This window comes from Canis lupus, chromosome 11 (assembly GCF_048164855.1).
Source record: "Canis lupus baileyi chromosome 11, mCanLup2.hap1, whole genome shotgun sequence".
NCBI classification, from domain to species: Eukaryota; Metazoa; Chordata; class Mammalia; order Carnivora; family Canidae; genus Canis; species Canis lupus.
The window spans coordinates 40,631,179-40,692,126 of NC_132848.1; the positions used below are offsets into that span (position 1 = coordinate 40,631,179).

General features: G+C 42.1%; 1 long non-coding RNA gene across 1 annotated transcript; it reads left to right on the forward strand.

Annotated features, from left to right (window-relative positions):
* Window positions 1–37,367: 37,367 nt before the first annotated feature.
* Window positions 37,368–60,395, forward strand: LOC140643035 (uncharacterized). Its single transcript, XR_012039419.1, has 3 exons — window positions 37,368–37,578; window positions 57,522–57,626; window positions 59,335–60,395. It is a non-coding gene; the product is annotated as an uncharacterized lncRNA (long non-coding RNA).
* Window positions 60,396–60,948: the final 553 nt, after the last annotated feature.

Below are 60,948 nucleotides of genomic sequence, written 5' to 3' on the forward strand. Positions count from 1 at the left end.
TTCCAACAACTTTAAGTAACATAGAATAGCCTGGAAGAAACTTAACGGTAAAGGAAAATTTCTTCCCCAACAGTGCATTTATGGTAGGTAATTCTGTCCTCGTTTTCCATCCTGCTTTTCAAAGTGTCTTGGTTGGGCCTCGTCATACATGAGTGAGGTCATGGAACCTTGATTCATAGGACTGGTGCTTGGACACTGGCTGTCTACGCTCTAATCTCTTCAGATGGCTGGAGAGGACAATGTGGACCAAAGACAGGAACTGGTGTTGGGTGGGATGTGACGGATGAGGACACAAGGGTGGTTTCCAGCCTGCACACCAGCGTGGATGATGAGGTAGCAAATCAGCAAATGCAGCCTGTGGCAGATCCCACCAGCAAGCATGGCATGTCAATAGATAGCTCTTCTTCCATAAATACTTTAGCCACAGACTGAATTGTAACCGCATCCTCTGGCTCTTGTAAATTTTGCTTTAGGTGATTTCTGTGCCCAAATGACTCTTTGTACCAGCTACCACATATAATGGGGAGGATGTTGGAGGAGTGTGGCTACCAAGCACACTGAAAAATATCTTCCCTGATCCTGAAGGCAGAGATGCAGCCGCAAGAGAATCAAAACAAACAGACAAACAAACAGCAACAGTGATGGTCCAGGATATAGCAGAGCTCTGGGAGGAAGGCGCATGCTACTTGCTCTGTTGGTAGCTCCTACGCCCAGGTTTCCAGGTGTGAATTAAGAAATGACTTTTCAGGGCACCTGGGTGGCTGAGTTGGTTAAACACCTGCCTTTGGCTCAGGCCACGATCCTAGGATCCTGAGATCGAGCCCCTCTTGGGGCTCCCTGCTCAATGGGGAGTCTACTTCTGGCTCCCCTCCTCCCTCTCCCACTCCTGCTTTCTCCTTCACTCTCTCTCTCTCTAATAAATAAATAAACTCTTAAAAAAAAAAGAAAAAGAAAAGAGAGATGCATGGCTAGCTCAGTGGTTGAACATCTGCCTTAGGCTTGGGTCATGATCCCAGAGTCCTGAGATTAAGTCCTATATCAGGCTCCCCACAGGGAGCCTACTTCTCCCTCTGACTGTGTCTCTGCCTCTCTCTCTCTCTCTCTCTCTCTCTCTCTCTCTGTATCTCTCATGAATAAATAAATAAAATCTTTAGGAAAAAAAAAAAAAGAAATGAAATGACTTCTCCCCTACCTCAGTTCTCAGCACACTATGGAAGCGTGTCATTGGAACATTTTCCAGGAGTCCAAGCCCAGACAATTACCTGGACCCCTGCCAGCCCGCTGACACACTGCCAACCTCAAAGGTTACTCCTTCTGCTCTTCTCCAGCTGATGTCAGAGCTCTGACATCTGGATTGGCTTACTGATCCACTTATTCATTCATTCACTAATCAAATATTACCTGAGGCCAGTGCACTATGGTCTTGTTCTGTCCATCTAGAGTTTTTTTCTGGGCGATATTAAGGATTTCCAAAACTCCTCCATACCCTGGATTTGTATACCCCACCTGGATCAGATGCATTCTCCCAATTGCAGAAAATGAATCTATCAACTAGCTGGAGTGCATTACAAAATTATGGTTCTAGTCTCTCAGGCCAAAAACGAGAGAGAAGGGGCCAGGATCTGGAACAGGAGGCTAACTATGCTTGCTGTTCCCTTTCTCCTCCTCCTCCTCCTCCTCCTCCTCCTCCTCCTCCTCCTTCTGTATTTATTTATTCATGAGAGACACACAGAGAGGCAGAGACACAGGCAGAGGGAGAAGCAGGCTCCCTGTGGGGAACCTGATACAGGACTCGATCCCAGGAATCCAGGATCATGCCCTGAGTCAATGGCAGACGCTCAACCGCTGAGCCACCCAGACGTCTCTGTTCCCTTTCTCTTCTAAATTCTACTTGGGCAGCCCGCAAACTTTAGAACTACTAGGGAGAGTGTTGCATTTGGAAATACCAAGAGCGTGACGATGTTGTGTTTGATCTCTCCATGGAGGAATGATTTTAGATTCGCCTATGCTTACGATGTCATTGGGGAATGCAAGGTGACCTCTCAGAGGACAGGGGGACCCCATCAGAACCTGGTTCTGTGTCCCTGACAGGTGAAGGTGTGTCTTGATTTTGGCCTTGGTGTTGCCACCCGTAAAACCAGTCTTCGGTAATCATCTGCCCCTTCTGTGACGTCATTCAGTCGCCTTGTGGCAATAAGCTCAAAGCACCCAGCGACCCTTCAATATAGAGTTTAGGACTTTCCCCAGTTTGGGGGCACGTTCCTCTTTGAGTCAGGAAGCCATTTTTTTATTAAAATATTTTTATTGTTTTTTAAAATATTTTTCTTGCAATTTTCTTGAGTTGAAAACATCTATGATTTTACATATGTGTGTATATGTGTGTTTGTTTATTTATATGTTTTTGTATTTCGGTACTTCATCACACTGTGGAACTATGACATGGCACACTGATTATAACCCTACCACAGAGACTAAAGGTTTTGTGATGATTCAGTACAGGACTCCGCAAACTTTTCTCAGTAAGGAACCAGATACTAACTACTTCAGCTTTATGTGCTATGTGGTCTCTGTCCCAATTACTCAGTTTTGTCAAGTAGTACAAAAGCAGCCAAAGACTATATATAACAGAAAAGGTGTGTTCCAATAAAACTTTATGAACACTGATAACTGAACTTCATAATATATTCATAAAAAGTATTTTCTTTGCTTTTTTCCCCCCCAACTTTAAAAATGTAAAATCCTCTCTTGCAAGAGGACGTACAAAAACAAGAGGCATGCTAGATTTGGTCCACGAGCCAGTCAGCTGACCTCAGGTTTAAAGTTTTGGCACAAGTTGTTAAATGTAATTTCTCTATGGCTCTCAAGTCCTTGAGACTTGAGACTTCTAAAACCTATAAGGGAACCAAAGGCTTAATCACTCTTTTTGTAGTTCAAGGTCATATTAAGGTACCCAGAGATTTATTTATTTATTATTTCTTTATTTTAAAAGATTTTATTTATTTATTCATGAGAGGCACAGAGAGAGAGAGAGAGAGAGAGAGAGGCAGAGACACAGGCAGGGGGAGAAGCAGGCCCCATGCTAGGAGCCCAACGTGGAACTCAATCCTGGGACTCCAGGATCACACCCTGGGCTGAAGGCGGCACTAAACTGCTTAGCCACCCAGGCTGCCCCAGAGATTTATTTTTATCCACTGGCCTCCTCCCTCCCCCTGGCCAGTGACAAGATGGCATTGAGTCTCTGAACTCACTGAGGGTCATCGAGTCCCCTCAAAGCCTGGAGTCTCTCCAGCCCAGAGCCACTCAGGATGGGCTGTTCTGGCCTTGTTGAATTTCTCTACAGGGAGGCACTAACCTGCCAAGCCCCCTCTGTCCTCTGTCATTGGACACACTTTTCTCCTCATCCCTCAGGGACTCTCCAGGTGATGCTAGGAATTGACCTGGAAGCTTCCTCCAGATTTGACCACACCCAGGGTTTAATGACTGAACCACTTCCGTTAGCAGAAATGCCAGATCCTTCATCCCTCCCCCAGGACTGCCTGATTTGTCCATTGCATCAGCCAGGGGTCTCCCAAGAAACAGAATTTGTAGGAGATCTATAAAAAGAGATTTATTTTAAGAAATTGGCTCCTGTGATTGTGGGGACTGGCAAGTCTGAAATCCGTAGAGCAAGCCAGCAGGCTAGAAACACACTCAGGATTCCTATGTTATAGTCTGGAGGCAGAATTCCTCTTCTGAAAAAACAAAACAAAACAAAACACAAACCCAACCCCCAAAAAACAAGGAAACCTCAGTTTTTGCCTCAATGCCTCCTGCTGATGGCACGAGACCCACCCGGTTATGGAGGGTTATATGCTTTACTCAGTCAATTGATTATAGATTTTTTAAAAAAAAGATTTTATTTATTTTATTTTTAAAGAGGGAGAGTATGTGCGAGTGGAGGAAGGGGGAGAGGGAGAGAGGGAGAATCTCAAGCAGACTCCATGCAGAGCGCAGAGCCTAGTGTGGAGCCTGTCGGAGGGGGCAGTGCTCACTCCTCCAACCCTGAGATCATGACCTGAGCCAAACCCAAGAGTCAGACTCTTAACTGTCTGAGCCACCCAGGTGCCTCTTAACTGACAGATGTTAACCAGGTCTACAAAACACCTCCATGGCAACACCTATATTACTGTTCGTCCAAACAACTGGACACCATAGCCTAGGCAAGTTACGCGTAAAATTAACCATCAAATTCATGTGTTGCAACTTAACCCCAACTGTAACTGTATTAAGAAGTAGAGACTTTGGGAGGTGATTAGGTCATGAGGGTAGAGCCCCCATGAATAGGATTAGTGCCCCCGTAAGAAGAGCCACAAGAAACGATTTCTCTCAGCTGTGTGGGTGTGCAACAAGAAGACTGCGGTCAGCAAGCCATTTCTGCTGGCTCCCTGAGCTCGGACAATCCAGCCCCCAGAACCGTGAACCACGATGAAGAAATGCTTGTTATTTAAGCTTCTGGACTACGGTATTCTTGCTGGAGCAGCTGGAGCAGACATACAACCCACAACCCCAAAATACTGAGCAAAGCAAGGAGCGTGGATATGGTGTTCCTGTGAGGAGCTAGACGTGCCTGTTCCTTTCCTCAGAAATTCTCTCCTGCTACTGACTTGGGGGAGAAATGAAGAGATGTTATTTAATAAATGTGTTTGAATGGATACACGAACAATTGGAGAGTTAGCAGCCTGAAGGGCAAGACTTTGCATCCCAGTGACCCAGTCATACTCTTGGGGAACCCACCCACATATATTATCCAATTTAACTATGCAGATAAATAAAAAAGGATGTCACCCCTTAGGAGTACCATCCGCATAACTCAGACACCAGTGAGGCACTCCGAGCCCAACAGGGCTCACTTACAGTTTGCTCTGTGCAAGGGGGACCTCCAGTTGAGGGGAGTCTCAGATTAAGGGTGACCAGAGCTGAGTGGCTTTTATCACATCTGTAGATTTCTTTGAGCTTCAGTTTTTTCACGTGAAAATGAACCATACCTGCTTTCTAGGGTGTATCAGCCTGGGTCCAATCAGGACACAGGACTGACCACACAGTAATCTAAACCAGGGATTTTTTTTTAAAGATTTTATTTATTTATTCATGAGAGACACACAGAGAGAGAGGCAGAGACACAGGCAGAGGGAGAAGCAGGCTCCATGCACCAGGAGCCCGATGTGGGATTCGATCCCGGGTCTCCAGGATCGCGCCCTGGGCCAAAGGCAGGCGCCAAACCGCTGCGCCACCCAGGGATCCCATAAACCAGGGATGTTTAATTGAAGGAATTGTTAAGTTATGATTGCACAAAGTAAACATAAGATGCAGACAGATTTCTTGGTGGTTCCACACGGCTGCAGGAGAGTGCCCAAGGAAGGATGAACTTGGCCTGGGGAGTCCCCTCCCTGGGTTGGGTACAGACCTCCATGGGGGACATATGGATGGCAGAGCAGTTGGCGGGGTTGCCCAGGGAGGAGCTGGTGTACAATCCCCGGATAAGCAGGGAATAACTGGGGTGCAGGAGAGCCACAGCCAATGAGCAGATTTACAGGCTTATGGGCGTGGAGGTGGTACTGTGGCTGGGAGGCCAGAGTCCCCAGCACCGAGTAGCAGGAGGCACAAAGAGGGGGTCAGCCAGCCAGGTGGGGCTGCAAGGTCACATTCTGGCATGTGGCTGGGGCGGAGCATCACCGATGTTCCTGCAGGCTTGTCACTGACCATGAGTGCAGCCCCCCGGGGCCAGCAAGGGAAGCCCCTGCCTCTGTGCCCTCCTACTTCTCTCTGGAGCCCTTACTAAGAAAGCTGAATGTTGTGCTCACTGTCAGGAGAGATGCTTAATAGGATTCTTCCCATTGCTGCCGAGCAGCCACTAAAGGGTGAATTTGGAGCTGAGAGGCAGGCCATCCATCACTAGCACCCAGGGTGTGGCGGGAGGTGGAGGAGATGAGGAGCGCCCAGCTCTTGCACTGACCTGCCAAGCCTAAACCTCTTCGGTTATGATAAATGCCACTTGGTCAGTTTCTGGAGGTCTGAAGGATACTTTCCAGAAACCAGTGTGTGGACAGAAGGGGCACATGAGGCCAGCCCCCAGGTCATCCTGCTGCATTCTGCCAAACACACTTCCCTCTGTGGCCCTGGCCTGCCCCGACATGCTTGCGGGTTGAGTCTGGTCAACAGGAGTGTGCACAGAGCAAGGGACAAGAGGAGCTTATAGTTCCCTGTGTCATGACCTCCCTCCCGACCCCGCCGGCCCCCGTCTGTCTGCTAGGGCTGCTGTAACAAGAAGCACAAGGCAGGGACCTTAAACAACAGGAATATATTGTCTCACTGTTCTGGAAGCTAGGAGTCTGAAGTCAAGGTGTGTGCAGGGTCGGGGCCTTCTTTTTTTCTTTTTTTTAAAAGACTTTTAGTTATTTATTCCTGAGAGAGACACATAGAGAGGGGCAGACACAGGCAGAGGGAGAAGCAGGCTCCCTGCAGGGAGCCTGATGCGGGACTCGATCCCAGGACCCCAGGATCATGCCCTGAGCCCAAGACAGACGCTCAACCGCTGAGCCCCCCAGGTGCCCCTGGATTGGCGCCTTCAGGGCCTGGGAGGGAGAACCTGTTGCTGCCGCTCCTCCAGCTCCTGGTGGTTTGCTGGGAATATTTTGGCGAGCCTTGGCCGGTAGACAACGCCCTGATCTCTGCCCTCATGCTCACTTCGTGTCCTCCCCATCAGCCTGTTTGAGTCCAAAGTTCTCCTTTTTTTCTGAGGAAACTGGTCACATTGGATTAGGGACCTACCTGACTCTGGGATGACCTCATCTTAACCAAACTAGAATTTACCTTTGCTTCTGGTAGGCAGGTGGGGTAAGTGAATACTACTGTATCTCTTCGGGATTATTTAGATTCAAATCTGGGCTTTTTAAAAGCTCTTCTCGTTTAGGACCATGATGGTTCTAGGGTACAATCTTTCAAGGGTCCTGCATGAAAAGAGTATTAGGTTCTCCCCTCCCCAGTAGGTCCTGACCTGACTCCCCCACTCCCAGCACTCTGATGGACTCACGAGCTCCACATGGTCCCCAGCGCCCCCGTGGGAAGGGGCAGGCAGGTGTCTTGACGGGAGAAAGCAGAGCCCAATGACAGTCCTGTCTTTCTGGGTGTGCCTTTCACCTGGAGTAGTGGTTTCTCACATTCTTACTGCCTGGTAGTTAAGTATTGTTTTCAAACTTATTTTTGTTAAGCTCGGCTATTTTATTTCTACAACTAGAGGGTTCTAGGGGGTGGGTTGTCTATAAAAACTGCCAGAAGTAGAATTTCCCAAAAAGCTGTATTTTAGAATGCTTTTTCCAAAGTTATATAGAAAGAAGTGTCTATTTCTTTTCCTTTCTTTCTTTCTTTCTTTCTTTCTTTCTTTCTTTCTTTCTTTCTACAAAACATACTCAATTTAAGATGTTCCATTTAAATAAAAAAGAGCATTTTTTTACAAGAAAAGTGAAAGTTGCATCAAATCTGAAGAATAGAATACTATTTACTTCTGAATTGATACTATTTTTTGAATTCCAGTGTAGTTAAGATACAGTGTGATATTAGTTTCAGTGTACAATTCAGTGATTCAACCCTTCCATACAGCACCTGGTGCTCAGCAAGACCAGTGCCCTCCTTAATCCCCATCACCTGTTTCACCCATTTCCCCACCCCCCACCTCACCTCTGATAACCATCCATTCATCTGTTTGTTCTCTATGGTTAAAAGTCCAGTTTTTGGGTTGTCTCTCTTTTTTTCCCCTTTGTTTGCTGTGAGTTGATACTATTTACCTAATTCTAGGTAAACATATGACTTTTCATTCAAACAGATTCTTTTTTTTTTTTTTTTTTGCCAATGAATGGAGCATTAATTATACAGAACACCAGGACAACAGGTGTAAACTACTATTTCCCTAGGGGGAAAAACGGAATGCATGATCACCCTACCTGTAGCCACCAATTTTTAAGAATTTCAGCAAAACTTTACTTGAAGAAACAAAAACTCTAAATGTAATCTGTTTTGAGGCTATCCTATTAATGAATGATTCACAAGCAATCGTTAAGGAGAAAAGAACTACTGATTTCTCTTCCTCATTATATGAAATGTGTTCTTTCAGTGGGAAAAAAATGTTAGGAAAAATCATTCTGCATTGTCAGATTCCATACAATGATAAAAATGGACAGGTCTTAAACACACTTCAAAAGTTGTTAAAATTAAGTTAGGTTTACGGACTGGCTGGCTAAGATAGGCAAAAACACATTGTTTTACAGAATTTGGTAAATTTGCAAGCAGGCACTAGTCCTTAAGCTGAATATCAGAAAGTAAACTTCTAATGTCTGAATCAATTTCCTAGATTCCAATCGTCTATTTTGCAAACTTACCCCTAGTATCAGAGCAATTAAGGGTAATTTCACCATTATGTTTCTTCATTTGGGGGAAAAGTGTCATGCTTTACTTCGTTTATTTTTAAAGAAATATTTCCCCCCAAAAGAGAAATATTTCATTTTTTAAGAGAAATATTTCAAATAAATATTACCCAACCAGCATCACTGGAGCTCTGTATGTATTAATGAGGTTTGTGAGAACAGGGTTCTAGATAAAGAGGTCAATATGTGTGAGAAACCATACATAACTTTTGTGTTGCAGATCTGTTACTTGTTCAATTCAGGCATGGGGCAGAGAACATTGAATATGGGATTTTAGGAAGTGAGGTTCTCCGCTTGGGGCCTTTGTACCATCTGGATCTATGTTGTCTGCAGGTTTTATTAAAAATGGGAAGACCTGGAGGCCCCATCCCAGGCCTTCTAGTGCACTATCCTAGGAAAGCCTGGCCAGGGGATTTGCCTTTGTAAGCTGCTCCTGGCTGGTGACCCTTCCAACAAAGTTTGGGAGCCCCTGTGCTGGCAGCGATGAAGGAGGTAACCAGATCTGGAACAAGCCCAGGACAGGTGACCTGGGACCCCCGTCAAGAAAACGGACAAATTTCTTCTGGGCTACAATCCTTAAAGTGAAGACAGAGTTCTCTTGTCTCCACTTCAACTTTCTCCCTATTTTCCTTTTTCTGGTGTCTCGCTTGCTTCTGGCCACTCACTGTTCGCTGCTGATTTGACCTGTTGACATTCTACCTTCCTTTTCAGGTTTGACTCTGTATCTGGAGTCCTGTTTCCTGTCCAACCCATCTCTGCCTGTGGCTTCAGGTTTCTGGGTACCCTGGTCCCAGTGCCTGGCCAGCTTCCAGAGCAGGGCAGGGACGGGCACAGGGCAAGAATCCAAACAGTGTGTGCAGCAAACGAGGAGAGTACTATCCATGGGCCCCCTAGGGTAGGGACAGATCTCATTCAGTCCCAAGGTTATCTCTGAATTGCAGACAGTGAGGTAATTAATGTTCATAATGAGCCAGCTGAGTCACCAAAGGAAGATGGGGTTGGTTTACTGTAGGCACTAGATGAGTGATTCTTTTAGAAAAATTCCCAAAAAGAGTTTTGGAAAAATCTGGAATAGGCTTCAGCTACCTGGTGAAACCACTCAGCTGGAAGATCACCAGATCATGAGGATCCTTCAGAAACCAAGAGTAACTGGATTAGGCGGGGTTTTTTTGTTGAAAGGAAAAAGAAGTTGCAATCACCGGTTTGTACACCAGATGGCAGAGTTGATTTTCCTTTGGATATTTATTTATTTATTTATTTATTTATTTATTTATTTATTTATTTATTGTAGGCTTGGGTGGGGGAGGATGCTTGAAATCACCCCCCAGAGATCAAGAGTCCCTCACTCTACCAACCGAACCAGCCAGGCACCCGCCTTTGGTTTTTTTAAAAGCTGACTTTCCAAAATTCCTGCCTGCCTATTTTGTATCTGCAGCTTATTATCAGCAATCTACATCAGGTTGATATAATTTGGTGACACCTTCTCATGCAAGGACACAGCAGACTAGCATTACTTTACCCTGAGCCTTTTCCTGAAGCGGTGGAGTTCCAGGCACTCTATGTGATTGGCTAGTTCATACCTATTCTGTTGAATGACGCCTGTGGTTACTATTAAACTGACACTATTTCTCATGTAGTTTTATAGTTTTAATACACAATTAAATAATCTATTGTCCAAACATTCCAATAGTTTATAGAATTCAACTATATGGTTCTCCAAATGCATTAATATGTATCTATCTATGTCTACCACTATTTTTTATGTCTACCACTATTAATAATTATAAGGAATTAATTTGTACACTTGCTCCTCCTTTTGTGCATTACTTATGGTTATCATTTTATTTTCTCCCTGTTAAAGTTGAAGAGCAAAAACTGAAATTCCTTTTTAACATCTAGTAAACATTCAATATGCCTACTATAATAAAACAGACCTACAAATGGACAACAGATACATGAAAAAATTCTCCACAGCACTTGGCATCAGGGAAATACAAATCAAAACCACAATGAGATACCACCTCACACCAGTGAGAATGGGGAAAATTAACAAGACAGGAAACAACAAATGTTGGAGAGGATGTGGAGAAAGGGGAACCCTCTTGCACTGTTGGTGGGAATGAAAGCTGGTGCAGCCACTCTGGAAAACTGAGGTTCCTCAAGAAGTTAAAAATAGAGCTACCGTATGACCCAGCGATTGCACTACTGGGTATTTACCCCAAAGATACTGATGTAGTGACACGTCCGGACACCTGCACCCCAATGTTCATAGCAGCGATGTCCACAACAGCCAAACTGTGGAAGGAGCCGAGATGGACTGATAAATGGATAAAGAAGATGTGATATATATATATATAATGGAATATTACTCAGCCATCAGAAAGGATGAATACCTAAACCATTTACATCAACATGGATGGAACTGGAGAGTATTATATGGAGTGAAATAACTCAATCAGAGAAAGAGAATTATCATATGGTTGCACTTATACGTGCAAAATAAGAAACAGCACAGAGGATCATAGGGTAAGGGAGGGAAAACTGAATAGGAAGTCATCAGAGAGGGAGAAAAACCATGAGAGACTCTTAACTAAAGGATACAGACAGGGGTGCTGGAGAGGAGGTGGTGGGGGGATGGAGTAATTGGGTGATGGACATTAAGGAGGGCAAATGATGTGATGAGCCCTGGGTGTTATATGCAACTGATAATTATTGAACACCACATCTGAAATTAATGATGTACTATATGTCAGCTAATTGAATTCAAATAAAAAAAACAGAACTTCTCTTCAGTTCTAGCAATAAATGACTATTTGACAGACACAATATCCACGTGGGATACACTGTCGTACAAATCTAAGAATTTAGCCCTGAATATATCCAGATATATTCTGGATATTCAGATATTTGGATATTCAGATATCCAAAGTGTAATTATAACCAAACTTTTGGACTCTGAAATGTCTTAGTTCACATGTCATACGTTGCTACTTGGACTACCTGTGAATGGGTCTTAGCATCGCTCTCGTGTATAAACTGCTTTGAGCACGGAGATCAATTTCACCATCTTGTTCTCCTTGAAACACTGGGCTGTGCTATGCCACAGATACCCTCTGCACTGAAGCTTGCATGAATGCCCAAGGGGTGGCAGAGACCACAGAGACCACGGTTGGTTGCATTACAGATTGCTGAAATATTTCAATTGCATCCCGCATCTTTAACAGTTCCATTCGAATTTCTCCCACATTCCAGATGAGATCATCTAAACCCAGAGCACACTGCCTGGCACGGGATCAGAACTCAATAAATGTTAATGTCCTTCTGGTCTGTTCTTTTTCTCAGTCTAGGACAAGAGCCCTTGAGAGCTCTGAAACCCAGTGGATATAAAATAAATGATGTAGTAATGTGTCCCTACATGACTGCAAAGCAAGTGCAACTCTGAGCTCACCAAAACTGAATCTAATTTGGTTAAAACAAACCCAAGGAATACTCAAGGGACAGTTTTCTCTGACTTCACACCGGCATCAAACTTGCTATTTTTTCCAATGCTGGTTCTTTATTGTCAGTTAAGAATCAAAGATTTTTATTTAAAGACAAACTACCGTTTAATGGGTGCATATGGGGTTTGAATGCCTGAGTCTTCCAGTAAGCAATGCTGTGTGACTTGCATGCTAATTTTTTTCTGTGATGTTTAAACCAGTGCATTCTTTGCATTCAGTAGATTTTGAACAGCCACTTTGGGCAGAAATTTTTTTTTTTAAAGATATGGAAGGAAGGAAATCAAACATCTATGCGAGACAAAAGGCTAAATTGGGTTCCTTTTCCTTCTATTTTCCTATATAATTTAACATCTACTGTGAGTATACTATTAATAGCAGAAAGCCCTTATAAGGTCTTACTGGGAGCCAAGCATTATTCTAAGTACTGTATCTATATTAACTCATTTAATTTTTATTAAAAACCTCGTAAAAATACTTTTAGCCCCATTGTATAAAGGAGGGCCAGTAAATTTTGGTGGAGCTGAATTTCCTTTAATATTTCAGAACATGGGGCACCTGGGTGGCTTAGTGGTTGAGCATCTGCCTTTAGCTCAGGGCATGATACTGGGGTCCTGGGATCAAGTCCCACATTGGGCTCCCCGTAGGGAGCCTGCTTCTCCCTCTGCCTATGTTTCTGCCTCTCTCAGTCTCTCATGAATAAATAAATAAAATATTTAAAAAATATATTTCAGAGCATACCTCTGCAAACCATGCATTTCAGTGGCCTAAATTGCTGGCAATGAAGCGACAAGAGCTCCATGTGGGGAGTGACGCAGAGCTTCCCCAGAGAGGTTGCACTTAAATGGGGCATGGCAAGAGGAGAAGGAGGAAGGTCCTGGGGAACCTGCGAGCCCACAAGTGGGTACAGCCTGAGGTGGGGAGTGGAGGGTCCGTCTCCTGGGCTGGACTAAAGGCCCAGAATTCAACCTATAGAGACCTTCAGCGGGAAGTACCTCAGTGGGACAACAGGTGAGGTGACAAAACTCAGCAGTGTGTAAAAGGAGCTAACATGTTGAGCAAGAGGGTCTTTGGGGCCTCCTGGAGGTGCACCTGAAGAGGGGGCACACACGTGACGGCTGGCATCTGCTCTCTGAGGATTTACTCCGTCGGGTGTGACCTGAGCAGGAGCAAACCCAACGCCCAAGTGTTGGGGGTGGGGAGGGAATGAGCACAGTAGTTGCGCAGTGCTGTGTGCCAGCGTCAGAGCCCGTCCTCCCCACGGACCCGCTGCCAGCCTTCCTCTACTCCAGCCCCAGGTCCTCGGGCCCAGGGCAGTGATACTAATGGGAGCGGCCATTACTGAAGATGGAGACAGGCCAGGCTCTGTGCCGGCCTTCTCTCCACCAACCCCCAACACCCTGGGAGACAGGACCACTGTTGTCACCGTTCCCCTGTGAAGACTTCGGCCCGGGGAGCCAGTCACCTACCAGGGCACGCGGGTGTCAGGGTTCAAACCCAGGTCCTTCCGGCTAATTCCAGCCTCACACTCCGGCTCTCTACACAAGCACGGATCGTGCCTCCTGGCAGCCTGCAGGGCAGAGTCCAGATCCCTCTCCCCCCACCTGCTTGCTTGGGAGAAAGGGACCCCGAAGGACAGGAGGGACCTCTCTGGAGCCAGCATGCAGCCAGTTGGGCCAGTCTGCTCGGGCACCTCGGCCTGCGGAGCTGTCCCGCCGGGCCTGCTCACACCGGCCGGAGGCAGCCGGCAGCAAGTCCCCGGGGACTGTCTCAAGCCCACAGCATTCCGCAGAGGGCAGGGGTCAGTTATAGAAGGCTGCATGGCCAGGGCCCCGAAACCTGGCCGCGAGCCCCAGGCACACGTCCCACATGCTCCCGGTCCCTGGCCGGCCAAGTCTGTGGGCACCTGCCAGCTCTGTAGTAGGGAGACTGGGGTGCCAGGGCTTGTGCCGTCAAAGGACATCTGAAGTGCTCAGAGAGAACAACACAGCGACACCAAGGCAGATCTCAGGCAGGTCCCCAAAGCAGGAGACTTCTCTGTTTGAAACTGCCTTGCTGCATTATGATCTAGAAATCGAAGTTAACAAAGCAAGGGGAGCTTTTAGTCCGACACTAAAGAATAGATATGTGCGTATATGCTCTGTAAGGAAACAAGCGTGTGTCCGATTGCCGCAACGGGACCCACTGAGCCGAGGTCTGGTTAATCCATCCCTTTCTCTCCCAGCCAAGTTTCTTTGCAGAATTCATTGTCCCCAGTTTCTAGGGGCTGCCCCGTCTACAGAACAATTGATCCAAGGGTTCTCACTTGCCCCTGGATTTGCCAAAGGCCCTGCTGGGCCCACTGCAGCCCCATCTTGCCCCTGCCAAATGTATGCTCCTATTTCCATCCCACCAGGGCCTCGTGTTTTGCTCATTTGCTTGCTAATTGATTCATGCTAAGGTGACAACTCACTACTGTGGATTAATAAATCTCTTTGAGATAGTCCAATTTGGCCTGCTTTCTCTTATCAAATTTTAATGTTGGTAACCTTGAATGCCTTAAACTGGAAAGGGCCAGCTGGGGGAGTTTGGCTGCAGGGCACCTCAGTGGAGGAACGAGTGGGTGTTAATCCTTTCATGAGAAACATGTTTCTAGTGCAAGCATCCTGACCCTGTCTCCCGGAGCAGAGGGCCACTGACTTCAAGCCTCCTGAGGACCTGCTCTGCCACTTCCTCTGCCTGACTCTGCTCTATCAATTAAACAAGATTGGCTACAGATCACACACAAAACACCTCATCCCTATAAAATTCTGCTCCAAATTCTGCTTTCGGCCCTCTCCTAACAGGGAGATGACTGTGATGCATGGTAGGAAGCGTACTGTTCAGAGCACTAGGGGATGTAGACGCCAACTCTGCTGGAGGTGAGTCTTCCCTTGAATTGAGTATTGGAAAGTGAATAGGAACTTTCTCAGGTGGGAAAACAATTTCCTAAGTGTGTGTGTACATGCACATGAACGGGGGAGAGTAGTAAATAAATAATTAACATTTAATATGCACTAAGTCTAGTCATAAATGACCCCAAATTCGGTGGCTTACAATAGCAAGCACTTTCCAGCCTACGGGTTGGCTGGGGCTTTGCTGGGCTCAGCTGGACGTGGCTCCAGGCTGTAGACTAGATTTTATCGTGCTGTCCATATCTCCTGGCTTGGGGGCCAACAGTCACTCAGCACGTTCTCCTCATGATGGATAGGAAAAGTGCAAGAGGAGTGAGCAGAATGGGCACACTGAAGTCCTGTCCCCTTTCCCTTGGACGGAGCAAGGCTCATGGCCAGGTCCAACACCAGGAGACAGAGAGCATCCACTTCACCCCCAGTGACTGTGACGAGGGAGGGAAGGACTGTGAGCAGACAATACAATGGGCCATGGGGTGACATGTGCAAAAGCAGAGGTACAAAGGAACATGGCAGGTGTTCAAAGGTGTGTTTGGGAGCAGAGAAAGGTGGGCAGGAGATGGCAGGTGGTGATTTTAGAGACAAAAGCTGGGGGGTGGTTAATGAAAGTCATGGATCCCTTGCCAAGGAGCATGGCTTTTATCCTGTAGGCAGGAGAAGGCATTCAGGGCTGTGGACTTCTCAGCCCAAGCTGCCGTTCCTGCTCTGGGGCACACAGGACATTGTGGGGCTGGATGGAAACTGCTACCTGCTGCCAGGGACAGAGCAGAAGAGTTTGGGCACAGGCCTAGGCTGATTGCCAAAGTCACCCTGGGTATGCAGTGTCAACACATACGCTTAGCGCTGATTGACAGCTTGCAAAGTACAACTGAGTCCTCTGAAAGCATTTGGTAACTAAAGGACACAAGCCTTAAAGCTTTTGCTCTGAAAATAAATGGTTGGTTAGGAAGAAATTGAAGAAAGAATCAGAAATACTTATATTCAAACCCAGTGCCATTTATTACAAGTGTATTACTAAACCCAAGGTTCTGTTCCCATATCTATAAAATGCTTTGGTTAATTCTCATGCTTTGCAGAATTTTTAAGACTCTAATGAAGTAACATGTATAAAGTAATACAAACAGAATATATATAAAATCGCTATATAAACACCACCTACTATATTCCTAAGGTAGCTTCAGCAAAGGAAATAGCCACACATCCAATGAACCGAACACTGAATTTCCTGGGTGGCCCCTGGTGCCATCAGAAATGTGGGTAACACGAGAGAATGCATGGCGATGAGGGTCTTCTTAATGGAACGCATGTTTGATGGAGCAAATGGCACCAGGAGAAAAGCATCAACACTGACCTGGTGTCCAAGAAGTGATGTGGTGATAAAACTGGCAAACACAGCTTCTACTCTGGGTAGGTCATTTCAACCGATAGGAAGCATTGCTCTGAACCCATCTCTGCAGGTCTCTTTTGGAACCAGGTGAAACCCAATATTTACTCTCATCCTTGCACTTGAGAAATGAGAGAATGGAAGACCATAAACTGCTTTGGCAGTGAATCTTGAAAAGGGACAAGGAAGAGAGGCCAGAAGGAGCGACAGAAGATGAATCAGTGCCTTACAGATATAAAAAATTGGGGGCGGTGCTGGTTTCAACTAAAAATAATCCCTGGAAATAAGACACCCTGAAGGGCAATTTGTTTGTTTCCTACTTGACAACAGTCAGAGCCATGGGAGGAGGCACGATGGATGCAGCCAGGAGATTTCATTCTGAATCTAATGGTGGGGGAAAACCTGGAGTGGCTTCATTCTGAGGCCAGACGTAGGCTGGAAGCCAACTTTGTAAAGGAAAACCAATAAAAGTCAGTGGGATTTTATTCCCAGGCTTTGGGCACTGTTCATGAGGTCTGTCTGACCCACAGGGGCAGTGAGAGCAGAGGGCTGCCTCTGGAAGGTCCAGCCTCATCTCAGGGAGGCCAGTCTCGAAGAAATCCTGATATGTCCTTGGCCAGTTATCTACATAAGATGTAGGTTGCTGGGATTATGAGAACAAGAGTGAGAAAACAGATTCCTGGTGTTGTATGTTGATGGCTTAGTGGGACTCAGTAGGTGGGCAGATTCACCATATGGAAAGCCAATAATCAATTTTTCCTCATATTATCAGCAAAGTGGGAAGTATGTTGAGCATTAAAGCTCTTATATTCAGCAGAGTCTGTACTGTACAAAACTGCCATATTAAATTGGCTGACTTTTTATCAGGCCCCAAAATATTTGTATAAATTAATAATGACATATTAAAAATAAAGACATATATCTTTATCTGACTGATTTCTACAAAGACTACTTGACCTAAGAAGTTAATTTACATATTCAGGTTTGATAAAATGAGATATGTGTAACAAGCAGGGACACAGCAGGGGTTTCATTCGTCAGGCATGATCTCCCCAGATTCACGTTCTCTAGCGTGTAGACCTAATTTTGCATGTCACATTCATATACATCAAAGAATGAGACATAGCAATTTGATGGAAGGTAACTGAGTCAAACCAGCCATGACTCTGGAAAAGAGATCACAACACCAAGATTCTGGAATATGTCAACAGAACCATAGCCTTGTTTCCCCTATAGGGAAGTTTCCAGGGGAAGATGCATTGTACATGCATCCTAGAAAGTATGTTCTTGTAAAGTGCCGCCCAACTGGGGTTCTGTGGGAGAAGGAGGATAAGCGTGTGCCATAGAATGAAGAGAAGTCAGATAAAATTGAATATCTTTATTTTAATATAGACAAGAGAAAGAGTAGACAAGGCTGGGAAGCCCACAGGACCAGAAGATAAGAAGATCCTTTGACGTGAGCAGTAGGAACCTAGAGGCAGGGAGGTGTCGGTGACCATCTGTTTCTTGCCTTTCTGTTCCTTTCTCCGTTCTTCTTCTTCACCTTCTTGCTGTGTTGCTCTCCCTCTTTGTATTTTCTTTTTTCTTTTACTAAATGTGTTCTAATTATACAAAGAGATTCCAGTGCTGCTCCCTTCCTATGAAATGACTTGAGGCAAAATTACTAAAATACAATACACTTACAGTTAAACTTTAAACCCAGGAAAATTTCCTTCTTATCTCAAAAGTCTTCCTCTTCCATGGAAATTTGAAATGTCCATCAAGTCCTATAATACATGGAAATGTCTCCCAAATGAAAGATGGGAGGAGTAACGTCTTATTCTTAAACTTCCTGGACATGCTTCCCTAATAATTGAATACAATGACCCCACATAATGACTTCCATGGTCTCTTCCACCATTGTGGCTCATCCTAAAGCTCTGGCTGGAAATAATGGAAGGGGGCTCATGAGGCTCTACTGCAGGAAGTCTAGGCTGGCTGGGGGTGGACAGTGGTGGTGCCTTTGGTCAAGGATGAATATAAGGACCCTGGGTCCTTTTTTTTTTTTTAAGATTTTATTTATTTATTCATGAGACACACACACACACACACAGAGGCAGAGACACAGACAGAGGAGAAGCAGGCTCCATGCAGGAAGCCTGATGTGAAACTCAATCCCAGGACTCCAGGATCACACCCTGGGCCAAAGGCAGGCGCCAAACTGCTGAGCCACCCAGGGATCGCCAGACCCTGGGTCTTGAGAAGAGAAGTGGTGCTTCTAACAGAGGGATATGGCATGGATAATGATATGAAAGGGACTACCTATTTCCATTTCTCATTTCAAAATATTGATATTAAAGATGACTAGGCTTAGAGATGATTAAAAAATAATGGTACTGTGGTTGAAACCATTAACAACAGATTTGAAACAGTAAAAATAATTCAGAAAAAATGTGGTGAAGAAGTAGGAGGCACAGACTGGGAATGCTTCATAGTAAGTCTGTGAAACATACTGTTTCTTTTCCTGTCTTCTTGTCTTCCAGGTCACATCAGAGGTTGATGGTTATTATTATTATTGTTATTATTATTATTATTATAAATGTCATGCTTTGGCAACCCTACATAAACTTTCTGTTCTATAATTTCTGCTTCTGATAATGTCAGGACAAACAATCTGGACGAATCTTCCTTCTGAATGCAACTAGAGAAATTGCACAAAAAATTAAAAACCATCTATTAATTGGTATTGGAAAGCTAACAAGACAGTGAAGATGTGTGAGCCAGGATCCTGGGAGTTACAGAAACTCAAGAGGATAAGCCTGGGCGTTGCTTTTTTTCCTAATAGTATTGACCCATCCCTCAGGGGGTAGCTGAGAAACTGACCAGGTATTTTAGCAACCTCTCAGCAAAGTTAAGAGGATAGTTGTTGGAGTCTGGAGCTTGCAAGTACAGTGAGAAGGCCATTGCTGCTGGTGAATACCTCTCACTCTAGGTTATATACTAAGAATGAAGGTGAAATAGAAGTGGATGGGCCCTTGTAGATTATTAGATAACTTCAACCCATTGCAAAGCGTTGAAGGATACTTGAGGATCTGAGGTTTTTAAATGCCTTACAGAGGTAATGTAAAATCTTCTCTGGAAAAAGCATCATCCTTGGCTTCAACTTATTTTTACAATTTTACAAATAAAATATCTGATACACAAGCAATAAATTACAAGGTACATGGGAAACAAGACAACAGAAACCAAGAGGAACAACAGATAATGGAAATAGGACTATCGGGGCTCCAGATTTTGGCGTTATCAAACATGGATTTTAAAATAACTTTACTTACCAGAAAAGTAAATTATTTTAAAAACAAACCATTCACCATTTGTGAATGAAAACAAAATTGAGAATTTCAGCAGAAAAGAAGTAGAAACTATTTTAAAAAGAATGAAAGTAAATCCTAGAACAAAATAATACAATAACCAAAATCAATAACTAGAACTTAGTGGCTGAATTTAACAGCCAAATGGAGACAGCTATGGAGAGAATAATAAACTGGAAGAATGGTTAGGAAAAAATTACCCAGAAATAAGCATGAAAAGAAAAAAAGATATAAAGCACAAAAGAAGAAGCAGGAGAGGGCTCGGTAAGATGTGGATTCAGCTGACATCTACCTTCATCCTGATAGAGACCCCCGTAGGGAGCTCTGGAGTATGAATGGCATCACAGAGTTGTCTCCCTTAGTGGCAAAGAGCCCAGATTTTGTATCCGGTATCAGCCAGTCATTGGCTGAGGGCCATCGCAGGGGAGGGCAAAATCTCCCAGGTGTCACAGGGCCAGACAGCTCCCATTGACCAAGGGCAATTGTCTGAAGGGGGTATCTGTGAGCCTTTTGCAGGCAATGCTCGTAGTAGTGTGGGGTGAGTGGTCTGGACAGTAAAGGGGATGTAGGCAGGGCACTCACAGCCCTGACTTCAGATGCCAAGAACACTCCAAACAGTCCCTGTTACCAATGTCACTTAGGGTTAATCCATACAAAAATTATCTTTTTTCACACCTCTCTTCACCCTCTCAATGCCATGACTGAGAAGCAACTAGCCCTATAATTCAGTGATAATAAGGGTTTAGTGTTGAATTTTGTGGACTACTTCAACAACTTCTCTGGTTACAGAATTTCTCCAATGAGAAGTCTTACTAATTTTTTGAGACAAATGGACGAAATGTTTGGAACTGGATTATTCTTGGAAAACCTAGAACACGTCATCCTCCTAATGTAGTTAAGTGAATTCACAAAGGCATTGGTCTGACAGGCATATAATGCTGTGGAATTATTACTCTGCTACATGAAACAGATACACAAGAAGTAAAGAGTTTATATATGTAAAATTAACATTACTTCTATTAAACTAAATCAAAATTTTCAGATTTTTCTCACTTTTTTTCTCCAATACCTATAGCAGTATCAATATTAATAAATCAGCCTAATGTTCCCAAAGCCACATCACCACCACTTTCACATGGGAAGGTACAAGGAATTTGGATATACTTTTCTTCTACCCGTGCCCCACTCTAGTTCTTTGCCAATGTCAACACTCCACACCACTCCCACTAGATTCCAGGCATTGATGAACTGACATCAGGATTTTGGAGGCTAACATAAGGTACTACGGCTATCATAGACATCTTCCAACACAAGTCCTAAGAGGAAAACAGCACTCTTTTCTTTGTTGATGCTTTAAGACTCTTGCTTTCTCAATTTTATGAGAAAGTGAAAACATTGTAGAAGTTCTACTTCCTTTGATGATAGGAAACAAACTAAGTTTTAAAAAAAATTTTATTTATTCATGAGAGACACAGAGAGAGAGAGAGAGAGGCAGAGACACAGGCAGAGGGAGAAGCAGGGTCCATGCAGGGAGCCTGATGTGGGACTCGATCCCTGGTCTCTAGGACCACACCCTGGGTTGAAGGCAGGCACTAAACTGTTGAGCCAGCCAGGTGTCCCACAAACTAAGTTTTTTAAAAAATATAAAGATTGTTTCAAAGATATTTATTAAAGACTAATTAGAAAGATGGGTCATTAAAGACAAAATGGAAAAGTGGGCTCAGCAAGAAAACAGCCTCTCATTGAAAAGGAGAATCTACTTCAGTGCACTGGCAAGAGATTGGTGGGCATAACTTGCACACGTGTCAAGTTCTCATTACCTGAAAATTGTAATTTGCTCAGTTTCTATGCTCTAGGATGGTTTTATCCAACACCCAAGCAATGAAACTCGCTGAGGTTTTTGCTGATGAGTTTTTCATACGAAGCATCCATGTAACTGTGCTTTTTCCTCATTGCTGACCTCTTCTCTCTGAGTACCAATGCTTTGGTCAAGAGACCCTCCAACCTGCTCTGGTAAAATTCCAACTGGAATTGGAACAGAAAAAAAGGAAACACCTAAGGAAATTATAAAATATTATTCTATGGGAAAAAGGAGGTGACAGATGTTCTATTACACAAAGATGAGGTAATCCTCAAGAGCAAAGGTTGGGAAGGGGAATGGGCATAATTCTCAGGGTTGCACATATGCACCAATAGTCACAATGTGATTCATAAATGAGGGCCTAAAGTTTGCTCTTGAAATAGGTATAATACCAAAGACACTACCACAACATTAAAGCATATAATTGTAAGTAAGGTCAATTAAGAGAGAGACAGAGACACGTAAAAAAAAAACAATGTGGCAGTTCAAGATAATCTCTGATTATATTATACTTAAAATAGAAATGAAGGAAGCAAGGACGAATAGAAAATAGCATGAACTCATAAGAGTAGGCAGGCTAAAGTCCAGTATGAAATGATCTAAGAAAATGCTGAATAGCCGAAAATATTATTTGATGCTGTTCTAAGATTTGTGCTCTCAACATATATTCACTTCTCAGAGCTTCAGTTTCTCCTGGAAAGGTAGTGATACTAGTACAAAGATTAAGTAAATAATACATGCAAAATACTAAGCACAATGTCTGACATATGATAAGGATTCAATCAGTGTTATTATTAGCTATTATTGGCACTCTGCTAGTGACATCCATCCAGCTTGTTGCTGGTCTATTATTCATTTATCTTCCATAATAAATTACTTTCTTCACTGGCAAGAAGGTTGTGATAGGTGACCTCCAAAGTTCTTCTTCAACTTTTAATGTTCTATACATGGTTTCATGGCACCTCTCTATACATTCTGTCTCTCATGCTAGATTATTTGTTCTTTAAGATCACATATCTGTGTTTAATTCCCCAAAATGCCCAGCACAGAGCTGGGTACACAGCAGATATTCATTAAATAGTGATTTGAGAACATATTAATTACTGCAGCCCATGTGTAAGTTCAAAAACTGAAGAAGGTGAGTAAAGAGCTGTGTCCAACAAAATAATTTATTAAAAATTTATTAAAAATAATTACTACTTTTCTGGGTCACAAAAATCTCTCTCATGAGGATGGTGTGGGTGCTTTACGTGAATTATATCATTAAATTGTCTAACAAATTTAGGAGTTAAGTATTATCCCCATTTGTCAATTAATAAAACTGAGGATCACAAAGATTAGGTAATTTGTCCAAATGCTCACAGCTGATGTGAAATGAAACTGAAATCAGATCTCAAGCCTGTCTGATGACAAGCCCGTGTTTTTACCCACTAGCTTACACTATATCGATTTATAATGTGGTAAAAACACGCAGGTATAATCTCTAGTCTCAAATAAAAAGAAATCAGCGTCATAGGAAAAAGATCACTCTGTTATTTTATGTTAATAAAAATAAAACTGATGTCTGAGACTTCTGGTATCCTATTTCAAGTTGTTAATGCTCATGGGGATGTGGTAGGTTTCCCTCCAGATCACGGACAAGGCCTGTAACTGTCTGAACTTGAGCTCATTGACTCTGCTGCTCAGGTCAGTAAGTACTAAGGGATTCAAACCATGGCACTGCAATTTCAGAGATCCCAAAACAGACCTTGAAATCTGAGCCAGGATCAGAAAGGATCTCATTAATGGGACAATGTCGTCACATGTAGCATCAGCAAAGATTATAAGAAAAGAAAGTAAATTGGTACGTTGTATGATGCTGGCTGTTAGCAAAATAGTTTCAAAGCAGAGAGCAGGAAACTTCACAATTTGCCAATTCTTTACACTACCTCGGTTCCCCAACTGAACAGGTAAGTTCTATGATGGTACAGGCACTGTTCTTCAGTGTCTCCCTGGCACTCAACTGGGCACATGGGTGTTCATTGTATTCTTTCCATTGAATGGATTCAGGTGTGAAAGATGATGGAAATGTTCTAACACCCATCCAATCCTCTGGTCTTCTTTTGCCCTTCTGTTCTCAAAGCATTGTCTGCAGGTCCCTGACGATCCCCAATACTCTTTCAAGGAGTCCTCAAGGTCAAAGCAGTTTTTATAATAATACTAAAATGTGATTGCAAAAGAAGGAGTAGCTAAAACTACTGGTACCTTGGCACAAATTAAAGCAGTCATATTTATCCATAGCAGAGGTCATTCTATTCTTCACTTCTATTCACACATTATGTTTGCATTCACGGGAAAACAAACTACTTAATTTAAAAGTGTCCCCATTAACCCAGTAAAAATTATTAATTGTATAAAATATGCTTCTTTTTAATACTCTGTGTGATTGAATGGGAATTGTGCAAAAAGTCACTCCTGCTGCCTATCAAAGCAAGATCGTTGTCCTAAGGAAAAAGCACTTGTGAGATTCTATGAGTTACAAGCTGAACTAACCACTTTTTCAGAAAAACCATGTTTACCTGAAAGAATACCTGACAGCCTGTGGCTATTCACACTAGATATTTGACAGACATTTTCTTGAAAATGTATGGAATTAGCATTTGTTGGCAATGATAAAATTATAAATTTCAAGCAAAACTTGAACTTTTATAAAATCTGTATCCATGACCATGAGCTTGACAGCTTCCTTATAAATAAGGGCTTTTCTCATGAGTTCAGTGGTGATATTAGCAAATGTTATTTTATATGATGTGATAATCATCTTTTGATATTATATATATCTTCATAGCTCATAAACCAATATCTTTTCAAATGGCCAACACATGAAGTTAGAAATTGCACATAGCTAAAAGATCTATTTAAAGTGCATGACAGGCCAATAGATTTTAATGTACTAGTGTACAAAAGCTCACTAATATGGTTTTTATTTCCACACTGTAGCTAACTGTAACAAACTGACACTTGTCAAGTTTTAATGTAGAATCAGAGCATATTATCTACAGTTATGTGAAAAGACTGGCGTCCCTTCTCTCTGGATGCCTGGGTGGCTCAGTGGTTGAGCATCTGCCTTTGGCTCAGGTTGTGATTCTGGGGTCTTGGGGTGGAGTCCTGCATCGGATCCCCACAAGGAGCCTGCTTCTCCTTCTGCCTGTGTCTCTGCCTCTCCCTCTGTGTCTCTCATGAATAAATAAATAAAATCTTTTAAAAAAAAAACCTCTTCTCTCTTCCAACCTAAATATCCATGTGAGCCCAGATTTTCTTTATTCACTTCAACCAAACAACATATCACAACAGACTAAATGTAGAACCAGATATGAAAATTTATCTGTGTTCTCTTAAGTCAGACATTGCAAAAAGTGGAGAACAATGCCACTCCTTCAATTAAATATTTTTGTTTTGAAAAATATATTTAGGGGTACCTGGGTGGCTCAGTCAGTTAGGCCTCTGATTCTTGATTTTGGCTCAGGTGATGATCTTAATGTCGTGAGATCAAGCCCCACATTGGACACCATGCTGAGCATGGAGCCTGCTTAAGATTCTCTCTCTCCCTCTCCTCTGCCCATCTTCACCACTCTACCTCAGCTCAAGCACATACATGCTCTCTCTCTCTCTCAAAATAGGTAAATACATACATACATAAAATATGTCATTTTTGAAAAAATATTTATGTAATATAAACACACAATGAGGTTATTATTTTAAATGAATTAATATTTTTAAAACACTTCTCATTTTAAATTTGAAATACATTAAATATAATAGATATAAAGCAAACAAATTTAAGATATTTGAGTGGTTCTAGATTAATGCTTATTCCAAGGCTAAATTCATCTGGCTCAAATGTCACTTTTGTGAAACAACCTTAGGATAAATTTGTTCACCATTTAATTTTGGGACCTAGATCAGTGCCTATAACATAGAAGTTCAATAAATATTTGTCAAACATCTGGATGATTTGTATTAAATTCCCACCAACAGAAAGTAATGCAATTATCCAATAAGCTTTATTTCCATATCTAGGCATTTAAGCACTAACCTTTGGTTTAACTATTTTTAAAATCTTAAAATATTCATAAAGAATTTGTCATATGTATAGTCCAAGTTAGATATAATACTATCCTTGGGGGCACATGGGTGGCTCAGTTGGTTGAGTGTTCAACTCTTGGTTTCAGCTCAGGCTATGATCTCATGAAGGTCTTAGGATCAAGCCCTGTGTCAGTCTCCATGCTCACCAAGAAGTTTGCTCACAGATTTTCTCACTCCCTCTCCCTGTGTCCCTCGCCCTGCTTGTTCTCTCTTTTTCTCAAATAAGTAAATAAATCTTAAAAAAACACCATCTTTAGCCTGAAGGAGCTTCTAGAGTGGCTCTACCATTTTACACTACACTGGAACTGTATGAAAGATCCAGTTTTTCCATATCCTCACCACCATTTGGTATTTTCTTTTTGTTTTTTCATTTAGGTTTTCATAGATTCAATGCTAGGATAAAGAAATATAATTGATTTTTGTATGTCAATATTATAAACTGAAACCTTGCTAAATTCTTATTAGTTTCAGGAGTTTTTTTATTTGTTTTTCTGTAGATTTCTTGGGATTTCCTACATAGACAATCATGTCATCTGCAAATAAGAATAATTTTATTTCTTCCTTCTTGATCTGCGTGCTTTTTCTTTCTTTTGTTAGTCTTACTTGTCTCATTGCACTGTTTAGAACTTTCAGTACTATGTTGAATAGCAGTGGTGGGAGAGGTCATTCTTGCCTTGTTTTTTAGGAGGATTACCATCTTTCCCCACTAAGAACAATATTAACTCTAGGTTTTTTTATAAATGTTCTTTACCAAGTTGAGGAAATTACCCATTATTCCTAGTTTTCTGAGGATCTTTATCCTGAATAGGTGTTGGATTTTGTCAGATTCTTTTTAATCAATTAACATTAAATGGCTTTGATCATTAGCCTGTAAATTTGATGAATTATGTTAATGGATTTGCAAATGTTCACCCTGCCTTCCATCTTTAGAATAAATTCCACTTGATCATGATATATAATTCTTTTTATATAGTATAAATTCTATAAACTAATATTTTGTTGAAGTTTTTAATGTCTTTTCCCCTCCTTTCTCTCTCTTCCTTTTGTAATGTCTTTTTCTGGTTTGGGTATCAGAATAAGACTGGCTTCACGAAATGAGTTGGGAAAGGCTTTTACCCCCTTGTGTTTTCGGGAAGATACTGTGGTAGAATTTGTGTTAATTCTTTTTTTTTTTTTTTTTTTTAACATTTGGTAGAATTCTTCAGTGAAACCATCTGGGTCTAGAGATTTTGGAGTTTAAATGACAAACTCAATTTCCTTAAGTTTTATGAGGCTATTCAAGTTATCTATTTCATATTGGGTGATCTGGGGTATTTGTGTTTATTGAGGAGTTTGTCCATTTTTTCTAAGTTGTTCAATTTATGTGTAGAGTTTTTTTTTGTAGTGTTCCTTTATTATTCTTTTGATGTCTGCAAGGTCTGTAGTGACACCCCCAATTTCATTTCTGATATGAGTAATTTGTGTCTTCTTTCTTTTTGTCACTGTCAGTCTTGCTAGAGGTTTTTCCATTGTATTGATCTTTAAAAAAAAAAACCCTATTTTTTTTATAAAGACTTTGTTTCACTGATTTTTTTCTATTGTTTGTGTTTTCAATTTAATTGATTTCTGCCATTATCTTTATTATTTCCTTCCTTCTCCTTGCTTTTGGTTTATTTGGCTCTTCCTTTTCTAGTCTGTTGAGATAGAAACTTATTATTCATTTGAGACTTTTCCTTTTTTTTAATGTATGCATTTAGTGCTATAAATTTCTCTCTCTTCACTGGGTTAGCAGTGTTTCACAAATGTTGATATGTTGTATTTTCATTTTTATTTAGTTCAATGGATTTTTCATTTCTCTCAAGACTTACTCTTTGACCCGTGGATTATCAAGAAGTATGATATTTAGTTTCCAAGATTTGGGAAATTTTTCTGTTGTATTTCTGTAAGTAGTATCTAGTTTGATTCCATTGAGGTCAGACCATTCTCTATATGATTTTAATTATTTTAAACATGTTAGGATTTATTTATGGCCCAGGGTATGATCTGTCTTGGCATACCTTCTATGTATGTTTAAAAAAATTGTATTTGACTGTTGTTGGGTGGAATGTTCTATAAATGCCAATGTTCTATAAATGTCAATGTGTTCTGACTGGTTTTCTTTCTAGTTGTTCTTTCAATTGTTGAAAGAGAGGTGTTGAAGTCTCCCACTATAATTATGGATTTATCCATTTCTTATTTTCAATTTTATCTATTTTTGCTTCACATATTTTGCAGCATTACTATTTGGTGCATGCATACTTAAGATTATTATGTTCTCAGTGGACTGACTTTTCTATCATGATCCTTTTATCTCCCTGGTCCTTATAATTTTCTATGCTCTGAAATCTATATTATCTAAGATTAATGTGACCACCCCTGCCTTTCAAATTGATGCTTGCATTGTACATCTTTTTTTTTTTTTTATCCTTCTCCTTTGCTAGGTTGACTCTTTACTGGTCCTTTTGCTAGAGAAAACAGGCTTTTCTTAAGGCATTTTTGTCCTCATTCATCAGTATTTCTGGACTGCCAGCTTCTCCAGCACCTGCTTTGGGGTAAAACATGTCAAAAGAAAATTTAAGACCTCACTGCTGTGTTATTCTTCAGGTCTTGAAGTCTCTAGTAGGAGCTGAGAAAATACTGAGTAGTCCAGAGACATCACCAAGTCCTATCTGAAAAACAGATCACAGGTTGTACCACCATGGACAAAATAATGAACATCCACAGGGTATGCTGTAATCAGGTGCAAGATACGTCTTCTAACAACCAGAGGGCAAAACAAGCATGTCCAAGGCTTCCAACACCTTGGCTTCCTCTCATGCCATGAGGTTGCTACAAAAGCCACCTCCCACTTTTGTAGAGAAGCAGAAGAGGAATGGAGAAGCTATATGAGAGGATGTGAATTTTACAAAGACTGAGTGAACACTTCCTAAATGGACTGATTAAAATTGGATCAGACTAATCTTTAACCCAATTTGATATTGGAAAAGCTGAGTCTCGCTGTAAGTGTGAGTGCAGGAGAAACCCAGATTTCATGTAGGCAAATTAATGACTTTACATTTTTTGGTACATTCTCGATCCAAATCATACTTTGTAGGTGTCTATTATCTAGTTCGTATAGGTGCCTACGTGGTGGTGTGACTGCCTTACCTATTTTCTGTAATAGTTTTGTGGTTTTACTTCCATTTGTTTGTTTCGTAGGTAGTTCCCATTCTTGTGTTTTTCTTTCTTTCCTTTTTTTTTTTTTTAAATTCTAAGCCTCCTAGATTCTTTAGCCTCCCCTAATTCCCTTTAACTATAAGAGTATGAACATGACATCTGAGAGACATTTCAAACTATTAGCTCAGAGGATCCCTTAAACTATAAAAAATGTCTCTTGTTTCCAAGCAAAGTGAACTGAGAAATTTCTAAGTTTTGGCTGCGTCAAGGAGTAGATACAAGTGCTATTCTAATTGAATCTTGATTCAAGAAGCCTTTAAAATCAATGTAGCAGGCACTGTGTCAAATGCTTCCTATATTATGTCAACATCATAATAGCCCTGTGGCAATTGTATTATCAACTGGAATCTCAGACAAACTGAAAAGTGGGGCACCTGGGTGGTTCAGTCAGTTGGGTGTCTGCCTTCAGCTCCAGTCATGATGCCAGGGTTCTGGAATCAAGTCCCATGTCAGGCTCCCTGCTCTGAGAGGAACCTGCTTCTCCCTCTCCCTCTACCTGCCACTCCCCCTGCTTCTTCTCTCTCCCTCTCTCTCTCTCTCAGTCAAATAAATAAATAAATAAATAACAATCTTTAAAAAATGGGAAATAGGCAGGAAGGGGACAGAGGGAGGAAGAGGAAGAGGAGTAAGGGAAGACAGGGACCACAAAGTTGGAAGTGTTAATGGTCACTCCACTCAGACAGCCCAGGGCTGAGCAGTGGAGCATTATTATGTCCTCATAATAATGGTAATGTCAGTTTAGAAATTTTATGGAAACTTACTCAGGAAACCCAAAAGGAGTGAAAATATAAATGAGTTTCAGGAGAGTCATTTACTCCTGAAATTGAAGGGTGGATCTGGGACCCTGTGGGAAAAATTTCCTATGAATATGGTGACCTTGGGGGTTGAGAGAAGTATCTAAACTTCAAGAGTGGGGAGTGTTGAAGGAAAAACACCACTCCCTAAGGGGTCAAGTAGACGATGAAGGTCAACAGGGCCTTTGAACATACACACATACACGCACACACACACACACACATCCAATGTCCCAGATAACATGTAACTGGGGCCAAGTAGCTTACCAGTAAATAAACTATGTCTCAAGATTCCCTCCCTTCAGTGGAAGGCTGTCAGTGTGTGTCTGCGGGTCAAAGGACAGGCTGGCTCAGACTAAAAGAGCAAGTGAAAGGGAACAGAGCAAAAATCATAGCTGTGGGCTTTGAAGGAGATCTCCTTACCCCTTCTGCCTCTGAGGATCCAACTCCCCATCTGACTCAAAGTTGGATGGTCATACAGGTACTGACTGAAACTGCTAGCTGGATCCCACTTTATCACCCCTGAGAACTGAACTAGATGGTGCCTCTCACTGTGGGCACCAGTACAGACAGATGGCCCTGGACTCGCTCAAAATATCTCCCCCAGGGTCCCTCAGGCAGCAGTCTACCCTTTCCAAGAATGTGTTTATCAAAACGGCAACTGGAAACTTTGCTTTCTCTAGAACTCTGTTAACATGCAACTTGAGATAGCCACACATGCCTCTATTTGGAGAGTGAGACTGACTATTTATAATAATAACAACCCCTGAGTTCATAACCTCCCTGGGGGCCTGCCCTGGCAGCAAGGTCAGGATGCATGCATTTGCCCCTCCAGACAGAGTGAGAGGTTTTGGCTGTCCTGGCTGCAAAAGAATGAGGGACAGATTCTCCCTGCAAACACTTCCCTGGAAGTAGGGGCCTGTTGGCTCAGATTTTTTTTTCTCTCTTTTTTTTAAAAGGAGAGATTTCATTTATTTATTCATGAGATACTCAGAGAGAGGCAGAGACATAGGCAGAGGGAGAAGCAGGCTTCTTTGGGGGACCCCAATGTGGGACTCGATCCCATGATGCCAGGATCACGACCTGAGCCAAAGACAGACGCTTAACCACTGACAGGCAACCCAGCTCAGATTTTCTTGAGAAAAACTGAGTTTTTAGGAAGAAAGAGTCAGTGGGCCACTGAGGGGCAGCAGTGCTATTTACCTCCCTCTACCCTTCGGGGGAGCCCTGCTATTTACCTCCCTCATGCTTTCTTGACCTTTCCAGGCCTAAGGGTCGGAACAGGGCTGGTTTCTGCAGCAAATCCTGGCAGAATGCAATAGGACAATGAGGACCAGTCTCTGGTGGAATTTAAAACTTTAAACTAAGACTTTAGTTGTGTGTTTAAATATTCTAGTCCAAGGAAGGGACTGGAAGAGGGATATCATGCTTTCCTTCACCAGCTGATCACCTGCTATTCATGATTCAGGGATTCTGACCTCAGTTCCACATACCCTAGTAAAGACAATACGATTACAAAAATGCAAAGCAATTTAAAACAGTGCACATTTGCCATTCTCCTTTGGTCGCTCCAAATTGCAAGCACTTTGAGTAACAGGGGTTTTCATTTCCATACATTACTTCCTTGAGTAGAGCATGTATCCTTGAAAAGTTTCTAACTACCACATCCACGCCTTAGTTGGTAATAACCTTGTTGGACCAGGGTCTGAAGGTGGCCTTCAGGCACCTGTCATCACCTCAATGATCCAGCAGGAAAGCACCCAATGAGAACTCCCAGGATTCTGCTGCCTGTGCAGGGTCCATGGGGTGTGGATTTGTGAAAACAACACCCTAGATAAGAGGCAATAAAAGCCTACTGCCTGTCTCAGGAGAGAGCTGAAGTATAATTATAATTAAAACTGCATCTTAAATAGAAAGGTACATGTTTCAGTAGACTCGATGAACAGCTGGTATGGCCTGATGGGGACTAAAAGCCCAGAAGTAAAAAGTATGAAAATGTTATTTTCTGAGTAAGAAATCATACTGAAAACTACAGGTCCATTTCTAGTTCTTTCTGAGGTCAACAGCATAGAGACCCATTTTATCTTGCAGTCCACAGGCTAGGCATGTTCCAGATCATGGGTGTTGGGCTCAGGCAAAACTTAGGTTTGACTGCCAATTCTATCTTGCTACCTCTCAGGTAAAAAGTAAGCATTTTACTTCATCTCCCGGAACCTGAGATTTCCCCATCTGCAAAATAAGAAAAAATGTATCATAAAATTATAAAAAATAAATAACATAATCTCTGTAAGAAGTGTATTGTACATCGTGCTGGGCGCATAATAAATGTCTCATGATCCAGCCATTACCCCAGTTTTACGTGGGGATTAAGTCTTCCAATCCAGGTAAATCACTTCCTTTCGTCATTCTTACAGAGAGTTTCTAAGCCTCCTCCCCTCCCAGACTCCTTCTCCTCTCTCTCATTTCCCATTATATACTTCTTTTCCAGAGTGACCAACACCCTGCTTTCTTACAAGATGACATCCGGCAATTGAGACTAACATGTTAAAGTTCAACCAGGAATATTTATTTTGTTTTAAGGCTTATTTATTTATTTTAGGGAATGAGACACTCGAAGAGAGGCAGAGACATAGGCAGAGGCAGAAGCAGGCTTCTTTGGGGGAGCAGACTCCCCACCAAGCACAGATCCTAGGCATAGGACTCACCACCCCCAATCTCATCACCCTGAGATCATGACCTGAGCCAAAATCAAGAATCAGGTGCTTAACTGACTGAGCTATCCAGGTGTCCCAGGAATACTTATTTTTAAGAACAGTTTAGAGTCTGGTACCAGAAATGCAGATTCAGACTTTTACAAATGGAAGCTATGATTCTTAAAATGCTTTTTAAATGTAGTACCGGACATTGAATATTTAATTAAAATTGAATTAAAATAGATCAGAAATGTGACGTGATTTTTGTCAATGCTAATTTTTGCTAATTAAAATAAGTAATAGCTGCTTATGTAATGAGGAATACAGGGGATTTACCTAAGGCTTCAGAAATCTTATAATTTATGGGTATACAGCCAAAGATATGAGATTTAAGAAAATCTCTGACAAGAAAAGCAATGAGTAAAACAAGCAACAGTAAACAAGCTCCTAAGAAATAGGGAAAATGCAGAAGTATAAAGACATTTAAAAATAACTAGAGTTAGGGAGGCCTGGTTGGCTTAGTGGTTGAGTGTCTGCCTTCAGCTCAGGTCATGGTCTTGGGGTCCTGGGATCGGGTCCCACAAGGGACTCCCTTTGGGGAGCCTGCTTCCTCCTCTCCCTGTGTCTCTGCATCTCTCTCTGTGTCTTTCATGAATAAATAAAAAAACTTTAAAAAATAATAATAACTGAAGTTAATATTCCAAAACATAAAGGAAGATATTATTTCATGAAACAAGAACAGATTTCAATAAAAAAGAGCACTCAAAGATCAAAACAGAGCTCTAAAAAATAAATTTATGATAGCAAAAATGAAATTCAGTTAGAACAGTTGAAAGCTAAAATTTTAAGAAATCTCCTTTAAAAAAAAAAAACAGACTAAAAGTGAAAAGGAAGAAAAATAGAAAAGAAAAAAATAAGAAAAGTAATGGATCCATTCAAGATAATAGATGTGCCAGATAGAATGAATGGAGAAAATGGAGGTGTAAATCAAAGAGACAACCCAGGATAAATTCCCAGAACTGAAGGAGACACATTTCAAGACAAAAAAGCCTCAAATGATCAGGACAAAGAAAACCCTAAAAGTCTCTGGGGAAAAACAAAACAAGTCAACCAGGTAATATTTCAGGGATACAAATGAGAATAATGTATTTCTCAATGGAAAACATCTTAGAATTCCATACCTAGCCAAATGGCAGTGATACATGTTCCTAGAATAAAGCACTCAGGCATTCAAGATCTCAAAGATTTGACTGCCCATACACCCCTTCTCAAGAAGCTATGTGAGACTATGTTCCACCAAAATGGATAAGTATTCCAAGAAAGAGGAGGATGTGGAAAACAGGGATCAGAAGATCCAACCCAGGAGAGAAGAATAAGAATTCTCAAGATGATGGTGAAGGGAAATCCTTCTACAGCTAGAGTGTGATCAATGTAGATTGGAGTAGAGCAATAGAGGCTGGGATGCCTGGGTGACTCAGTCTATTAAGCTAAGCATCTGCCTTCTGCTCAGGTCATGATCCCGGATCTTGGGATCAAGCCCCAGGTTGGGCTTCCCATTGGAGCGGGGGGGGGGGGGGGGTCCTGCTTCTCTCCCTCTCTCTATCCCTCCCCCTGCTTGTGCTCTCTCAAATAAATAAATAAAATCTTAAAAAAAAATGACAGACAGCTATTGCATGGATGAAAAAGGGGAAAAAAAGACAAAGTAATAGAGTTTTGTAAGGAGCTGTACATTTTCGGGGGAGAATTTACAAATGAATTCACTATAGGTAATAGGAAACAAATGGGGGAAAATGAGGCAATTGTTAAATCCATGAAAAGAAAAAGAAAGATGTAACTACAGTCCCCCCAAAATAGCTCAGTTTTAGAGTCATAATGATAGTCAACATATATTTATTTACCAAAAAATTTTTTTAAGATTTATTTATTTGTTTATTTATTTGAGAGAGAGAGAGAGCAGGCAAGTAGGGAGAGGAGCAGAGTGAGAGGGTGAGGGAGGGGGAAAGAATGTCAACAGACTCCTCTCTGAGTGTCAAGCCCAACCTGGGGCTCGATTCACAACCCTGAGATCATGACCCGAGCTGAAACCAGGAGTTGGATGCTTAACCAAATAAGCCAGCCTAGCACCCCTATCTAATAAAAATGTTTGATAAAACTACATTGAAAGGATGAGAAGGCAAAATAAAGAGGTGAGTGCAGGGGAGGTAGTAAGGTTTAAATTAATTGATACCTCGTCTTCCATAGGAACAATACAGTAGTAGGCAAGACTAAAAAAATTTAAAAATCAAGAAATGTTTGAAAATCAAAAAAGGGGGATCCCTGGGTGGCGCAGCGGTTTAGCGCCTGCCTTTGGCCCAGGGCGCGATCCTGGAGACCCAGGATCGAATCCCACGTCGGGCTCCCGGTGCATGGAGCCTGCTTCTCCCTCTGCCTGTGTCTCTGCCTCTCTCTCTCTCACTGTGTGCCTATCATAAAAATAAATAATAAAAAAATTTTTAAAAAAAAGAAAATCAAAAAAGGAAAGTGGCAGAAACGAGTTATATGATAATATGAACCTAAGTACCAGAAGAAACAGGTGAAAGAGTTGAAGTTTTTGTCTCTGGGAAGTGAGATTATGTATGAGTGAAGCATAGGTTGTCCTTTTTTATTATAACCCATGTAAAATTATATAATTTCTATAATGTATATTACCTTATGAAAAAGAAAAAGTTAACTGAATTTTACAAATGAAGAACATAACTAGCAAATTATAAGGAATGCAAACTTTAGCTGGGAAAGGTCTTTATATTTTTAAAGTCACATCAGAACAAATGTCTTTTTTTCCAACAGTGTCACTGAGTTAAATCAGAAGCTGTGATATCTACCAAGTAACATTAGATTCGCAACTCAGTTATGAAGGTCCCTAGGAAAGTGTCGCGGTAATAAGAATGGTAGGACCCAAGTTCTAAACCCGAAGGCACTTGGATTCCTCCCTGGTAAGTACTGAACAACTCAAGGCCACTGTAATGCAGCAGAAAGTGCCAAGCAGAGGTGATCAGTTCATTCTAAACCACTCTAATGTAAAAAAATAAGTAACATCCCAGAGTTAGCTGTTGATCCCATATATATATATATATATATATATATATATATATATATATATATATATATTCTTATACTTTAGAGATCATCATTTGGTGGTCAAAACCCAAGCCCAAGAGACCATCAAATGATGATCTCTAAAGTATAAGAATGTACTCGATGGTTGCATTATTAGAACATCAAGATCATGGGAAATAATGATGCCCAGCATGCTGCCCCCATTGGATCACACACGAACACCGCACTGGTTTGGAGTGTAACATTTCCAAAGAAATGTAGATGGGAAAACTTCTGTGATAAGAAAATTCCTTGTTGATGGCAGTAAGGATGTCAACCTTGGAGACAAAAATATGGTTTGATGCAATCATTACATTAAACAATTATGGAGCTGTTAAGTCAACAAAGAATAACTTGGGATGAGTGTTTACAGAAAACAAGAAGTTCAAAACCTAGTTCAGGCACCTGCAGAACTGGAGGCCAAGTGAGAGACCTTGCCCTGTGCTCCTCTAGTTCTCTGCCCATGTCACTGTGATCACTCTATCATTATCATCTTCTGCAAGACAACTTACTCACCTTCATGTCCCATATCTTGAAGTCCTCACCACTCCTACCTTCCAAATCACCATATCAGAATCTGAAGAAGAGAAAGAACTGGGGGAAAGAGATCAAAGAAATTATGGGTAGGAGGGTTGCCACTTTATACAACCCCAGGAGACCACCACGAACCTCACAGTCATGAGGAATGGTCCCCTCTGTCTTGAACAGTGTTAAACCTGCACATGAGGTCCTGGTGGTCCTGGTGAGACCTGATGCTGGCCAGATGAGGGTGTTTAATACTTGCTCAGAAGGGAGAAAGGAAAGATTGGTATCAAAATCCCAGGGAAACAACACCAATAACCACAACCAGTTACCTGGGAATGTATTCAAATTTAACATCAACCTATTTGCTGGACTGTCCTAGATTATATTGTACTATTCTGATTTGGGAGTTGACTCTACATGTAGATGACTAACTACATACCTATAACAAGTTTTTAATGAATAAATATGTAACTTGAGGTGCCTTAGTCTCCCAAATGCTAGCCACTCAGAGATCTGATGGCTACGTTTATTGTCCCCTGACCATGAGGAGGAGAGCAAGTGGAGTTAAGAGGGGAGTGGATAATAGGGAGTAGGTGGGAAATCAGAGGACAGAGGTGCTGACAGCTGAGAGGAGTTGGTGAGCATGCGTCAGGGGCCAGTGCAGCCCACTCACACCTGTCTATTTTTATAGGAACACTTAGCTGCCTGTGTCACTGAGCTTTAAGGGCATCGGTACCCAGCGTCCCAAAAGCCTATTTTAAGAGACTTCACTTCAGTGACTGATACCAACAACATGCAAATTCTGCCAAATGACTTCACGAAAAGAGGGTCTGCAGCAGCTTTCATAACTGGAAAGCAGAATATTGCCTCACTACAAGTGTGTAGACCTCAGGAGAACTAGTGAGAAAAACCATCGGAAAGAGGCCCCAGGGAGAAGGTTCACTATGTGTTGTGATATATTTTACACCCTCTACTCCTTCCCCAAAATGGCTTAACTATCTATGGTTTTCATTTTCCTGTTACCTCTTAAGCCCTTTTAAATAAGTGGTATGTCTCCCTTTGAGGCAAAGGTTTTGTATTTACCAGAAAAAATGAAGGTGAGAGAAAAACCCTCGCCCTCCCTCCTGACCTTCTCCCAGAAGGATGACGGGGTGATGGTTCTGAAGGGTCGGGGGGCTTGGAGGGGGTGTAGTCAGCATAAGGAAGAGGACACTGGATTCTCTTCCTGGAATAGGCCACACGCCAAAATGTTCCTCTTATCCACTAATAGTTTCTCACGTCCACTCACAAAACCGAGTTTGCCAGGTTCACTTCAGACTTGGAAACAGGGCACACTTCTTATCAAAGCACAAACGAAGCACAGGGGTGTCATCTCCCTCTCCTGTTGCAGGGGCTGACTTTGGAGTGTTCTGTCCACGCAAGGTCTCTCCAGTAACAATGATGTCTCATGCACAGTAAACCCTGAAGGTTCGGGGAGGCATTCTGTGGCCACACTGGAAAGAACCATGGGAGTGTTTGCACTGAGTGACCCGACAGGAGATGGAAGAGTCTGGTTTTCCTCTCCATACTGCACCAGGCAGATCCTTGGGATGAGGTAAGGAGTAAGGTGGTTGGTGCTAGCAGGTGGTCTCGTAGGTGCAAAATGTCAAAGCAGTTGACTAACCTCTTCCCTCACTGGGTGGCCTCCAAGGAAAATGCTCCTGACCCTAAAAGGCCCTGCTGCCCTGCACCAAACCTAAGTGACTTAAATTGAATACTGAGAAAAAGAAGAGAAAAGTGAACAGGATTTAGATAACTGTGGTTAGAAAAATTGCTTCAGGATCATTGGGTCTGAGTATTTAGAAGACTCAGAGGACTCCGGAGCGGTGGACATGAACACGCATACCTCTACAACACCCAATCCCCAAGTTTTCATTTGTTTTCTGGGAACCAATAATGTTTGAAGAGAGGTCATCCTCTCTGAGGCTGGGGAGCACAAAAGTCTTGAGGGTCCCAGTTAGACAACACAAACAGGGAAATGAAAGAAGATCAAATAATCATTAGATGATCATTTCTAGCAAAGTGTAATTCTAAGACAACAAGAGGCAAGGCGATGAATACTTTACTGAAGGAGTCTTCACAGGGACCCCACTAGGTACCCCAGCCCCACAGTAGCATATATATATATGCTGGCAAGGGCCTGCCCTGGCTTAAGGAGCAGCCCTCTTCAGCTCCAACAACTGCAGGAATGCTTCAAGCAAGTCCATGGTGCCAGAGCTCCTGTTGTTTCCAGAGCCACTCAATCTATAACTTTATGTAAAATCTCATATTGCAAAACACTTTTAAAATACTATTATTGAGACTAAAAACACGTCTACTTGCTGGACTCTGTCCACAGACCTCTGTTTTACAATTTCTGACCTATAAAAATAATCTACAGAAAAAGAAGAACAAAACTAGAGGCACCACACTGATTTCAAACTGTATTACAGAGCTGTAGCAATCAAAACAGTGTGGTATCAGCATACAAAGAGATGCATAGATCCATGCAACAAAATAGAAAACCCAGAAACAAACCCATTCATATATTATCAATTAATTTGCAGCAAAGCAGGCAAGAATATACAATGGGGAAAAGACATTTTCTTCAATAAATGGTGTTGGAAAAACTGCAAATCCGCATACAAGAGAATGAAACTGGACCACTATCTATGCTATGCACAAAAATTAACTCCAAGTGGACTAAAGACCTGAATCCAAGACCTGGAACCACACAACTAGAAGAAAACATAAGTAGCAAACTCCTTGACATCAGTCTAGGTGATAAGTTTTTTTATTCTGACACTAAAAGCAAAGGCAACAAAAGCAAAAATAAACAGACGGGACTACATCAAACTGAAAAGCTTCTGCACAGTAAAGGAAACCATCAACAAAATGGAAAGGCAACCTATGGAATGGGAGGAAATATTTTGCAAAGCATATATCTGATAAGGAATTAATATCTAAAATACATAAAGAACTCGTACAAGTCAATAATGGAAAACAATCCAATTAAAAAATGAGACCTAAATAGATATTTTTCCAAAGGAAACATATAAATGGGGACACGTGGGTGGCTCAGTGGTTGGGCAGCTGCCTCGGCTCAGGTTGTGATCCCGGGATCCAGGATCAAGTCCCACATCGGGCTCCTGTGAAGAGCCTGCTTCTCCCTCTGCCTATGTCTCTGCCTCTCTCTCTCTGTCTCTCATGAATAAATAATCTTAAAAAAAAAAAAAAAGGAAACATAAATGGCCAACAGGTACATTAAAAAAATGCTCAACATCACTTATCATCAGGGAAATGCAAATCAAAACCACAAGGAGATGTCACTTCACACCTATTCAAATGCCTGTTATCAAAAAGACAAGAAATAAGCATTGGCCAGCATGGAGAGAAAGGAGAACCCTCGTGCCCATTGGTGGGAATGCAAACTGGTGCAACCACTCTGGAAAATAGTATAGAAGTTCCTCAAAAAGCTAAAAATACAACTACCCTATGATCCTGCAGTTCCACTTCTGAGGATATAACAAAGGAAATGAAAACATTCACTCAAAAACACATATGAATCAGTATGTTCACTGCAGCATTGTGTACAATAGCCAAGATACAGAAATAACCTAAGTGTCCATTAATAGATGAATAGATAAAGAAAATGTATGTGTATATATATATTTATATTATATTTATAATATAATCTATATTATATATTAATATGTAAACACATCTGCTGTATTTATTATATTATATAATTATATAATATATATGATCATGTTATGTATACATATATTTATTATATAAATTATAACATAATATGAGTTATATATTTATAAATTATACATAAATATAAATATATAAAATTACATATATGTTATATAAATTATAATATAATATATTCATGTATTTATTTTAAAATTATGTATAGATATATACATTATACATTTGTGTATATCTCATATTCTTTATCAAATCATATATTACATATAATAATGTAATGTATATTTATATATTTATATATGATAAAAGATTATTTTATGTATATTTATATATTTATATATAATAAAATATTATTACACCATTAAAAAGAATGAAATCTTGCCATTTGCAACAACATGGATGGAACTTGGGGTCACTACACTAAGTGAAATAAGTTAGCCAGAGAAAGGTAAATATCATATGATCTCACTTATACTTAAAATCTAAAAATAAGCAAAAGAAAAACCAACAGTAACCCAAACTCATAGATACAGAGAACAGATGGTGTCTGCCAGAGGCTGGGAGATGGTGGATGAAATGGATGAAAGGAGATAACAAGGTATAAAATACCTTTCAGTTGTAAAATAAATAAGCCATAGGGATGAAACACATATGTGAAAGTTATTAAGAGAGTAGATCTTAAAAGTTCTTTTTATAAGAAAAAAAAATTCTGTAAGCATGGTGACGGATGTTAACTGGACACATTGTGGTGATCATTTTGCAAGACACAAATATCAAATTACTATGCTGTACGTCTGACACTAGTGTAATGTTGGATGTCAATTATACCTCAATTTAAAAAAAAGCTATAACTTTATAAGACAACATATACATCCAAGAAATGACACTCAAATGATTCGATTATAGCCTTTTTGGAAATGGAAAATCACTTAGAGATCAAATCAATCCAATTTTTGGATGAGAAACACAGACCCTAGGGAATGGAGAGAGCACCATTCTAGTTCTAGCAAGAACTAGAGACTCCGTCTTCTGTCCAGTGTTCCTTCCTCCTCAGAAACTACCCAGCCAGGCACCTCCACCCAAGACCTGAGAGCCTTTCCTCTTCTCTTCTCAAAGCCAGCTGGTGGCTAAGTCCTTCATTCTATCCCTCATACTCTTTATTATATCTTCATTATGAAGGCAAGGAGGGATTGCACTGACTGATGAGAGAATAAGGAAGTTGGCCAGGGAGGATGTGGACACCACTTCTGGCCTGTGGGACCAGCTCTTGGGCCACATGATGCCCTTTCTGGTAATGCTGTTAGACTGTGTGTTTGATCCCTGCCCGTACACTCCAATTGGGCTCCATTTCTCCTACAAAAGCCCTTGAACCACCTGGCTGAAAGTGATCTCCCCAACCTCTAAGCACTCCAGATGTTTTGCAAACCAGTCACTTGGCACTTTCTGCCCAACTCAGTCATTACCAGCTGGGGTTCAGTCTTGGAATCAGGCAGGAGCTCAGACACTCCCAATGCTTAGGCTTCACCCCCATCCCATTTACTCAGAATCTCCAGCACCCAGGTTGTTCTAATGTGCAGCCAAGTTTGAAAATCTCTGACCTTTCTTCTATTTAGAGCCTTGATTTTTTTTTTTTACATTTCTGTTTTTTAAATATATATAGATTCAATCCCAGGCATTTTGGGTTTATGTTTGATGTTTATTTCAAGCTTCTTCTTTTTTTTTTTTTAAAGATTCTATTTACTTATTTGAGAGAGAAATAGCAAGAGCAAGCATGAGCAAGGCAGAGAGGGAAAAGTAGACTCGCCACTGAGCAGGGAGTCTGATGTGGGGCTTGATCCCAGGACCCGAGCCAAAAGTAGACGCTTAGCCAGCTGATCCACCCAGGCACCCCTGTCCAAGCCTCTTGAGAGAAAGGGTTAGATTGTTCATTTTCAGTCTTCTTTCTAATACCTGCAGTTAAGGCTGTGTATTTTCATTGAAACACTGCTTTAGCTGAAACTTGTAGGTTTTGATATGTCGTATTTTCATTATGAGTCAGTTCAAAGTATCTCTAATTTCCTTTCTGGTCGTTTTTCAGCATATTTAGCGCCTTTAAAGTTGACATTTCCTAGGTTTTATTGTGCCCATAGGTTATTTAGAAACGTGTTTCCCAACTTACAAATATGTGTAGATCTTTCAGTTATCTTTCTTTTCTAATTTAATTCCACTGTGGTCAGAGAACATATTGTGTATGATTTCAGTCTTTTGAAATTCGTGGAGGATTCCTGCATGACTCATAGAATATGGTCTACATTGGTACATGTTCCTTGTGTCCATGAAGAAATATGTAGTCTGCTCAATCTTCTGTGCATTGCTATATATCAAGATCAAATAGATGAAGTCATTTTTTTCTATTGTTAGTCTTTTACATCCTTTACTGATTTCTTGTTTGCTTATAACAGTCCTTGAGAGATGTGTGTTAAAGTCTCCAACTATAATTACGTTTCTCTATTTCTCCTTTCAATTGTCACCTTTTCTTTATATATTTTCATTCTATATAGTTTTGTACTTAAAATGTGTCTTTTATCATCAACATATAATAATGCTTTTAATACAATCTGATATTTGTGTCTTTTAAGTATTAGTCCATTGATAGTGAATGAAATTACTGATATATTTAGTTTTAAATCTATCATCTTGTTAATTTTTTCTACTTGTTCCCTCTCTTCTTTACTTTTCCCTTATTGTTTTACTTATTAATCAAGCATTTTTATTATTCTACTTTAATCTATCAGCCTATTACTTATACATTCTTTTGTTATTATTTTAGTGATAATCCATTAGATTAAAAATACATCCTTGGGATCCCTGGGTGGCTCAGCAGTTGAGTTGTCTGCCTTTGGCTCAGGGCCTGATCCCAAAGTTCCAGGATCAAGTCCCACATCAGATCCCTGCAGGAGCCTGCTTCTCCCTCTGCTTATGTCTCTGCTGCCTTTCTCTCTGTGTCTCTCATGAACAATAATAATAAAAAAAATCCTTGACTTAGTGCAGCCTATCTTAATTTAGTACTTTTACCACTTTCTGAACGGTGCATGGAATTTTTTTTTTTTTTTTTTAGTGCATGGAACTTAAAACAGTTTAACTTCATTTACACTGCTCCTGTTTTGTTTTGTTTTGTTTTGTTTTAATTTGGTGCTACTGTTTTCATTCATACATACTAACTATATTTTATTTTATTTTTTAAAGATTTATTTCCTTCTTTTAGAGAGAGTGGAGGAAAGAGCAGAGGGAGAGAGAGAATCTTCAAGCAGACTCTCCAGAAAGCGAGTGCAGAGCACATTGGGGGCTCAATCCCAGGGCCCCGAGACCATGACCTGAACTGAAATCAAGAGTCTGACACTCAGCTGACTGAGCCACTCAGATGTCCCATTATATATGTTAACTATATTTTAAACCCCATAATCCATTATTAATTATTATCTACCTTCATATTTACCCTTTGGGGTGTTCTTCATTTCTTTCTATGTGTCTGTACTTCCATCTGAGATCATTTTCCTTCTTTTTGAACAGTTACTCTCTTTAGTACTTTTTAAATAAGAATTTCTGTTTGTCTGAAAGCATCCTGTAAGTTCTTTCAACACTATGCAGATGTCATTCCATTGTTCTCTGACTATTAGACAATCAGTCATCAGTCTTACTGTTGTTGCGTTGAAGACAATCCATCTTTTTATTCTGCTTGCTATTAAAATGTTCTCATCTGTCACTTTCAATTCTTTGGCTGTGATGTGACTCAGTATGGGTATCTTTAAATTTATCTGCTGACATTATCTAACACTTTGAACCTACGGTTTGATGTCTTTTATTAATTGTGTAGACCTTATTTTTAAAAACATTACTTTCAAAAATATTACTCCCACTCTTTTTCTCTTTCTCTGTCCTCTTTTCCCGGGAACCCAATTCATACATTAGACCTTTATAGTATGTGTTCTGCTTTTGTGTCCATTTTGTTACTTTCTACCTTTTTTTCCATTCTGTACTTTAATCTGGATATTTGTATTGTCCTTTCTTTAGTCTACCAATCCTTTCTTCTGCTAAGTCTAATCTTACACTAAAATCATTCATTTAACTATTAATTTACCTGGAGTATTTTTTCATATGAATTATCATTTTTTTATGAATAATCATTTGAGATCTATGGAAATGATATACACACAACACATTGGTAAAATTGTCTTTCCACTGTCTCCTTGAGGATGTCAATCATAGTTATATTTAAATCTCTGTCTGCTTACTAATATCTAAGTAACTCATGAGACTTTTCATTTTGATAATTTTTCTTAGTTTCAGTTACTTGATCTTAATTTTAATATGGCTTGTGGTTTATTTCAAGTTCTGGACATGGCCTATCAAAGACTGGAAGATGTTTTCCTGTAGGTTGCATTAATGTTCCATCTGGCAGGCAGGAGGCATGCCCACTGATCATCATGATCCTATCATGGGCTAACTTTATGCTATTAGGTCTGTTAGGTCTGTTTAAACTTCACTCTTTCTTCTGTGACATAGCCTTTATCCCTAAGACTGGGCCCTTCTGGGAGCTCAATCAATATTCTATACTATTGAGCAATGCCTCTCCTCTTTCATGGGTCTTAAACTCTGATCTCTCTCTCCCCCATACCTTATGGCTGCTGAAATCTCTGGTCGTCTCTTTATACACCAAGCTGCAACTTTCTGCTGGTTTCTTAGGTTAGCCTGATGCATGCTCACCTTAAGAGTGGGCAGATGTTTCCAGGGAAAATGTATGTAAAATTTTCAGTTCATTTCTCTACAGGTCCTTTCTTTATGCAATTTTGCCTCTCAAGCAGCCACTTCTGTAGACCTGAAATCCAGCTCTGTCTCCTCAACCCAGTGGGACACTCACTGAATGCTGTGACCCTCTGTGTCCATGCAGAGAGCTAGCAGATGCTGTCAGGACAGAGCTGGACAACTGCGGAACTCACCCCCATGTGCTCCATTCTCTCAGGGACTGCCCCACCTCTCTAGTCCTACCTGCACTGGTTGCATTCCAAAGCCTTCAAAGAGTTTCTATTTTTTCCAGCCTTTATTCTTTCAGCAAGAGACTTAGTCCAATATCAGCTATACTATTATGGCTGGAAGTGGTATTCTCTCTCTCATCCCAAACCTCCCTGACACTTCTATTTATATAGATATTTGTTATCGGTGATATTTGTTGCCTCCTTCTGCGGCACTTTAGCTGCGTATTCACAAAGAGAGAAAAGATGCGATCTCTTTTTTTTTTTTTTAGGTTATTTTTTAAGATTTTATTTCTTTATTCATGAGAGTACAGAAAGAGAGAGAGAGAGGCAGAGACACAGGCAGAGGGAGAAACAGGCTCCATGCAGGGAGCCCAACGTGGGACTTGATCCCAGGTCTCCAGGATCACACCCTGGGCTGAAGGTGGCACTAAACCGCTGAGCCACCTGGGCTGCCCAATGAGATCTCTTCTTATCAATGATCTCTGATGTTCTTAAATGGACAATTATTTAATTTAAGGAAATCCTCAACAACTGCATAGCCACAATTTGCATCCCAAGAATTACAAATATCTGTAATATAATATAATATATATGTATATAATATATAGAATATCTGTATCAGTGTGTAATGCTACGTTCACCAGCGATGGTAGACTAGGATGGTCCAGGACTACTTCTGATACAAAAAAGGCTGGAAAAAATATAGGAAAATGTATCCGGAGTCAGTAGAGAGCTGCCCAGACAGTGAGGGCTTAAAACAACAAAACTCAGGGGCTGCAGGTAGAGAGGAAGGAAGCCACAGGGCGAGCCTGATGTTCTGAGCCACTTTGCCCTTCAAGCACATGCTGATTCCAAAGTGAATGGACAGGACTCAGTAGCCAGTCTTTGTTGATCATCAGTGGAAAAAATCAACGAAACTTTAAGTACCAGACTCTGGGACCCAAACTCATGCCTCATGACTCATGTCATCAGAAATCCAGAGCCCAGAGAATTTATCCTCTAATTCACTAAAAAAATATCTGGGGTTAGAAGAGGCAGCCTGCCTGCTCCTCGCCTAGCAATCCCCAGTAAGGAGCAGCTCAGTCAGAGACAAATGAGCTGTCTATACCGCCAAGGGACTCTGAGGATGAGCTTTTTACTGGGACTAAGCATGGCATTGCAGCAGTTTGTTTTGTTTCTTAAATTCCACATGTGAGTGAAATTGTATGGTATTTGTCTTTCTCTGGCTGACTTATTTCACTCAGCATAATACTCTCTCTCTATCCACGTCCTTATATCTATATTTCAATTGTGCTATGGGCTGAATTGTTCCCCCCCACAACCCAGATTCATATGTTGAACTCCTGACTTTAGTCGCAGTACCCCAGAATATGATTGTATTTGTAGATAAGATCTTTCAAGAGGTCATTAAAGTTAAATGGGGTCATTAGGTGGGCCCATGATCCAATATGACTAGAATCTGTATAAAAAGAAGTTAGGTGTTATGGACTGAATGTTTTGGATGCCTGGATGGCTCAGTGGTTGATCACTGCTTTTGGTGTGATCCTGGAGTCCCAGGATTGAGTCTCACATCAGGCTCCCTGCATGGAGCCTGCTTCTCTCTCTGCCTATGTCTCTGCCTCTCTCTCGGTGTGTCTCTCATGAATAAATGAATAAAATCTTTAAAAACAAACAAAGAAACAATATGATATGTTTTTACTTGATTGAGCTTCTAGGCTTTGCTTATCTAGACTTAAGATGAAATGACACACCTGCACCTGTGTCAGGATAGGCAGGAAGGAAATGTGACTATGGAGAGTGGGGCCTCTGAGACTACTCAGGGTTTAAAACTAACCTTTAAATAATAGATCACCTGTTTTAGGTATAGTATGTGTTTTAAAAAGAAGGCCTGTTCCATTATCTCAGGAATTTTACAATAGCTGAAGCAGCTAAAAGTTAAATGGCTTAATTTAAACAATTTTAATTTTTAAATTTTTTGAAAGATTTTATTTATTTATTTATTCATGAGAAACACACAGAGAGAGGCAGAGACATAGGCAGAGGGAGAAGCAGACTCCTTGCAGGGAGCCTGATGTGGGACTCAATCCCGGGACTCTAGGATCGCATCCTGAGCAGAAGGCAGACGCCCAAACACTGAGCCACACAGGTATCCCTAATTTAAACTATTTTAAAACCTAATTAATGGTAACAAAGTAAGTGTGGATTTGATGCAGAAAGAACTGGCTCGGGCAGCCCTGGTGGCTCAGCAGTTTGGCGCCTGCCTTGGGCCCAGGGTGTGATTGTGGAGACCCTAGATCAAGTCTGGCATGGGGCTCCCTACGTGGAGCCTGCTTCTCCCTCCGCCTGTGTCTCTGCCTCTCTGTGTGTCTCTCATGAATAAACAAATAAAATTTTAAAAGAACTGGCTCTGTAGACCAATTTGACGTAAATGACCAGTGCCAATTCTTTAAGCCCCATTGGCATCACATTCAGTATTCTTAGATACAGTCACATAAATTTCTTGAGACAAATGTCTGTGTTGTCTTCTGACTCGGAGCTACTACACTCAAGTTCAGAGGCAAAACTGGAGCACGAACCTTAGAGATCTAGGGTAGGGCAGGAGTTTGTTTGGTTCCCAAGATGAACATTGTACCCTTTCAGCTTCACTCATCACTCAAGGCAAACCAGCAGAACAAAACTCAGCTCCATTGTGCTGTCTGGGTCACCTCCTGGGTTACTTTACCTCTTTGAGCCCCACTTCCCACAGTGACAGTGCCGGGGATATGATAGAGAGCACTCACTATTGGTTAACACTCTGTTTTAGGAAGCTGGGAGGAACAAGAGGTAGACAGGAAGGTGTTGGCTCCTGTAAGTACACATGTCCTGTAAATGCCTTCCCTTCTGTGTGTGCCCTGCAATTCCTCACAGTATAGCTAAGGAGTAGCTTCCCCTCAATTAGGCATTCTGGATGCAGTGCTATTAACGATCCTCCCTGGAGGTGTGCCTTGAACAAGAGAGGGAGAGGATTTCATCTCCAAGCCACTGCTGAGAGAGGGCACCCACTCAATCTTGGGAAGTGACAACTGATAATTCAAAATCCATCAAAATTCATCAAAATCTTCCTGGTGTTGGGGTTACTGTGAAGTTTCTCCGAAGCCACCTCTGATCCAGGTGTGTGAATCACTAGATAAGCCACCATTGTGTCTTTTTTTTTTTTTAATTTCGTCTTCCTAATTGTTTTTATTTCTTCATTCTATTTTCATCTATCATTTAAGTTTTGTTTCCAGTTTTGTTATTTATAAAACACGTTCCTAAGGTTCAGTGACTTGAACTAGAAAAGTCCTTCAAAATCCAGATAAAATGATCACCTCATTTTTAAGCACATCCTAACTTGTGCCTCTGTTAAAAGACAAAAGTGGGGAGTAACTGCAGCCCTGTGTGTTGCTGAGGTGAGTGTAAAATGGTCAGCCTCAATGGAAAACAATATGGTGGGTCCTCAAAACAAGTTAAACATAAAATTACCACATTATTCAGCAATTCCACTTTAGGTATATGCCCCCAAAGAATCAAAAGCAGAGATTCAAATAGATATGTGTACACCCATGTTGATAGCAGCATTATTCGCAACAGCCAAAGATGGAAGCAATGCAAATCTCCATCTGCAGATGCATGGAGCAACATAATGGCCTATAATTATTCAGTCCTAAAAAGAAAGGATATTTTTACACAAGTTGCAGCATGGATGAACTTTGAAGACATCACGCTTGGTGAATAAGCCAGTCATAAAAGCACAAACTTTTTTAAAAGATTTTATTTATTTATTCATGAGAGACACACAGAGAGAGGCAGAGACATAGGCAGAGGGAGAAGCAGGCTCCCCGCGGGAAACCCGATGTGGAACTCGATCCCAGGACCCTGGGATCACGACCTGAGCCAAAGGCTGACAGACGCTCAACCACTGAGCCACCCAGGTGTCCCTAAAGGACAAATATTTGATATGATTCCACTTATATGAGGCACCTAAAGTTGTCAAGTTTGTAAAAGCAGAAGGTAGAATGGGGGTTGCTGGGGCTGAGGGGAGAAGAGGAATGGAGAGTTGTTGTTTAAAGGGTACAGACTTTCAGTTTTGTAAGATGAACAAGTTCTGGAGAAGGATGGTGGTGATGGCTGCATGACACCACGAGTATACTTACTACACTGATTGTACGCTTGGAAAGGTAAGTTTTATGTTATGTATATTTTACCATAATTTGGAAAAGGCACAAATTGGAAGCAGATTGGGGGGGGGTGTTTAATTGATGAGATGCTGATTCAGTTGGTACCCAGATGTTGTGTGGCCCTCATAGATGAGGGCAGGTACCATGGATGGATCTACTGGGAAGTCCATATTCTTCTGAATGCTCTTCACATCAAGCAAGCAAAGCAAAAAAGGCAATAGATTTTTTTCTTGCAGTATCTTAAAAATAGAGAAGAGAATCTAGGTCGATGTTCTTGATAGCTCTATTTATTTTCCATCTCAAAGAATTCCTTCCTGTTCTGGGAAAAACTAATGAATGTTTTGCACACGTTTCCATGTTTTCTGAGCGGGAGGAATGTGATTGATGATGGCCAGAATGGAAACTGCCAAGTTCTTAGAAAAGGTATGTCTTTAAACTAAACCTCCCTCCACCCCACCCAAAGTCCTTTTCCAAAGATGTAACTAAATTTAACCATCCAGAAATCATCAAGAGCATCATATTTGTAGCTTGGCAGTTCTTTCACACCCTGCCCCATGTCATGATTTCTGTGTTCACACCCCTCAGTGACAGAAAACATTGACTATGACTCAACTTCATCATGTTCTTTTCATAAAAATTAAAATCTCCGGACCACTTCAATGAACTTGGAAGTAAGAGTTTCCATGCCAGGACTTCGGAAAAAAGTATTTGGTGACCAAATATTTTTGTGCGGTTTTGTGGTTCGAATTTTACTCACAAGCCCTAAGAGCTATTTTCATCTCATTTTATTGATGCAAGTGTGAATACTGGATGGTGGAACAGACACTGAGTACAAGCTGCTTCTGAACCATGGAAATGCCCTCGAGCTGCTTGGCCAAAACGCAAAGTGAACAAGATTTGGGAATCATCTCCTTTCTGTTGAGTTTGGAAGTTGAGATGTCAAAGGAGCTTCTAATGTGAGGTAAAGCAGAGAGTCAGCGTGGAGAATGGCCAGTTCCAGTCTGGGAAGAGCTCAGGCAGGGACCTTGAGAAGATATTAATGGGCCCTCTGGTTTCATGCTGGTTGCACTGCCCATGAGACTGGGCAAGGTCAAGTGGGAGGAAGGGAGGCAGCCTACACAGACAAGAATGTTGGACAAGAGCTGTTATTCCCCTCGCCAGTATAGACACTTGTGAACTCAGATTCTTTTGCTTTCATTAATGTGGCCTGTTAAAGCACCCCACATGACAGATTAGTTCACTGAAATGACCACCTTTAATACTGGGGCCTGGGGACAGTCACCAAAGGGAAAGGGCAGAAAGGCAGAAGAAACATTAAGAAACTGGGTTGCAGTCTCTTGCTATTTATGACTGTGGGACTATTAGCAAGTTGCCGGACTTTGCCAAAGCCAAGTTTCTTGATCCATAAAATGGGGGCTGCCTAACTCAAGAGCTCTTTATAGGAGGGACTGGAATAAGGTAGGTACGCACAGTAGAGCAGCTGGTGTGTGGCAAGGTGTGTGCTCCTTATTATGTCCAGGCATTCTTTCTGTTGCCGGGGCCGTGGGCAAACCATCTGTTAGTCAGTGAGCTGGCATTCACGGAGCACCTGTTGTGCACTGAGCACCCTGGGAGGTGCTGAGAGGTCTATCCCTGCAAGGCAAGTGGTCTTGGACTCTACAGGCCAAAGAAAGAAGACATATTTCAAAAGTGTGCCATGATGAGTTACATCAGCATTCAGAGAGGACTTTGGGCTACATCTTGAAGCACAGCTGGATTTTGGGGGGAGCTTCTGAGCAGGTGCATAAGTCCCCCCAGTCCACCAAACCTGCTCCTTCCTGGCCTCATGCCTACATTCCACCTCCAGATATGTCAGAGCAGCTTTGACATCAGGACAAATAGGGTCATCTTTAGGGTGAAGATCTGTGATTAGGAGGTGAGGACAGTGAGGCCAGAGAACAATTGCTTCTTGGCTTGATATTGGGCTGCTCCCAGGATATAACCATGGTAGCAAACTTAGTCCAGCGGTTAATTTGTTGCCAAAGGAATGATACTCAAAAAATGTGATCTTGTTCCTTTCATTCCTTAAGTTTTGCTTGCTCTGTATGTCTATGAATTCAAGTTAAGTAAAAACTTGTACCCAAATAGGTGGCTTACTTTCTTCTTATGCCTAGCTTCCGATGCGGTACATGTCCTGGAGTGTCCAGTTTTACATTTGGTGGAACTCCTGCCCCAAAGCAAAGCATGTGTGTTGATGGACCTGGTCCAGACTCCAGAGGAGCACAGATAGGAAGACTAGGGGCTGGGCACTCGATGGACTGAGCCAGTCAGGGGCCAGGCAGGAAGAAGACAGCACCCCAAAGGAGAGTAATGTGTAGTGAATTTAATAAAGGGACCACTTTTAGAAGGATGTCCGAAAGAGACAGTGAGGGTCCTCAGGGTCAGCAACAAGGGAAAGCGCTGACCACCCCAGGACTTGAGGGCACGAGGGAAGAAGTGATCGCCAGATTCCAGAGAGAGCCGAGAGTGGCAGAGGCAGCCACCTGGCAGGAGCTGTAGCTTTCCATAAAGAAATACAGAATGAACAACAGCAACCTGGCAAGGGGAGGGAAATAAACACCACAATTTCACTCTCTCTGATGTCCTGCCAGGGTTCCCCATTGGCCAAACCCAACTGGCAGCCAGGTTTGTGGAGTCCATTGATTCAGTCCACGATGGTCAGCCTCCTGGATACAGACCAGGCCGGGGACCAGGGGTGGCAGGGGTCTGGAGGGGGAAAGGGAAAACATTCAGCACAGTAAGCTTCTATACATTCTTTGTTGCAGGAACATGATGCAACTCCTATTAAAAACTTACCTCAAGTAATATTTATTATGGAATAGAATTCAGTATATAAATGGGCCCATCTTTACTTCCAGTAAAGAACAAATAATGAGATGTTCTTGAAATTCTTTCATTATTCCTGTTGACATCCATGAAAATGTATATAATGATAATGCATACCTATTCTTTAAGTTTTTTATCATATAAATAGCAAATATTCTGAAGGAAATAAAAAAATTATGACAAAAATTAAATTACCTGCAACCGTACCATCCAAGGATGACATTTTAAAGATCCTCCTGCAAATCCATTCAGTCTCTTTTCTGAGCACACGTACAAGGGTTTTCATACAACAACTATCAGATTGTGTTCTGTGTCCATTTTTATCTCCAGCTTTTTCAGCTTAATGTAACCGACGAACATATTCGCGTGTGGCTGGCCACATGGCTCCTATCTTCAGGGTATATCATAATTTACTTAGACATTTAATTTACTTAGACATTTTCTATTATTGGATATTATTAAATGTTCAATTTAAGCTCTTTCCCATTTTTTTGCTGTTGTAGTTACACCACAAAGATAGTACATGCCACTTTGAAAAAGATGACTCTGGCTTCTTGTGCTTGCTACCCACACCTTCCCAAGTAGACAAAGGCACAGGTTTTAAACCCATCTTCAAAGTACACAAAGCAAACCGGCATTTGCCCTCCTTCATGGATGGCGGCTACGTTATTCTCGCATATAGATTAAAGCAGGTGTCCTACCGAGCTCTCCTAGAACCTCTGTGTTCAGAGGTCTCTGGACACACAGCAGGAGAGGTGACACTGAAGGCCCGCATCCCCCTGGAGGCTCTGAGGGGCAGCAGGGAGTGTCACGGGCTCCCCATCACCCAGCAGGACAAATAAGCAGATGGGGACGCTCTGCAGAGCAGCAGATGAGCAGGTCATCGACCTGGAAGATCAAGCTCTGCCTTTCTACTCACCGCTGTGCTTGACCTTCACTGTCTCTCTTAAAGCAGCGCTGCTGAGACAGGGCCGATTCTTTCTTTCTTTTTCTTTCTTTCTTCCTTCCTTTCTTCCTTTATTCTTTCTTTCTTTCTTTTTAAATATTTTGTTTATTTATTTATTCATGAGAGACACAGAGAGAGAGAGGCAGAGACACAGGCAGAGGGAGAAGCAGGCTCCCTGCAGGGAACCTGATGCGGGACTTGATCCCAGGACCCCGGGAGCACGACCTGAGCCAAAGGCAGATGCTCAACTGCTGAGCCACTCAGGTGCCACCAATTTTTGCCCACAATTACCAATGACCATGGGCACCCCCCCAAACCCGACGTGTAGGGCACCTTTGGAATGATCCCGCAGATGACCCCTCCAGCCACTGCTCATCAGTCTCCCTGCTTCTGTTGATGGAGATTGTTCTCTTGGCAAAGTTTTAGAAACAATTTATGTTTGCTGGGGGGAGAGGAAGAGAACCAGAACCAAAATAGAACCATTAGCACAAAAATTTTTTCCTACCGTGTGTTGTCTGACTTCGGGTTATCTGGAATCCATCTGCTCCCAAAAGAATTGTAAAAATGTTAGGAGGGCAGGGGGGTGGGAGTTCAGTTGGAGAAGTTTTGCAAGTCTGATCTGAGGTGAGAGAACCTGCCCGGCTGCCGTATGACAGAGGGCAGAAAACAGCAAAGGGACACTTTAATGCTCAGTCCTGTGGGGAGTTCAGAAAGCACGTCCCAGGTGAGCTCCGGGGGTCACATGAAATCCTCCACCCAACATCATGTGGCCCCTTGGGCGAGTCTCAGGGATTCACAATCAGATAAGCCTGGGCCCGGCATTCTGGGCCTGAGGGTCTGGTTGGCCTATAGTCTCCACCACTCCGTAAACGAAGACATGCTACTCCATGTCAGAGATGCCACAGAAAGTTATGTCCAGTGTTCAAAAGGGGCCCAAAGGAGGGGGCAAGAGGTCATGTCCACCAGGAGATGGGCTAAGCCCTCCCCTGCAGATGAGTCACCATCCCAAGCTTGGAAGGATAGTGAGAAGGGTGATGACTGTTAAAAGTGTTTGCTGGGCACTTCCAGGTGCCGTCACTGTGCTCACCGCAGCCAGGGTCCAGTTAGGAGGCCAGCTAGGGGTGTGGGGGCACAGGCTGAAGGACGCAGTCCTCCTGAGCTCACACCAGGGTAAGGTTGGCACCTGAGGGGGAGCACCCCCTTTCACTGCCGTTCAGCGTGGCCCCCCTGGTCCTCCCAACACTGCATTCAGACCTCACTGATCACCTCCCAGCTAGCTTAGAAAGCAGCTCTGTGGGCACCCGGGTGGCTCAGTGGTTGAGTGTCTGCCTTTGGCTCAGGTCATGATCCCGGGGTCCTGGAGTAGAGTCCCTCGGCCTATGTCTCTGCCTCTCTCTCTGTGTGTCTCTCATGAATAAATGTTTAAAAATCTTTTAAAAAGAGAGAAAGAAAAAAAAGGAAAGCAGATCCTCCATTCCCACTTGTCTATGAGAGAAATCTGTAAGGGTGGGTTAGTGCTCACAGCAAGCAGAGCTGGTACCGGCACCTGAGTCCTCTCCCTGCAGAACTGGGCTGCTGACAACACCTTCACCAGACAGTCGTGGGGTATTGGGGTGTCTTCCGGGCATGAAGAGAACATTCAAGGCCTGATGGGGAGACAGCAGCTCCCACCCAGAGGCAGTAAACCTTTGGCTCAGAGCTTAAATCCAGCCTGCAGATGGCTTTGCTTTTGCTTATGGAGCATTTTTGCAAAATTTGGGCCACTGTTTAAAAATGAGTGACTTCCACAACACTCTGGAAGTCGAGATTCCCTCGACCTGTGAGAAGAGCTAGCAGCACTGGGCCCGTGTATCTGCAAGGAGGAGCCAGAAGGGAGGAGAGGCTGCCGGGCCTGCTGCCCTGCACCTCCAGCACCCCTTGCCCAGGTCTGTGCCTTCCTTGAGGCAGTGACAGAGTTGTCCTGGGTACTGCATCTAAACGGTGTGGGTGCACTTCTGACCGGGTAGAGGATACAGGCCTGAGGTCGAGGGCCAGAGGTTTTTGAAAGTGTCTTCCTTCTACAGTTTCCTGCTCGGCAACATGAGAGGACATGGGACAGTCTGCACACTGCGCGCTGGTCACAGAGAGCATCTAACCCAAACCCGGGAACCTAGAACCATCTGTGGAGGCAACCAAGAACCATCTGAAGATTTTTTGTAAAATATTTTATTTTTATTTATTTGAGAGAGAGAGAGAGAACAAGCAGGAGGGCCAGACACAGACGGAGAGAATCTCAAGCAGACTCCCCACTGAGTGCAGAGCTCCATGTGGGGCTCGATCTCAAGATCCTGAAATCATGACCTGAGTTGAAACTCAAAAGTTGGACGCCCAACCAACCCAACCACCAGGCGCCACTTTCTGAGAGTTTTAAACAAAGGAATGACAGACTCTGAAGGAAGCCCTATAGGATGCATAGGGTTCCTGGACCACCTTTCCGTCGTTCAGCATCTGTCTCTCTTCCACTGTGTTCCACGCTGCACCTCTGGAGTCCTGCAGAGTGCCCCAGCACAGTGGGGCGGCAGTGAGATGCCTCCTCTCCTTGTTCTCCAGTTTCCCTCTCCTTGTCCTCAGCTGATCACCCTACCCTGACTCTCATTTCAGTGAGAAAGAGAAGCCATTGAGAGGGAGCCACCACACCTTCCCACCACTGGCCTCTTGAGCCTCGCTGCTAGAAAGCAGCCCTGCTCTAATGCTAGCCAGCCCCTGGGGTGGTGGCCTCAGCCCCTCTGCTCTGCTCCAGGACTTCACCCTGCTTTCTCCTCCTCCTCCCTGGAATCATCCTGTCTTTCCTCTCCACTGGCTCTGCTCACCAGCATGCTTAAATATAAAAATAAGTAAACTAATCAAAAAGTCCCCTTTTCCATTTTTTTGCTCCCCTTGATGGTAGAACTCCTCAGGGGGCTTGACTCTACCCATTTTGTCACTTCCTTACCTGCAAGTTTGACTAGACCGTCATCAGTACATTTCTACTGGGCTTTGTCAAGGTCACAATGCCTTCAATTTTGCTATATTACACGTCTTGTCTTCTCTCCCCTCTCTGTAGCATTGGACACCTGATCCATCCCTCCCCTGGAAATTCTTCCTTTGCTAGGCTTTAAGGGCACCATGCTTTCCTGGGGGGTTTGGTCTCTCCAATTAAGCTTTGAGGTCCATGGAGATGGAGAGTGATCTGGGCCATTTCCTCCTTTCTCCTGAGCATTCATATGTGTGCCTGGCACTCAAGAAAGGTTTACTGAAAGATGGAATGAGTAAATGGGTCATCCTTCCTGCAGTGCCCCACAGAGCACAGAAGCCATGCAGGTGAACACTTAATGAGGGCAATCATTTCCTAAGGCGGCTGTAATAAATATCCATACATTTACTTAAAAGGACAGAAGAGAATTCTCTCCAATTTTTGAAATCAGTCCAACATCAAGATGCCAGCAGATCCACACTTCCTTCCAAGGCTCTCAGGGAGAACCTTACCTTGGCTTCTTCTAGCATTTGGTGGCTCCTGGCCATCCTTGGCTTGGGAATGCACAAGTCCAATCTTTGCCTCCACTGCCCTTTCCCATGGGTCCTTCTGTGTCTCTCCTTCCTCTTATTAAGATACCATTGGATTTGGAGTTGTCCCTAAATCCAGGATCTCAGAATCCTTAGCTAATTACACGTGTGAAGACCTTGTTTCCAAACAAAGCTGCATTCTGAGGTTCCTGGTAGACATGAATGAGGAGCTGGGGTAGACACTATTCAATAACTGTACATCTCCCTTGAAATTTAAATTGTTTGAGTACCCACAACAGCTAAGAGATTCATCTACTGGGGCCCATAGAGTTTGTAGTCCTTCAGGTGTCTCTTAGAAAGATAATGTTCCTAAAGTGGTGGAACTGACAGCCGAATGCTATTTTTTCTTTTCTTTTCTTTTCTTTTCTTTTCTTTTCTTTTCTTTTCTTTTCTTTTCTTTTCTTTCTTTTCTTTTTTTAAAAGATTTTATTTATTTATTCTTGAAAGAAGAGAGAGAGAGAGATAGAGAGAGGCAGGACACAGGTGAGGGAGAAGCAGGCTCCCTGTGGGGAGACCGATGTGGGATTCCATCCCAGGACCCTGGGATCATGACCTGAGGCAAAGGCAAACGCAACCACTGAGCCACCCATGTGCCCCAGAATGCTATTTTTAATCTTTAAACACAAACATGTGAAAATGTATCCTCCTTTATTTTCTTATATGTGATTTTAAATTTTGACCTTGAGTTCCCCTTCTACCCAATGGAGAAAATGTAGGAAATCATGTCCAGGTAAATTCAGGTCTTTTCCTCAGTACTTCAGGTTGGAATACTCTGGGTTAGAACTCCCAAGTGCAGCACCATCCTTCCCACGTCTACTCTCCTCCAGAGTCCTAGTGGGCTCTGCCAAATGGTCTCTGGGGTCTTGTCTTCACTCCTGAGATATCCCTCAGGACTCAGTGCGAAGGGCCCCTGAGCACAGATCTGCTGATCTATTGTCACTCTGCCCCATGTGGTGACTTACCAAGGACTCCGCACCAGCATCTAACTTCCTTGTCTACTCTCCTCTCTGGTCCTTCCTTCACTTCCCTTAGATCTGGGGAATGGAGGGCCCTGTGTGGATAGGAGACAGGCTAGTTTTGCCTGACTGCTCTGTGCACAGATTTTCCTTTCTCAAACATGGATGGAAATAATTTTGGATTGGTTTAGTTTGGTTTGGTTATCATTTTTTAACTGAAAATCAAGAATTGTCTTTCTTTGATTTAGGCTTCCAGCACGCCTGCTTTTCTGAGATGGTGACTCATGTTTGGCAATCTGTTTATGTGAGGCAAAGGCCCTGGGGCACAAGTGAGGAAGTTCACTAAAGCAAAGGTGAGGACCTGTCTTAGGGCCAGGACATCCCCTTACATTATGCCATCCATACATGAAGAGATGATTGCCTATGAGACTACACCCAAATATTCTCCATTCATAGCACCTTCAGAGTCCCAGAAATCATTCCATGGTGGCTCTAGACCAAAGAAATACCAAAGAAATACAAAAATTTCTTAAATAATTAGGTTAAAAAACTTGATAAGTATTCATGCCCTAACAACATAGTAGGCAGTTGCAAAAAAAAAAAAAATGGAACACAAAAAACAAAAACAAATAAAACCAACCTACACTGAGCAACTTTTCAAACATTGGAATCAGATTGGACACCATCTGTTATGCACTGGGTCCCCAAAATACATGTATTAAAACCTTACCCGTCCTCCCCCCTCCCCCCACCCCATCCCGGGCACCGGGGTGGCTCAGTCAGGTAAATATCTGCCCTTGGCTCAGGTCATGATCTCAGAGTCCTGGGGTCAAGCCCCTCATCTGGTTCCCTGCTCAGTAGGGAGTCTGCTTCTCCTTCTCCTCCCCCTGCTCATGCTTGTTTTCTCTCTCTCTCTCTGTCTCACACACACACACACACACACACACACACACACCAAAAAAAAGCAAACCAAAAAACCTACCCCCCAATTCGTCTATATTTGGAGGCAGGACATTCAAAGAGGTAGAATCAAATGAGGTCATATGAGTAAGGTCCTAATTCACTAGGACTGGGGTCCTTATAATAACAAGAAAAGACACCAGGGATGTGTATACACAGAATAAAGGTCATGGGAGGACATAGAGAGGAGACAGTGTCAGAGAAGAAAAACCTTTCCTCTACCCTGTTTTGTTGAGTGATTGAGGCCTGCAAATTAAATGAGCAAAAAACAGATTAACAGGGGAAAAAGCTATGCAGTTTTTATCATAATTTACATTCAGAGAAAGGTTTATAGAAAAGAAATAAAACTCAAAAAAGTAGTTTGGAGCTTATATGCCGTCTTAATAAAGGAAGGGGCATTTTGGCTTTAAGGGTGATAAATAGTGGGGCAGTAACTAGGAAATATATGAAGGAGCTAATGGGTTATGGTAACAAGATCTGTTTATGGAGACTCATGTTGACTCCCTATCTGTGGTGTCAAGAGGGCCCTTCCCTCCTAGTGGGCACGGGGTGCCCTTTCACAGAGAGACATGTAGGCCCTGCTTTGGGGAATAAAGGAGGGCAGACAGCTCTTCCTGCATCTGCTCCTTCTCAATTGCCCTCATCTTAAAATAGTCCATGAGCCGAAGTGGCGTATTTATTTATTTTTTTTATGATAGTCACACAGAGAGAGAGAGAGAGAGGCAGAGACATAGGCAGAGGGAGAAGCAGGCTCCATGCACCGGGAGCCCGACGTGGGATTTGATCCCGGGTCTCCAGGATCGCGCCCTGGGCCAAAGGCAGGTGCCAAACGACTGCACCACCCAGGGATCCCCCGAAGTGGTGTATTTTGGGGTGACATATCCTGATCCCCTTCAACTGTCATCTGCAAGCCAAGGGGAGAGGCCTCCGGAGAAGTCAATTTTGCTGACCTCTTGATCTCAGACTTTCAGCTTCCAGAATGGTGAAAAGATAGACTTCTGCTGGTTAAACCACCCAGACTATGGTATCGTATTATAGTAGCCTTTGCAAACTAATACACCATCATTCACTTTCCTTTCTTTTAATTTTATTTTATTACAGACACTTTGACAAAGAACAGGACTCCATCTGGCACCAAGACTATACATGTCCTTGAGCTAACTGTCCGCATCGGCTGGGCCAGATGTCAAGCGTGCTTTCTTCCCCAGGAAAGGCTGAAAGAGCCCAAGGGCTCTGTGAGGCTGCTTTGGCACACATGGGCAAGTCATCCAGAGTTGGAGAACTATTACTTCAGATCAGAAAACGTCAGTCTTTCTCCTTCAAGAGGCACAAGTGTAGCGGCCTAGGTTGCCCACTCTGTTCTTTTGATTGACAATTTTTCATCTACATAGTATTATAAAACTTTAGAGGTTCAGTATTTTATAGCAACCTATAGGCCAAACACAGATGTACCAATTCGAAATAGTGAAAAGAGAATGTAAATGATCCCCCAAAGAGAAGTAAGACTTCTTACTTCGCTGAAAAGTTGAGCAGTGAAGGGCAGACCGAGGTGGAAGGTGGCATGTGGTATTTATTTTCCTCTGCTTACCTCATGGAAAACCAGGAGGAAATGAGGAAATGTAATGAAATAAGGACTTGAAGCTTAAGTACATTGCTGAAGTTATAAAAGTAGAATGGATACTTATTTAAAAATAACTATTTTTAAAATGGAGGAGGGCAGGAAACGTGGGGGAAATGTTACAGAGCTGGATTCCTTATCCACGCTCTGGAGAGTGAACAGATACAGGCTAAATCCAATAAATCACCAAACAGAGGAATAAACATGTGCTTTCTCATTGTTTTAGAAGAACAACAAACAGGTAAACGCGTCTCTCCCTGGGGAGGGCTGCTGTGTCTGTACCTGGGTTTCAAGTGAAAGCAAGATGCCTTATCTTTTTCTTTAATCAGCATTCTATTTTATCGGAGTTTTAAAAATGATTTGCCCTTATTGCTTTCATAATTAAAGTTTTGTTTTCTAAGAAGAAAATGTTCACCAAATGTCATGTGGAAAGAACAGTGTTTAAAACAATATAGTTGCCTTTGAACAGAATGGGTTTGAACTCACAGGCTCCACTTAAACACAGATTTTTTTTTTTCCAATAAATGTAGTACAGCACTGTAAATGCATTTTCTCTTCCTTATGATTTTCTTTAAAATTTTTCTTTCCTCTAGCCTACTTTATTGTAAGAATACAATGTGCAATACATATAACATCCAAAATATGTGCTAATTGACTATGTTATCAGTAAGGTTTCTGGTCACCAGTAGGCTGTTATTAGGTAAGTTTTAGGAGTCAAAGTTCTTTTTTTTTTATTTTAAAAGGTTTTATTTATTTATTTGACAGAGAAAGAGAGAGAGAGAGAGAACAAGCAGAAGGAGCAACAGAGGAGAAGCAGAATCCATGCTGTGCAGGGACCCCCGAAGGGGCTTGATCCCAGGACCCCAGGACCATGACCTGAGCCGAAGGCAAACAGTTAGCCAATAGAGCTACTCAGGCGCCCCTAGGAATCAAAAGTTATATATGAATTTCTTACTGCATTGGGGCATCTGCACCCCTAATGCCCTGTGTTGTTTAGCAGTCAACTGTACTGTATAGTATGACTCCAGGATACTTCATATATCTAATTATAATATATGTTACAAAAATATTTGAAAGAAATAAACCACACTGCTAAT